Genomic DNA, 72,089 nt, shown 5'->3' on the forward strand with positions numbered 1-72,089 from the left:
TAATCATTTTCCATTCCGCAGCACCTCAAATTCTCTCAGACCAGTTCATTTAGGGACTCTACAGGGTGCTCCCAGGAGAGACTGATTTTCACTGGGTAATGTTTCTACATTAGGAACCAGATATTGTGTGTTGTGTGGGTATATTGTAACGCTGGTAAACGTTGTTTGATCTACAACAGTGAAAAAAAGAAGAGACCTCATTAGAAAGGAAATTAATTGGTGTCAACCAGGATTTAATATTTACAAGTCCAAAATTAATTCAAGGTTGGATTAGGTGAACATCACTTACGCTCCAAAGAAAACAAAAAGATGTGGGTATCAGCCAAAGTACAACTGGCTGAGGTGGAGTACCTGGATATCAAGAGAAAATAAATTTATGCAAGAGCAACGCTGGGCCAACGGAGGTGTAGAGTGAGATAGGGGATTGAGCAGCAGAAAGGTACTCCACTTCCAGGCACTGATGGGAAGAAGGAGGAATGAATGGTAGTAAGGGATGTTGAAGGAGAGAAGGGGAATTATGCACACATCACCGTTTTGTGTGCTCTTTACATCCTCTATATGAAACAAGAAAAGAAAAATAGGGTCCTCTCTTAAGGGTCTTAGGGTCCACTCTTAAGACTTCTCCAAAAGGTACTCCAAATCTGGCTGCCGCAGCCTCTGTTCCATGTTTCGGTTCTTGGTGAACTCCTTCAAGAGTTCCAGCACTTCATTGTTGAACACGTCAGGCGGGGTCTTTGCACCTTGCGGAATAACAGGAAAAACATTGTACCATGTTAATATGATTGTTCTTTCATTACTAACTTAACTGTAACTGCATGATTGCACTACCCCAACACAATGACTGCCAGCATGAAAAACAATTACACAGCTGTAAGAATTTGTTTAAAGTCTGTAGTGTCATCAGATGTGATGAACTCTTATCACCGAATGGAGGATGGGGAAGTGGTGATATTACACTGCTTTTTTTAAATTCTAATGGTTTACAGCCTGCATTTTATGATTTGTGAACCAGTATATTGATACACAAAAGTATTTATTTATGTGAGCATTTGACTACATTCCTGCATCCACTGAGGCATGCAAGCAGCATGTGAATCTAGCTGCAAGCTGTAATCAAAGTGTTATGTTTAAGTAACATTTTCCATTCGCTAATTTTTTTGTTCTAGATCACACGTAGTACATAGAAAGTAAAGCTGCACCCCTCCTACTTTAAAGCAATGGTTTGCAGAAAGCAGTGGAAACCGTATGAAAGAGCTTCAGAAATAATGTGAGGCCAGCTCCACAAAGGAGTGTTTTGTAAATGCAGATGTCAGATAATGGAATGTTTCCCAAGAAAGCCACTGCGCCTGCTATTTTACAAGCAGAATGAGCTTCCTACTCCCAGATACGACATGGAAATCTCTAAATGTGGTGCTAAACAAGTGATAACGTTTGTTTATTAAAGTGGTTGAGTTCAATCATTGCAGAATAGAAGAGTTCTACTGTGTGCAAAGATCTCTCTGCAATAATTGGAGGAACAGTGATACCTGTAGGCAACTCAATATTCTGGTTAGTATAAAAAGGTGAGACAAATTTTGTTAGAAACCATAGGGTTTTAGTAGACAGAGCTTCAAGATCACTTACTATGCATTGCAAACTTACAGCTTCTAAGAATAAGACTTTCATGTGAGGTATTGCAGAGGGTAAGAATCTAATAGTTCAAACTGTGATCCCCAGTAGCCTCTATTGAGAACCCCCGAGGAAGCTGGGGATAATACTGGGGGATAATCTTTTTAAACGGTTTGATAACACCTTTATGACGGCCATTTTAAATATAGCCTGCTCGTTATTTAGAATGTATGCTGCAACTGTTACTAAATGGAACATTATGCATGTGTTGGCTCTGTTGTAAAGTGTGAAGTTACTACATAATGTCACAGGCTGACGTCTAAATGGGATCTAGATCAAGTGTTATATGGCAATGAACAAACCTCTTTCTTTGGCTGCCTCACAAGCTCTAATAGTGGGGCAATGAGATTCCTTGAGAATGACATACACTCCTTGCAAAGCTGTGAGTAACCGAACTCTTAAGATCTTAAGTACAAATTTGTTTATTCCACCACTGAAGCTTATACTGTACCCTTGGTTTCCCCAACACTAAATTCTCCCAGGATCCATGGGCTGGGACTACTGACGTGCTAATATTCCTATTCTTGCAAGGCACACATATGAAGACAATTTTTCCAAACCAATCTCATCCACTTACTCACTGTCTTAAGGTGCAGCACCAGGTAAAAAGGAATTAATTTTTAAAATGCTAGTACTCTCTCTATTGGTGGACAGGCTTGTGCATCTACTAAATCCAATGTGGATCCTAGGAAATTTTGGGTCTGCAGTGATTGCGAGATTTACACACTCACAGCTAATTTCAGAATGTGGGGAGGTCAACAGTTTGAGAGTCTGGGCTTGAACTCTGTGGCGAGTTGCCTCTTTTACTAGCTATAAAGAGAATATGGATAATCACAAACTATACCATGCACAAATGTTCAGCAACTGTGTCCAAACATTTTGGGATCAAACTCTGAGATGATTTGACGCAGAATAGTAGAACTCTGAACTCTACCACTTACCATGAAGCAAATGTATTTGTAGTGTGATGACTGTAAGGGCAAATGAAAATAAGTGTCACTGAGATTTAGCATGGACATGTAGTTTCTCTGCTATAATGGCAGCATGACCTTCTGGAATTTTGTCATCTTGCAATGAATGTTGGTCACATAGCATTTGAGACATCTCAAACCTTTAGGTGGCTGAAAATAACTGACAACACCCTTAGCTCTTTTTCTGCAGGTGGCACTTTCTCGATCACTCCTTTCTGCAGCAAGGCAGAATTATCTTCCAGTGGGAGTGAAAGAGTATCCTCACTTGTAGAAAGTATCCTCACTTGTAGAAAGCACCCTTAAATGGGTCGCTGCCTACCTCCATTGCAGTAGGAAGGCCCTCAGTCTTGCTGTCACAGATGTGATGATTGTAAGGTGGAATATTCACGGAGTGGAGTCAGGTAGCAAGAGAGGCATGCAAAGTAAGAGAGACGGAAACAAACAAAAAGCTAGAGACAGAGATAACAACATAGTGAGAAGCTAACATGCAGAGAGAGGGAGAAAGAGACAGAAAGGGAGAAAGAAGGGGAGAGAAAACGAGAGACAAAGAGAGTGAGAGAGAGAGAGAGAGAGAGAGTGAGTGAGTGAGTGAAAGAGAGAGACATACAAGGCCAGTGAGAAACAATGGACAGAGATATATTTTTTTCAACTCTAATTTCTCCATCACTACTGAAGGGATTTACATCAAATCACAAAAGGCATTCTTTCTGGACCAAGAGCATGCTTTCTGCCAAATTGCAGTGTAATTCTGTTTAGTGGTTCGGGCTGTAGTAGTGTTAAAACAATTGGAAAATCCCATTGAAGTAGAATGGAGAAAATGTGTTTTGGGATCCTCCCTTTTATCGCCCACAGCTTGACGGATCACCCTGGAACTTTCATGGCAGCAGCTGAACTGACCAAAGTATATGTTTTGAAAATTTTATGAAGATTCGTCAAAAGGCGCCAATTATTAGCAAAATGCTCTGTCTAGGGAAAAAATGGTCTGAACTATAACTACCTACTGGCGACCTACAGTAGGTAAGATTTATTTTACATAATGGCGGTCACCACTAGGTGATTATAATTAGGACCTAGTTTCCATAGGAAAATCGCTTTTTGACTTGCCTATATGTTTGGCACCAGTAGATCAATCTTCACAAAATTTTCCCTAAACAATTTAACGCTCACTTCAACTGCTGTGTGGAAAGCTTTGAGGTGATCGGTCAAGCAGGGGCTGAGAGAAAGGGGGAGCGGGAGTCCCAAAATGCGTTTTCCCCAAGCTAATTTCTGTAGGGATTTTGAACAAGACTACAGCCCGATCTGCTGGATGGATTTACACTAAATGTGGCAGAAAGCTAGCTCTTGGTCAAGAAGGAGCCCTTTTTGTGATCTGGTGTAAATCCATTCAGTAGTTTTCTAGTTGCTAAATGAAAACCAAATATGTTTATATAGGGCCGCCGATCCTTCGCAATGCCTATGCGGAGCTTTGCGATCTCTAATGCCAAATGAAGTGCTGTGATTGGCGGGCCACAACCTGTGAAGAAAGTTGTAGCCACCATTTTCTAAACCGTTACCATGTCCCAGGGGATGAAAATAAAGATTGGAAACTATAAAAAGGGTCAGGGTAGGGGTAACATGGTCAGGGTAGGGGTAACGTGGTCATGGTAGGGTTAACATGGTCAGGGTAAGGTTAACATGGTCAGGGTAGGGGGTGCCCTGACCTCATGGGTGCATTGTAGGGGTCTCTGAGGGACCAGTTATGAGTTTTAAAAAGCCCAAAACTGTTATTTGTTCATGTGCATAGAGTCGCAACCCTCAGCGCAGTCCCCCGTGTAATGCCACAATGGAGTCACAAACCTTGTTGAAAATGTTTAAAACATATATACATTTGCACACCCACTCACACACTAATACACACACTCACAGACCCACTCACACACCCGCTCAGACCCACACAGCGACTTATGCACCCACTCACAGACCCGCTCAGACACTTATTCACACACTCACTAAGACGATCACACATCCACTCAAACCCACACACTCACACACCCTTTCAGACTCTCATACACACAGACCCACTCAGACTCACACACATTCACAGAGACACTCACACCCACAGACACCCTCCCACACCTACTTTCACACTCACATTTAACCTCTCGCACTACTGTCACACCCAGAAAGACACTTGCACCCAGGGACACCATCTCACACCTATTCTCACATCCAGAGAGACAGGCCCTGCGGTCAATCCCCACCTTGCGTGGTGCTGGGTAGGGTGGTTGGCTGCAGGGCCTGGCCAGTGGCCAAGACCTGCATCCAACCACCACTGTGCACGGGGGAAGGCCGTGAGCAGTGGTGGTTGGATTAACATATAGTAATGAAAATTACTTTATGTTAAAAAAATAAAAAGGTTACAGGGACGTTATAGTTCGAAAATAGCATTAAAAACATAGAAATTCACTTAAAAAAACAACGGTTACAGGGACGTTATAGTTCTAAATTTACTTGCACAAAACCGCAGAAGTAATGCACTGCTAAATATCCCAGATATTACAGCACTCATGACCACTTTTATAACATCAGTAAACATATCAATGAAAAATGTAAGTCAAATTATTGGAGGAAAACCAGTGCATGGTTACCTTAGGGCACGTTATAGTTACTTGAAATAAATCTAACTGCTGAATTTCTACGGTTTTGTTTGAGTACATTCAGAACCTAACTATAATGTCTCTGTAACCTTTGTTTTTTTAAGTGAATTTATAAATATGTATAAATATACATATAGACACACACGTATCTATAAGCACACACGTTTGTGTGCTTTTATTATTAAAAAAATGCAGTTGTAAAATCCCATATTTTATAGGGAACACTGAAATATGTGAAATATTTCATGGTTCTCAGTAAAATATGAATTTCAACAGCATTATGCGAGCCTCCAAACCACTCTAAATTGCAGGTAACTATGATTGTGTGGCAAGTGTTTCTAAATTTTGCAGAAAGGTTATTTAACATATGTGACAAAAAGGCAAATTCTGCAGCACATTTGCTGGCAGAATTACTGTCAGCCATTTAAGCCAGAAACAAAATGTGTGAAATTTGTAAATTACGCAAATTAAGCTAAAATGTGTTAAAATACGAATTACGTGGCAACTGCAGCTGCCACAGAATCACATAAATCCAGTGTCCCTCACTACTGTTCATTGTACTTTTAACAATTTATTCATGAAGGGTAAACATAAACACTCTAATTCCAATCAATGCCCACTGTTAGATGAACTTCGAAGAAAGCAACTTTCTCAAGACTCATGTACTATACATACATAGAATACAAGAAATACATAACAGTTAATGCGTAACATGATTTTATATTACTATCTCGACATTCTGGGGACATTTACAAACCACTCAGCCTTCTGGTTTATCATGTAACCAGGACCCCTTGATGGCGATATTAGACTACATTACACACTTACCCATTATGTATTGTATATATATTGGCCTCTGGCCAGGATCTGCATCCAACCGGCCACGAGCGGGCCAACTAAATTTGGGATGAGTTATTATGGTTTAGGTGGTGGGAAGTGTGTTATGATTTGTGTAGGTGTCCATACTTAGGAAATTTCAAAGTTTTGTCTAGGTTTGGTGCACACCATAACCTCACATTCTCTGGGATTTTTCAGTTAACGTGTGAATGTTAGACTGTTTGCCCTACATGAACCAAAACATTATAAATGTGTTTTTCCATCCATTTCAGAGTTTTTTCAAGAACCCTTAGCATTGGGCAAGGGGCCAAAGCCTGTGTAACAGCCCCCACCATGCTCAGCTTTTGGCCATGAGTGACAGCAGTTAGATGCAGAGACTGCATCCATTTGCTGAATATCCAGCCCCTGCCCTTCGAGGCACACAGCCAGGGACTGGACAAAGTGCTTGGCTACTTGCCAGTCCCTCCACCTAACTGCTCGTGCATCCAACCTCTGTCACACATGTTCAGCCTGGCCATGCATCCAACAACACGTGCTTTCCAAACTAAGGCCTGATGATATATATAAATTTTTTTAAAAATCTGCTAATAGACTGAAATTCTCGATTACACGCTCACTGTTTTATTTTAATGAGAGCTTGAGCTGTACGCAAGTGCTTTTTATTGTACCTCAATGATAGCACTGTGTCTATTTTCCATTCACTCTTACTTTCTACTTTTAATCTTGTTTACAATGGTGCCTTACGAGTGCATTCATTTTTTTTGTCTTCATGAACTCTCAAATTCACTGACACATGAGTATTTCTGAACTCAAAATGGTAGCAATGTGCAAAGGTTTTGGAATTCACAAGGTTACCTCTCACTATATGGGTTTTCCTCATGTTTGTGCAATATGTTCTATGCCTCCATGTGTCGATCAGATTCATTTTCCCAACACTAATATCTCAAAAGCTACTGAACGGATTTAGTCTAAAACAAAAAAAATGCAAGATTTCTGAGTGAAATAAGACTTTCATGCCAGGATTGGTGTAAATAAGTTCAATGGCTTTTCCTGCTGCAGAAAGCAATAATTCCTGTGTAAAATAAAAGGGGAAAAGCACCATTTTGATAAATGTTACTTTTTTTGAATTGCAGTCGTACTAGCTTAATCTTTAATATAAATATACATATATGCATGGTACCATCAGAGGCTGATTATCTGGGAAACAGTGGGGTCATAAGGTACTGACGAGTGATTGACACTACATAGTTTTACCACTTCACATACCTGGAATTTAAAATGAATAGACTCTGCTTAACTAAAACAACGGGGAAACTTTCCATTACATTGTCAACTCAAGCCAAGAATAGTTGAAAGTTTCCAACTATGCTGGTCCATTTTACGCGACTTTCTCACTACAATATGTGATTTCATTTCTTCTTCAATATTATTTTTGCATCTTTGAAGAACCTCAGATCCCCTTGTCATGGTGCCTTCTTTCAGACAGTAATGAGGCTGAATTCCTCTTCACTGAAAATGGCTTTTGCCAGAGCAAAGAGCAGTGTACTCATCTGGCTGGTGTGCTGAGCGGCAAGTGTTGCACGCCAAAAGTGTTACAGGGTCTGATTCTGTAGTACTTAGAAAGAGGACTGTTTCCCAAGCTCAGACCTCTAACAGATGGGAATCTGTAACTGAAGCCCAACAGTACCTGCCAATACTATAACTATGCCCACCCTTGCCCAATTATATTAGACATCCCACTACTGTACGATTAACTGCTCTGACTATCACTCACTGGTATATCATCACGCTGCGTTCAGAGTGTAAGTGGTCCTAAGTAAATAGCACAGGTCTAACAGTATGTCAACTGAATCACGTAGAACAGACAACTGTTGCAGGCCCGTGACAGACTGCACCAAGGGAGCTTGTGGTCCATAAAAGACAGCCTGGCAGTACCTGTGGCCCAGTAATAAATATCCCAGTCATTGCTTGGCTCATTGATCATCCGGTCGTAGAGGGAAAGTTGTGCTTCTGACATCGTGTTAAGATGTTCCTTAGCAAAGAGGCTGCAAAAGTCACAAGAAAAAAAAGAGATGAATTTAGTCAAGAGCCTCAGCAGATGAAAACCATAGTGAGAAAAGCAGAGCACTAGAGAAGAAGTTGATCTGCAAGTAAGGTATTTATTAAAGAAACAAATATCGATGTGGGATGCAGCAAAGGGAGGTATTTTGGTAGTGACAGGAAAGGGGAAAGGTGTGGAAGTTCAGTGTGTGTTAAGATAAACAAGCATCGGCAAGGCCAAGAGTTCTCACCTATGCAAGAGCATCTGGCTTTGCCAATATGTTTTAGCCGTGTTGTACACAAGCGTGGCTGCTATTCAGCATGGCTAAATGTTAGGGGGGGTCGAGTGGAGTGTCGTAAAGTGCAGTACAATGGAATGTTTTGAAGTAGCACAGATGTTGAGTAGCATGGAATGCCATGGAGTGTTGTGGAGTGTCATGGAGGGAGCACAGTGTCGCAGAGTGGAAGGGCGTTGAATGGAGTAGACTTGAATGACAGAGTGGAGCAGAGTGTCAGAGTAGAGTATTGTAGAGTGGAGTAGCACTATGTGTCATGGAGTGGTGCACAATGGAATGGCATTGAGGGTGCTGCATAGAGTGGAACAGAGTGTTGTAGAGCAGAGTAGTCGGTTGTAGAGTGGAGTGGCATAGGGTGGAGCAATGTAGGTAAGTGGAATAGCACTGAGTGGAGTAGAGTGCTGTGGAGTGGAGTGGCACAGAGTGGAACAGTGGAGTGGAGTGGAGCACAGTGGAGCAGTGTGTCACAGAACAGAGTGGGGTAAAGTGCCATGGAGTGGCATAAAGGGAGTTGTGTAAAGCCTCAGAGTGGAGTGTCAGAGTGGAGTACAGTTTAATGGAGTAGAGCGCCAGAGTGGAGTATTGTGGAATGTTGTAGAATGGAGAGTCACAGAGTGGAGTAAAATGGACTAGAGTGAAGTGGCATAAAGTACAGTGTTGCAGCGTAGACTGACATACAGTGTATTGGTGCTGAGTAAAGTGGTGTAGAGTCCACTGGCATAGAGTGCAGTGAATCAGAGCAGAGTGGTAGAGAGTAGACTGCATTGGAGTAGAGTGCAATGACGTAGAGTTGAGTAGCAAAGAGTGGAGTAGAGATGCGTAGAGTGCACCAGCATGCAGCACAGTGATGTATAGTAGATTGTTTCAGAGTAGAGTGAAATGGAATAAAGTGGAGTGGTGCAGGGTAGAGTGCAGAGGTGTAGAGTGCAGTGGTGCAGAATAGATAAGAGTGGCGTGGAATGGAATGATGCAGAGTAGCGTTGAGTGTAGTGGCATAGAGTGCTGTGTTGAAGAGTGCATTTGCATGGAGTAGAGCGTTCCAGCGTACAGTGATGCAGTGTCAAAGAGTGCAGTGGTGGACAGCAGAGGGGGATAGAGTGCAATGGCACAGAGTAGAGAGGCGTACGGTGAAGCAGTGTAGGGTGCAGTGTTTCAGAGTGCAGTGGTGGACAGTAGATCAGCATACAGTGAATTGGCACGAAGTGCAGTACAGTGGTGTAGATTGATGCAGAGTAGAGTGCAGTGGCATGGAATGGAGTGGAATAGAGTACAGTGCATAGTGTGCAGTGGCAAAGACTAGAGTGGTGCAGAATGCAATGCTGGAGAGTAGAGCGTTGCAGAGTGCATTAGAATGCAGTGGTGCAGAGCAAAGTGATGTAGAGTGCAATGATGTAGAGCGCAGTGGCGTAAACTAGAGTGTTGCAGACTAGAGTGTAGTGGTGTACAGTGCAGTAGTGCAGAGTAGATTGGTGTAGAGTGCAGTGGTGCAGAGTGTATTAGTTTTGAGTAAAGAAGCGTAGAGTGTAGCAGGGTAGAGTGGAATGGTGCAGGGTAGATTGCAGTGACATAGGGTGGAGGGGCGTTTAGTGTAATGGCACAAGGTGGCATACAGGGCAGTGGCGTAGAGTACATTGTATCAGAGTAGAGTGAACTGGTGTAGAATGCTACGGCATAAAGTATCACCGAGGGCAGCGTTCGAGAGTGCAGTAGACTGGGCAGATTAGAGTGGATTGGCATACAGTGCAGTGGCAAAGAGGGAAGTGGTGCTAGTATGAAGTGTGGGGTAAAGTACACTGGCATAGAGTAGAGCAGAAGGGTGTTGAGTGAAGCGGTGGAGAGGTGCAGAGTAGACTACACTGACGCAGTGTGGAGTGGCGTGGAGTAGTTTAGTGTTGAGTGGTGCAGAGTAGAGTACAGTGGTGTGGAGTGGTGAAGAGTACAGTGGAGTGAGGTAAAGTGGATTATGCATGGGGTGGTAGCCCAGTGTCATTACAGACAACACATCTTCAATGGAAATTACCATTATGTTTGCCCAGACATACAGTTTTACTGAGTATACAGCGCACAAACGATAATGTGTGACAATGTCACAACCTGGCATATTGACTTATTTTGATCATATTAATATATTTGTTTCCACCACACTTGAGAATTGCCCAAAAATGTGCTTCATTTGTGCTTTCCATAGTCTGGAATATCTGCACAGTTTATTCACAGGCATTTACATTTTGTTTTCTACTAGAAAAAAAATTACATTGTACAGCACACCGCGAGTAGCCAGCATGATTCTCACATAAATCCTCTCCTGTTGAAGTCAAAGAAAGACAAGTAAACACCAAGTTCCCCTGAAGACAGAGCCTGACATTTGACCACTGTCACTGAATGCACAGCATTTGTGACAAGATAAAAACAAGATGTAAAGGCCTGTTTACAGAAATTCAGTATAAGTGGAAGAATTGAGTAAATAGTGTTTGGGAAAGGGAAGGGCCAAACTCAAGCTGGATAGCCTAAAACAAATAAAACCAGCAAACAGAAAGCAAGCAAATGCCAGCTACAAACCACAAAGCCAGTTGTAAGCAATGGGCAGTCCACATTCCCAGAGAAACTTTCAGACTGTCCCCACAATGTCTTTAGCAACCCACACAGCTGCGATGTCTAGTAGGCTTCAACCTAAAAAGACTGGAGAATGCAGGGATTGATGAAGAGTGTGAGTGAGGTACAGGAAAGGGTCAAAGATGTCAGTACGGGGAAAGTTCAAGAGTGTGCAATACGGGGAATAGTTGTGAGTAAAAGTGTTGGGAAGAGTCAAGGAGTGATAGAGTAATTCTGGGCTTGGGCAAAGGTATGATTCAAGAATTCTATAAAGGGTTAAAGAAGTGTGAGAAGCACACTGGAGGTTTAAAAGTGCAGGAAGGAACTCAAAGAAAGAGGATCTAATTAGAAGGGTATTAAAACGGTGAAGCAGAAAGAGAAGAAGCTCAGTGGTGCATGTACAGCAGGACAATACATTAAGGAGGACAGCAAAAACCTGTCCCACCAGATGTGACGTAAAACTTAGGCAGGAGAGGCTTTGTGGGGACAGGGTACCTTATTTGAGAGAGAAGAGAAAAAGGAAGAACCATAAGTGAGGAAGAAGGCTCTAGGTAGGAGAACAGAAGGCAGTGGCAACTGTGCTGGTAGTAGTCATCAGTCAAATCCCTCAGTTGAGGGCAGACAAGATATTCTTCATTGAGGGAGCATCAATAAAGGGGGTGAGGAGGCTATGTTTTGGGAGGGTAAGGTGCCAGTATGGCGAGGAAAATTGGCAAAGGTGTCCATCTAGGTAGCAGAAGAGTTCAATATGTAGTGGCACAGGAGATGGGCCAGAACGGGCAACGGAGTTATTGGTGACATGATTAAACACTGAGGGATTCATGTTTTTGGAGCACCCTGTAAAGAAGCAGATGTGACATAGGGCTGTAAGTAATGCAGTGGATGGCAGCAGAGGTCATGTGGAAATAAGGAGATAAAGAATGGATGTTGTGGTACCACAAAGAAGGAGTAATGGCCAGAGGTGGGACGGCACAGTAGAACTCGGTTACGCAGTTGGCATAGAGGGTGCACTCACCTAAGCAGAATTCCATTTTCCAACATTCCACGCTTCCTGCTCTCATACACTAGACGGGCGCGTTTTCTGTCAATAGGCTCATTCAAACGCTCCTCCCAGGGAGGCAAAGGGATCTCAATCATATCCTTTTCAGAATCCTCAGGAGCATCACCTCGATAAGTACGTCTAGCAGTAATAGAGTAGAGCGATGGTAGCCTCCCCGAAGCAAAGCTCTGAGATCAACAAGAAACCAAGAAAAAAATAATTACTTTCTTTGCACCTACCGGAACCTCACATATTAGTGTGCCCAAATTTTAAGGGCCCTTGCCAACATGGACAGGGAGTTCTGCAGCAAGGCTGTGGTAGGGGCTCTGGTTCCCAGTGTAAGCACCTCCTAGTAGTTCAAGTCACAGTCTTGCAGATGAGTACCGATCTCTCACACCCTGGAGTGAAGAAGAGACTGTCAATGATCTCGTATTCTGAGACTATGCCCTACAAGTTTACTTGCTGAAACTATGCCCCCATTCACTAGGCTCTAAATCATGCCCGATTGTGTCCTCGTCTGTTATCCTCAAATTGTGCTCTAGTTGGCTTTCGTCTGGCCCATTCCCCTAGGACTGAACATCCTGACTTGATGGAAATAGGCTTTGCCATCACATCAGTCTTTATAGTTAAAGACTATACCATCTGCCTATCTTTCCTTCTGTCCCATTATCCTCATTTTATGTCATCTGAACACCTATACCATTAGAAGCCTTCTGATTGCCTGCCTAAAAGCCTTCGATTACATATTATCTGACTGTGTATACTTGCCAACTTTCTTTTGGATCTTTTGAATAGATATGCTCAGACCATATCCAGTGTTTATCTAGCCTCTCTGTGCTCTCATACCTCTAATCCTCAGATTCTAGCAATAATTTGTGTACCTCTTCCCTCTAGTCGCCATTTCCCAGGCTATGCTTTTAGACTACCATCATCAAGACCTCTTTCCCTCATGCTATGCCCTCTAACCTCTGGTTGATTATCATCAGACTAGTTCAAATGACCTCCATTTTTTTCAAATCTTTATTTATTGTCATTTAATGTTAAGAAACAGCAAGGCAATGACATACATGTGTGTTTTGGTACATCTCCCTTAGAAATTACACCAATAAACAAAGCAACGGGTAGGATCAATAATGCAAGTATTGTACAAATACTTGTCCCATGTCTACACCCAGCCATACATAACATTAAGAGTGAGATGCAAATATACAATCAGGTCATTCACCAATGGATAGAAAGAACAACATTATAGTAACTAAAACTTACACCGTAGGGTTAGAGCAAAAGCAAACATAGGATAATATGCATGTTACTCAACAGTACTTACAAGTGTATATGCGAGTGGGAGGGTGTGTCTGTAGGTGAGGCATACCAGGAGACTTCTCTGTTATCCAGAACTCTGGGAGGCAATCACAGTCCCGGCTAGATCAGCACAGTGAAATAGGACATACCGCTCGGACGGTATAGGGTGACTAGGTCAGGCGCCCAAAGCCTTTATGTATTATGTAGGGGCTTCCCACTTCTCCTGTAGCTTAAGAACAAATACATCCTGTAGGAAACTGGCCCCTTGTTTGCAATAACCCACTTTTTGCCTGATATTTGATGCTAACTTGACTGAGAGTGTGCTGGGATCCTGCTAACAAGGCCCCAGCACCTGTGTTCTTTCCCTAAAACTGTACCATTGTTCCACTGTTGGCACACCCCTGGCACAAAGCTAGGTGCCTTGTAAAATGTACCAGTGGTACCAAGGGCCCTGTGGCCAGGGAGGGTCCTTAAGGGTTGCAGAATGTATTGTGCCACCCTAAGGGACCCCCTCACCAAGCACATACACACTGTCAATGCAGCTTGTGTGTGCTGATGGGGTGAAAAAGGTGAAGTTTACATGGCATCCCCCCCAGGGTGCCATGCCCGAAAGCCATTGCCTGTGGCATAATTAGGTCACCCTTCTAGCACGCCTTATAGCCCTAAGGCAGGTGCACTATCCCACAAGTGAGGGCATAGCGGCATGAGCAATATGCCTCTACAGTGTCTAAGTCTATTCTTAGACATTGTAAGCCATTAAATATATGGGCTGGAAGTCTGTCATGACGAACTCCACAGCTCCATGACGGCTACATTGAAGTCTGGGAAGTTTGATATCAAACTTATCAGCACAATAAACCCACACTGATGCCAGTGATGGGTTTATTCTAAAATGCACCCATAAGGCATCTTAGAGATGTCCCCTGTAGTTTACCCAAACCTTTTGTGCAGGACTGACCAGTCTGTGCCAGTCTGCCACTAAAAGTCAGATTTCTGACCCCAAGGGGTGGGGGGGGAGCCTTTGTGCTCTCTGAGGCCATAAAAAAAGCCTACACTGGGTGGAGGTGCTTCTCACGTCCCCCCTGCAGAAACTGTAACACTTGGGGGTGAGCCTCAAAAGCTCAGGTCTACTGTTACAGTGCCCCAGGGCACCCCAGATAGTGGAGATGCCCACCCCCTACCCCTGACAAAGCCCCACTTTTGGCAGCAAGTCCGTCTGGAAACTTAGGAAAAACAAGGAGGAGTGACCACCTCAGCTGGAACCACCCCTAAAGTGTCCAGAGCCGAGGTGATCCCCTTCTTGCAGAATCCTCCATCTTGGTTTGGAGGACAGGGACCAATAGGGCTAGGTCTGTGTCCCCCTCCCGAAAAGGAATGGATACTGGAAGGGTGTAGTCACCCTCAGGGACACTAGCCATTGGCTACTACCCATTCACCCCTGCAACGCCCCTAAATCCAGGATTTAAGGGCTGCCCTGAACCTAGCTCGTCAGATTCCTTGTGACCTCAAGAAGACAACCAGAAGAAAGAAGGACTGCTAAGCTGACCCCCAGCAGAGAAGACTAAATACACCAACTGCTTTGGCCCCAGCCCTACAGGTGTGTCTCCAGCTTTTAAACCCCTGCTACAAAAAGGCGACGCATCCTGCAGGACCAGCAACCTCTTAAAAGCCTCAAAAGGACTGCCTGCACACAAGATCTACAGTGCACTGTCCAGAAAGAAAGTCCAACAAATGACTCCAGAACCGCCCTGAATCCACAAGTCATGTCCACACTATACACAACGCCCACGGCATGTGTCCAGGTGGCCCAACGGACTAGAGCTGGTCCTCAGGCGATTCTGACCTACTGTCCACCCTGGGTTGACCCCTCCAGTCCACCACAACGAGGCAAACAGACTAAATCTAGAGGATCCCTCTGCCTGTGAAAGATCCAGATAAAGATACCCAACGACAAAAGGTACTCTGCACCCGCTGCAGCAACGTGAAGCAGGTGGCCCTCCTCTTTGTCCAGCCAGTGTTTTTTCCGAACCAACCCCCTGGACCCAGCGTGCAGACTACTTGTGGCCCCCAGGGCCCCCTATTGAAAACCATTGGGAGCCCGATGCTGAATTTGCACCTGCACCCAGCCTCCCCTGTGCCGATGAGGGTATGTGTTTGGTGCTAACCTGTGCCACCCCACTCCGGCGTTCTCCTAAACCCCTCAGGTCTGCCCTCCGAACATGCGGGTACTTACCTGCAAGCAGGCCTGATTCTGAGTGCCCCAAGTCTCCATAGGAGCCCATTTTAAATCTTGCAGCAATTTTGACCTCTGCACCCAGCCAGCCCTGTGTTGCTGGTGGTGAGTGTTTGGGGTTAACTTGAACCCCAACCTGTGGACATCCTAACCCTCGGAAACTGGAACTGTAAGTCTTGTACTTACCTTGAAACTGTACTAACTCCAGCCCCCCCACAAGAACTGTCTTTGAAAATTGCAGTGTCAACTTTTTAAACAGATACTTGCCATCTTATTGAAAATCGTTTTACTTGCCAAATTGAAACTAAGTGGTGTTAATACATATGCTTGCTACTTACTTGCAAATGTACTTACCTGCAAACTGAATCTTGTGGTTCTAGAAATAAAGTAACAAAACATATTTTTAATATATAAAACCATTGGCCTGGAGTTAGTCATTGAGTGTGTGCTTCATTTATTGCCTGTGTGTGTACAACAAATGCTTTGCACTACCCTCTGATAAGCCTAACTGCTCGACCAGACTACCACAAAATAGAGCATTAGTATTACCTGCTTTAGCCTCTGTTAAACCTCTGAGGAACCCCTGCACTCTGTGCACACTTTATCTCATTTTAATATAGTATATACAGAGCCGGCTTCCTATACATCCCATTGTGTGGCTGCCCCGTGTTCCCTGTATGTTGAAACTCATGGTACATAGCATCTGCCTCTGCAGCGGCCCATTTATATGTCACTCGTAGCCAACAAGCAATCAATGGGGGGGGGGGGCGGTGGCCTTCCAGGACATTGTAATGAGATGCCTAAAGAGAGTCATTTTAAGGTCAGCAAATTTCAGATAATCTTTGGACTGTTTCGATCGCTTAGTAACTCTTAGTAAGCAAAGCAGGAGATCTGGTTGCAACCATACATCAATCACATCTGAGATGTGCCCCATAACTTGGTCCCACTCCGACGCTGGTGTTGTGCAGTCCCACACCATATGTAAGAAATTGGTGTTGGGATGACTACAAAGTGGACACTCTGGTGTCAACGCCGGGAACATCTTGTGTAGTCTATGGGGTGTAAGGCATGTGTGGTGTAATTAATTGAATTGTGTGAACCTGCGACACATGTTGAGCGACACCCGTTGTACCCATTCCATAGTCATTTCCCACTGTTTAGGCATCAGTGCTGACCCCAGGCAGGCCTCCCATCTACTAGGTATAGCACACCCCGAAAAAGCAGGGCTACATATAGCAGAATAATTGCCTTGCGTCCCAGGTCACTTGTCAGGGTACACTGCAAACCAAGATGTATGGTTTGCTCCTCTTGCAACACGTTCATGGTGTTTCTTAGAACCAAGAGAAGCGCATTATAAGCCAGAAAAGATCCCACTCCTAACACATAGGTATCCTGCAGATTTTGAAAGGAACGTTGGGCTCCATCTTCATAGAGGTCGCCTATTGGGAGTACAGCCGTGTCGCACCATGGAGTCAGGTGAAGCGCTTTCCCAAAGGCTCTCATTCCAGGCTTACTCCATATCGGTAGCAGTGGCATATAGGGTGATATCGCTCGTCTGGGCTGTACATATCTGTTCCAACATACCTTGGCAATTTGTGCCAAGGTGCCCAGGCCCTCATACTGGCCTGCTCATGAGAGCAGCCAGTCCAGGATAACCATGCCCTTCAACTGTGCCCTCACTCTCCCTCATTGGTCCCCCGCCAACCGTCGCATGTGCACTGTAGCTGTGCAGCCGCAAAGTAGAGCTCAAGGTCAAGACACTCAGACCCCCGTTCCAGCACTGGATGCTGTAGCATCTTAATGGAAATCCTCTTGCGAGCCCTGGCACACACTAGGTCAGATACCAACCTGCGGAGGTCATGGAAGAACACTTTGGGCGGGACCACAAGGATCGCCGCGAAGATGTATAAAAATTCCGGGAGTAGAATCATTTTGGCTATTGAGGAAAGAGGCAAGCGCGTCCAGAAATCCAGAGCTTGGTGTGCTGAGGTCAGGATCTTCCTATGATTTCTATCAGGGAGATCCCAATCACTGTGATACACATTAATGCCCAAATACCGGAATGTCTCACGATGCCACTTGAGGAGTCCGCCTCCTGTTTCCTAACTCTCTGCCTGTTGTAGCCCATGCAGGAGGATGATGCGGAATTTACGCCAATTCACATGGAGTGCCGACATCTCACCAAACAGATCAAGTATACAAAACAGCTCCAGTATTGCATGCTCATGGTCCCATAGATATATCAGTATATCATCTGCATACAGGGATATTGTATGCTATGTCAGCCCCGTCGCTATGCCTCAATCAGGAACCCTCGCTTGCAACAGGGCAGCAAGAGGATCCATGGCCAGTGCAAACATTATGGTCAAAAAGGAACAGCCTGGCAGGTTCCCCTGTGTATACAAAACAGGTAAGATATATGCGTCCTGTCCAAAGTTTGGCCCTAGGTATGATATAGAGTAGCTTGGTCCACCATAAGAAAGTCGGCCCCATCCCAAGGACCTCCAGCACCTGGAGCAGGAACGGCCACCCCAAGGTGTTGGAGGCCTTTTCAAAGTCTAATGAGACCACCACAGGTAGGCCTTCAGTCTCCTTAACTGCACTCATAATATGGCATAAATGTCAGGTTTTATAAAAAGTTGCTCTACGGGTGATGAATCCACATTGATCGGAGTGTACTAGGGCCGGGAGCAGCCGATTAGCGTGGAACTTGCTCAGGATTTTATAATCAACGTTAACCATTGATAAAGGGTGATGGGAGCTCCCCTCTAGTGGGTCTCAGCCTGGCTTAGGTAGTACTACTATAAGGGCTTCCTGCAGGGTTTCAGGCAGTATTAATCCCTGATGGGCCTCTTGATAAACATGCAGCAATCTAGGTGCCAGAGTTGCTCTGTATGTGCCATAAAATTCCACTGGGAATCCATCTTTACCTTTAGTCTTGTTACGGGCCACCTGTTGGATCGCTAGCTGCACCTCTTCTACCTGCAGGGGATGTTCCAACTACTGGAACTGCAAGGGAGTCAGCTGTGGGAGTGTGGCAATCCGAATGTAGTTTCTCAACTGGTCCAGGGGCCGGTCCGATGGGTGTGAATAGAGCGCCTTGTAATATTGAGGAAACAATTCATTTATATCAGCCTGTGTGTTAACAATGTCTCCTGTAGGAGCAAGAATCGCACCTACCATGGTCTTAGGTTGCGCCAAGCGCAGTAGCCAAGTCGGAGTGCATCCCGGCTTGTCACCTTCCGCATGCTGACATGCAAGTCAGGCCCAGTAGTCTATGTTGCTGAGGGGGCGTACCTCTTCTCTGTGCTGTTTGCAGAGTTCTGTCAAGTGTGCTTGTGCAGCCGGTACTGTTATTGCCTCTATTTCAGTCTTACAAAGCTATGCCTCAAGCTCTGACACGCTATGCAGCAATGACATGAGCTAGCCCCATGTGGTCTTGATGCAATGTCCTCGCATTACCGTTTTCATTGCGTCCCATTACAAACACCTGGACCCTACCGAGTCTGCATTTTTCAGTGAAATACTGGTGTAGGTATATACCTATCATGTCTCTATATGGCGGATCATGCATTGCCTCTATGCATAACCTCCAAGTAGGAACTGGCGGCCTGTCAATGCCCCACTGGAAGGTGACCTTTAAAGGGCTACGGTCAGACAAAGTTCTGCCCAGGTACTCAGAACTTGCTACTCAGGGCCAGAAGTCCATGTTACATACAATATAATCAAGCGTCATATGTACCTGGTGAACTGGGGCATAATGAGAGTTTTCTGCTTTTCCTCAATGTCCTAACCACCAATCATCCTTCAGCTGTCTGTCTTCCATCCATGTTCTTAAGTGTATGGTTGCATGAAGCCCCTTGGTTCCAGGGAGTGGGGGCACAGATTGGTCGCTACAAGAATCATATACACAATTGAAATATCCCACCCAAATGGACTGTGATTGAGGATTTAGAAGCAGGGCCAGAGACAGCATGCGAAGCAACATCCCCAGCCTCTGGTCGCCGCTCGGGGGGGGGGGGTGCAGGCAAAGAAGAGCCTCTCAGGAGGTAGCACAGCCGCACCAATATCTCCACCGGGAGCTCTCCGGCGCACCCTCTGTTCTTTGTGGCGGGAGGGGGAAGGCAAGCCTTCAGTGCCAGGAGAACTTCCCCCTTTTATTGTGCAGGGTACCGGTCAATGGGAGGCAAAGCCTCAGAGGAAAGCTGTCGCTCCCATTGCATCTTGGCCACGCACCCCTCAAATGACCTCCGAGCCTCATTTTGTGCCCGCTGATCTTCTGATCTCACGGACCATTCTCTTTCAACTACAGCCTCAAAATCCTCTCCGACACAGATAGACACATGTAGGTAAGCACTTCAGCGCCCCACAAAAAGGTATTAATACCTATATAAATGTTGCAATACAATACATATTATGAGTGGTACTTTTACACAGTTTAGGCTTGTTAGCCAACAGATTTTGATGCTGAGGTATTTAAAGCCGTAGATCAAAAATAAACTACAATTTGCATGACTGAAAGTGTTGTTGGACTGACTGAAGGTTATCATACATTATGACATTGGAGGGAACAGCTATGGAGCAACGAATCCAAACGTCACATTTCACATGTAACACTAACACAATTGTGCTTGCATCTTGTTGGACTTGACCCTCTCTTCACAAAACTTTTTGTCTTCACCCTCCTATTTTCTGAACCCGTTTTTCTATGGTAAAATTGGCTTACACCTTAATAGGCACATATAGTTTATTTGTAAGGCCCTAGTAAAGTGGTACTGGATGTACCTAGGCCCTGCAATACTAATTCCACACATCCCTGACACAGGACCTCACATCAGAACCACCAGCATGTGACGCATCTCCGATGCAGGACTTCGCATAAAAAACCTTTGTCAATGGCATCCTCAACAAAGAACCCCACATCTCATGCCCTATTGACGGCTTCACTGAAAACACCGCTTTGCGATGCATCTCCAGTGCAAGAACCTGCATCGCCGCCTGCAGGCCCTCAGAGCCACTGCTTCACAACGCAACCTCGATGCTTCATCTTCCAATGCTCTGCAACCTGGCTTAAGGTACTTTGTTCAGCGGGCCTAACTTGGTCCCTGTATTCCCCCCAGGCTTCTTTGTGGTCGACCTACACTTGTGACTTTGTTCTAGTTTGCTGCAACCAGATAACCACAGTTGGTGCTTTCTGCTTCTAAGCACTGTTTTTACTTATATCTTTAAAACTGCATAGCTCCGGTTCTACTGATTGGATTTTTGTCATCTTGGTCTCAAATAACATCAAATTATACTCTTATTTTTCTAAATTGGTGTGTGATTTTTCTAGTGTTGTGTTTTCCCTTTATTACTGTTTGAAGTGCTGCATAAATACTTTACACATTGGCTTTAAGTGAAGCCTGACTTGTTCGTTCCAAGTTACCAGAAAATTAGGCACATGTTAACTTGGTGTTTGCTTGTGTTTCAGCCTTACAAGGATTGTGGTTGTTGCTTGAGCAGGGATTCACCCCCCTTAACCACTAACCCCATTTCCTACACATCCCCTCAAAATAATGCTTTAGTCAAGCTTTCCTTACATTATTTTTGTAGCTCATTTTCGTCTTGCTGGGACTTTGAGCAGTCTGAAAGATGCTGGAATCACTAAATCCATTCTAAAGTATATCTTTAGAGAAATGTCCTTTAGCTGCCGTTCTATATTGTGACCTTCTCTTTTTTCATGTACGTTGTAAGCCTCAGTGCCCCACATATGAGCTACTAGTTAACAACTGCGACTCACAGATTAAGGTACAGGTAACAGACACAGTAACGCCAACTATTTACAGGGGTTGCAAATAAATCCAAATGTGCTACCACATATAAATGTTTTTGAAAATGTTCGGATGCTTTATGAAATAGTTCAAAAAATGCTCTTTTGAATTGAGGAGAGCCAATGAAAATATGCAAACGTCCTATGCCATAGGCGTTTGCCCCAAAGATTTGATAAAGAAGTTAGGAAGGTTTCTTTATCACCAAATACTGCAGAGTAATTTTCTCAAAACATGTAAATACTTTAGCTTTGAAATTGAATGTAAATAAAACAAACATTTGCAATGCAATTGGTCTCACATTTGCGAAAGTTAGAGCTATCAGCAGTGCAAACTCCTAACTGGACTTTTCTTGACACAAACTGATAATGAAAAGTAAAACAGTTTCACATATGTGAGCCGACAGTCGCCATGAGCGTGAAGGAGACACAGAAAAGGAAACAGAAGTTTGCTTGCAGTGAAACGTATCGTCAAAAGTGCAATTATCCATGTAACGGCAAAAGTCAAATTATCCATGTAACCAGCTAAAGTAGAATTAACCATGCAATAGGGGCGATGTCATGCAAAGCGCTCGACTACTGCCCAGCGAGATCGGGCCGCATAGGAAATAAGAAGAACTAGTGCAGATGCCATTCGGAAAACGGGAAGCCTCGTTTGTTTTCATTAGTTTACCAGTGGTGTAGAGGAGGGCTAAACACCGGAAAAGGCATGACGTATGCACACCTTTCACTAATTAAATCAATTTTAAAGGCAAGCCCACGAACCAACCAAACTGATGGGCGTGGTTAAAAGCCCACAGAGAGATTAAAACAGGGGCCAGAGCGCTTGCTCAACCGTAACAAAACAAAAAAAAAAAATCAAAATAGAGCTACATTGATGATTTTTATAAGTGTCGTTTTTTTCTAACTTTGTGCCTTGGTACTGATTGCCCTGCGTTTGTAACCAGTAAAGCAAATTAAAATTAGAATGCAAGTGTAAAAGAAATAGGTGAGCTGCTCATCCTTGCAATGAAGCAGGATGTGGTCTCATTTTATATATGCTGGGAAAAGTAAGAGGATGTGCTTTAGATGGGATCACGTTTTTTCTCTGTTGAAAAGAAATATTTATGTCAGACAAATAATAAATCAGACTACGAAATGATGTGGGAAAACTTCAGAGATTTCAATTGTACCTCTCCAGTTGTCCCAGGTGTGTGTTCATCCTATAGTTTATTTGCCTTTTTATTCTGCCACTTTAAATTTTGATATGTTAATTGAAAACTATATGTCAATGAACGCACAATTATACCGACTTGAGACAAAGCGCCACTTAAAATGTCAAACTTGAGCCATACAAACACAGGCACACAGAAAACAGACAAATATCAACACACACATACAGAAAACATGGCAACCTATGGATGACAGGTTCCTTGGCAGTTACGTTCTGACCCTTTCCTTTCAGTGCCTTAAGATATGACCTACACCAGGGATCTCCGAACTTTTCTATAGAAGAAGCTATGTGGTCCCCATGGACCAGCACTGTCACTTTACTCTTGTTTATAAGTCAACTTAGTATGGGACCTTATTGGGGATTGTTTACTTTCCATACATTACAAAATATTAAACTGCCCTCATTTTGAGGGCTAGATCCCAAAAGACTTTCATTACCTATCTAATAATGTACATTCTATTAGTTGATGTCCAGTAACTCCCTCTAGCCTAATACTTAAAGACTAAGAATACCTATTCCTGGTGACCAAAACGATTGCAGGATTACTGGCAATGTCGGCCCTAGAGTTTTTGCTGCACTATGTGAAAATGCTCAAGTACACCACATCACACCTCCTCTTTCCAAGCATGCATACACAAAACTAAATTAGAAAGTTATTTTGAACAAATTCATTGCATTCTTAATTAAGATTATAATCAATGCATATTTTGCAAGCTACATGGGGATTTCATAAATTTCTATAAGAGAGGGGGTTGTTTTTTAGGAGCTAAGCACTCAAAGAAATGAGAAAAAAAGGATAGAATGAGGAAGAGAGAAAGGAAGGGAAGTTGGGAAGAATAGAGCAAGGGAGGTAAGTTGATGTAAGAAAGAACGAAGCAAAAATTAAAGAAAATAGTAACTGAGAAAAAGCAGAGTAAAATCAAAATAAAAAAAATCGAAAAATAGGAATGAACAGAGATGAATAACGAAAGGAGGTGAGAAACAACAAGAGTGAAAGCAAAAGGGGGAGAAATGAGATAAAACAGTAGACAAGGAAAGAATATGAGATAAACAAAAGAATTAGATAAAGGATGAGAAAAGAAATGAAAATACAAAGCAATAAAGAAGAAACTGAATGTGGAGAAAACGACTGGAGGTGAGAAGAGTGGAAGAAAGAAAGAAGGGGAGAAAGAAAAAATGACCGAAGAAATGTAATTGTAGTGCGACTCTCAAAACGTATCATGTGAAGTAAAAAATTGTGGTAATATGATTTAGATGGTGAAAGATTTCAAACGGGGGCAGAGCTTGCTGCCATGCCGTAGCAGCACTGCTGGATAGCTCCCACGCTGTATGACAGCTTAGTGGCCCCTCACAGTCCCACCTGCCTGACACATCCTGCAGAGGGGGCCCAGACCAACACGTACCTGGTGGTGCATGGCGGAACCAACTTGACTGCTCGGGATGGTGCAGCCGGCTGTGATGTGCTGAGGAGGTTCAGAGCCGCCTTCAAATTTAAGACAGCGGCTCCGACGTGAGCACAAAGATCCCCTCGGCTCACCGGACTGATTTCCCCACGTCTGTGCTGCCTCCATGAAGAACGAGGGGATTAACCAGTGGAGACTGTGACTTCCTCCTTCTTTCCTGTTGTTGCTGGGCTACTGGCAGAGCGGGCTTGATACACCCCCCCCTTCTCATTGTTGGCCCTGGAGCACGGTGCCCAGCTCTCTTTTTAGGTCGAGCGCGCAAGTGTTCTGACATGTTGTACTCTATCTGTGGGCTTTTAACCACGACCACCGCACGCCGATCACTATCACTCATTCAAATCCTCTGTCATCATTGGTAAATGCTTTAGGTTTTTCCCTCCTTGTCGACCCTCTAACATGGATAATTGCACATTTGCTTATATTTGATTCAAGCAAACTTCTTTTTCATTTTGTGTCTCTCCTTCAAGCTCATAGCGGCCGTGGGGCTTTGAATTGAGTTGCTTACATCAACTGTTTTACTTTTCATTTTCAATTTATGTGGCAAGAAAAGTCCAGTTAGGAATTCACAACGCTAATAGCTCTAACTCGAGCATATGCGAGACCGACTGCATTGCAAATGCTTTTTCTGGTTGGTGGTCGGCCCTGTGGAGAATGGACGAAGGAGGCCTGCCCTCCCTGAAAGGCTATGTGACACAGGGACGGATAGGGGGCTGCCAAATGGCAGCACAGGGACACTGGTGGTATAACTGGGCTGTAATGAAAGAAACTGGGCCGCTGGATAAAACAAGCTGGCAGCCCCTTACTGAGAGTTATAAGACAGCGCAGGAGACGATCCCTGCCCTCGTCCCGCTGGCAGCAACGTCTACGCAAACAGTGAGGAGACTGCTCGGTGTGAAGATCGCTATAGGTCACTCTCAAAAGGGGGGGGGGGCAGAAAGCCCACTAGACACCAGGTACTCTTCTGTTCTCTGTGTAGCGGCGGGCGCTGCCCACAATGGGCGTGCTGATGCCCCCAACCCCCCAAAAACAAATTGGCACAGTCTTTCGGCCCCCTCTGGGGGGCTAACCGTGGTTATTTCACCTGACCTGCCCCCAAGACGGGCAGGAAGCCCACTAGGCACCAGGAATATTGATAAGAACGAGATCCACTTCTGGTGAGGTTCTAAGTAGTTTTTTATTCCAAGTATGATCCATACATCCAGCAGAGTAGCCACCAGAACAGCAATTGCCACAACTTCCAATCCTAGCAATGTATTCCCCAACCTTCCAGATTCCATTTCCATAGTTACATAAACAAAACCCAGATACAACAGATATGTTTATGGGCATGTCAGGGAGCAGCCCCATAGGCAAGGATCACTCCCCTTTTAGTTGGGTACACACTTTGGCTGTTTCTGTCACCTTTGGGGGAAGATCAGTGATACTTTTAGGTTCATCTGCCCCCGGGGGGGCAGAAAACCACTAGATACCACTAGGTATCAGGGAAAGTGTGTGTGTGTGTGTGTGTGTGTGTGTGTGTGTGTGTGAGAGAGTGAGAGCGAGAGAAAGAAAGAGGGAGAGAACTGGAGTTTGGCTGTCTGTGTGTACTGGCGTTTGGCTGGCTGTGTGTGCATTGGAATTTTGCTGGCAGTGTGTGTGGACCTGCGCTTGGCTGGCGGTGTGGCTTGCATGGATTCCAAAGTTTTTTTTACCCAGACTCCCATGCAAACCTAGTTACAAAGTTACATTTTCCTCACATTTCTGCGTGGGAAAGTTGTAAGATCACCACGCCAGCACAAATTTTCTACCACCCGGTGTTCCCCTCGGTCCCATGAAAATGTTTTACCTCTTTGGGTATGAAAATGTTAGGAAATCAAAGCAAGCCACATCTCCCTGGACTCCCTCAGGTGTCTAGTTTTCAGAAATGTCTGGGTTTGGTAGGTTTCCCTAGATGCCGCAGAGCCCAAGACAAAACACAGGTGGCCCACTAGCTATCACAAACCGGCCTGTTTTTGCAAGGGGGGTACATGGGTTTTTGCTCCCAGGCTCGGGGCCATCTATGGAAACCTACCAAACCCAGACATTTCTGAAACCCAGACACCTGGGGGAGTCCAGGGACGTGTGGTATGAGTGGATCCTCCAATGTTTTCTAACTTGCTGAATTCAGAATGTTGTCTATTTTTCAGAAATATATAGCTTTCCGGGATCAACCATTGGTTTTACACCCATTTCTACCACTAACCTGAAGGAGGTTGAATGCACAAAAAAATTGGAAAAATGGGCTGTGTCCCAGTAAAATACCAAGAATGTGTTTACAAATTTGGTTTTCTGACTCAAGTCTGCCTGTTCCTGAAAGCTGGTAATTTTAGCACTACAAAGCATTTGTTAATGTCATTTGCAGGGAAAAAGCCAGATGCTTTCTTCTGCAGCACTTTTATCCCATCCTCCCTCCCTCCCCCCCAAAAAAACATGTTGCTGTATTTTGGCTAATTTATTGGTCCCCTACAGGAGAATCCAAAAAACCCTGGCTACCTTTAGAATCCCCAGGATGTTGGAAAAAAGGGACACAAATTTGGTATTGATAGCTTATGTTGACAAAAAATTATGGAGGCCTAAGCGCAAACTACCCCAAATGTCCAAAAAAAAGGCTTAACATAGGAGGGGAAAAGGCATAGCAGCGAAATGGTTAAAAAAACAGTGGAACAAACTTCTGGTTCTCTTGTAATGTGCTTTAATCCCCTTGGGCCAAGTTTGTGATATATAAAATTGCAAAATAAAACATGCCCCACTCAATGCGTCATCAGCATTCCTTTTGTTCGAGTCTCACTCATCCTGGCACAGAGCTAAATGGAGCTGTAACCGCGATGCCTAGGGCAGGACTACAAACCAAAATCAGGCACGGAAAAAAAAATCTTCGAGCCGGTTCTACACGGCAGAAGCTACAACAAGAATAACAGACAAGTGGTGAGGTCAAGGCAGTCCGCCATGCCATGAATGGAGTTCTCTACCATGTGGCCTACCAGGGAAATGTCAGAGTGGCTGAATTTCCAGTCCAGCCCTGTGAAGGCCAATGCCATTGAGGATACAAAAACATTCAGACTGTTGCTTGACAAGTGCATGAGCAAACTATGATGCAGAAGCAAGTCTTTGAGTTTTACAAGAGCCCAATGTAAGAGGTAGCAGGCGCTGTAGGCTCAGATATATGTTTCTGTATGTGTATTTAGACTAAAAACAATTTCTATAGCCCTTACTAATGAGTCTTTAATAGCATCAAAGGAATCCCTTTTATGATCTCTGCAGCAAAAGCTGTAACCCAGTGAGCTGTCAACATAAAATGCAGATCTGTGACCTGCGTTTAACACTTTGTGCTTTGCAACAGTAATATTAACCCTGTATGTTATTTTATTAGGTCAAACACTTGACTAAATGCACATACATTTCTCCAGGAAATTCAATGACCACCAGAGTGACCTTACTGTTCTTATACCCGGGAGATTGGCGCGTATACAAAAATATCAGGCGCCTTAACTTTTTAGATTTTTGAAGGTCAGTCTTATGTGACCAATTAACTAAGCAGAACAGATCCTAAAGTGTTTTTTTCTCACTTCCAGCACTACTTTCACTCACCCGGATCCTCGGCAGTACCGCAGATATAAACATCACGGATCTGCCAGGAATAACACCGTTTGTACGCGGTGAACTTTTCCGGTTCAGGTTATAAGAGTCTATCGCCCATCCATCGAAAGAGACAACGGACAAGAACAGCAGTGCCATGGAAATAGACGAAAGATGTGAGAGAAGCTCCAAATGGACATTAAAAACAGACTTCAGCACCGTCTAAAAGATAGCAGAGAGAAAGCCCGCTCCTGCCGGTTGGTACACTCTAGGCGCGCACGGGACCGTTAGGAGTCGAGAAAGAAAAGATCTTTTGAGTAGGCTAAGATGAATGCTGAGTAGCCCAAGCGTCCTAACCTCCTAAGTCCGTGTGTTTGTAGTCACGACTTTTTGGACTGTTATTCATGTGAAATCCCCACCTAGGCAGTGCTTTAAATGGGCCGGTACTGACAGGTACTGAGTACAGGCACTTCTTATTTTTTACTAAGCTGAGTACTGGCACTTCTCCACTCCCATAGAGAGTACCGGAACTCAGGGTCACATTAATAAGGTGGGCACTGAGCGATGGGCTGGGCCCGGGGTCTTCCTGTGTACATCATTTCTCTGTTGCGAGCGGCCCGATGGGGCCTGAATGGCCAGCTGGATGTGTGCTGCAGAGGCAAGTGGACCTCTGCTGCATCCCCACCCAGATGGAAGCTCTCATTGTCCTGACCAGCCCCCTGCCAAGCCTACATGCTGGGTCGTTTTGTTATGGTACATTGGCTGTTTAGGGCACACTGATGTTTGCAGATTGAATGAGTGGGAGGGGAGAGGGACTGAGCATGAGTGGCCACGTTTGAACCAAGGTAATCAGGTCCATTTTCACCGGGGTCTGACTGTCTTTCCAAGGACTCCATTGCCCCTGCAAATCCCGCCCGCCTGCTGGGACATTAATGAAGTGGTGAAGATGGCTCAGCGACCTCCTTCCAGCGAGATGAGCTGGGTGGAGGTCTACTGACCTTTTCACCAGAGGATAGCAATGCTCTTCTGATCTCTACCCTGCTGGACTCTGCATATGTGCAGGACCCTGTAGTGCTCAGTATCTGCTCCTGTGAGCTCTCCGACCGTGGGGCCTTCTTCCCACAGGAGAGGAGGGAGAAGAAGGTGAGAGAATGTGAAGAGTGAGGGGGTAGAGATGGAAGGAGCAGAAGCAAGTTTAAAGGGAAAAGAGAGAGACAGAGATAGCGAGTGGGGCAGGGAGAGGAAAAAGATAATGGGAGAGAAGCAGAAGTGAGTGGGGGAGGGATTGAGAGACTAGAGATGTGAATACGGATCGAAATGGTGAATAGAGAGAGTGACAAAAATGAGAAAGAGAGGTGTGTTTGTATGATAAAAAGTGAGCCATAAGAGAGAAAGGGACGAAGCAATGTGCCTCACTGGCTGCACTTTCCAGGGGCTGTGCAGTTGCTCTACATTCTTATTCTGTGAAGCATGCCTTGCAGCTGACACTATGCCTGATGTGAGTACCTGCTAATCTGTGGTGTGTTTTTGTAGAGAATGGATGAGTAGACATATAAGTTACTTTCGGATAGCAATTCATGCTTCATGTTTGCCAAATCTAAGCACTGTCTTTATCAGTAATACCCAATTTAATATTACTCAATTTTCTGATATTTGCTTACCAGTATTCAAATTTGTGAAGCCCAAAGTCACAGCAGATCTCGGCATTAGTCACAACTTGCTGAATCCTCATTCCGAAGTATTTAACTGTTAAGAGAGCCAAGTGGCACTTGGGGGAATCTTGAGGTGTTTGGGGTGGCAGAAAGAGCCAGATGGCGATGAGAACCATGAACACAACAGAACTGATTACAATGATAAATCTGCACATGAAAATAACATAACTGTGCAAAAACACTGCACCACTGCTGTACTAACACAAGTTATACCCAATGGAATGGGGACCTTTGAGACACCTATCAAAGGCAATACATGGGCAAAATGCGTACTAGATAGAAGCATCCTTGTATCATCATATCTCACCTGCCTCTAACCCCGCCCCCTAGCCACGCCCCTAGTTCAATGTAATGAGTACTTGCACCTATTTTTTTCCATTTAAAGCACTTCACCTAGGAATACAGTGCTGCCACGTTTTCAGTCTCTGCTTAATTGTAAGATTTCTATATTTGTAGTGCACTTAGGAGTGACAGCTTAGTGTCTGATTTGTTACACCTTGGGTGGCTCTTTAATTTTGATGCCCAGCAAAGGAATTGGTCTCATCAGTAGTCTCCACTGTGTGGTCAATACCAAACAGAGGAAAGGTTACCAGTACAGAAGGAATGTCCCAGCCGTAAAAATGCCCAAGGGAGTTATGTCTCTATCAGTCTTCATCCAAGGAGCTACCTCTCTAGTCCAAAATCCTCATCATTGTTTCTTTCAGGTTCTCGCCAGTCTTGTGCAGCACCCTACCTAAACCGGGAGCATGTAAGTAAACACACTACACATGGAGCTCTGTAACATTCTGTCTTTATTCTTCAACATACTATCGTGCTATGTTCACATTGCGTCATAACTTTTATAATCACACCTTAACACCTCCCATCCTGTAATGTAATTCTTGTCTAGAGTCCACCCAGGACCTCGAGGACCCTAGGCCGCATGATATTAAAGACACTACATCTCCCCCTTGTTAAATAAAAGTACAAACAACATTAGCATCATATTTCCTCAATGAGTTGCCAAGGTGCTTCCACTGGTATGCCAGATCGGGTGGTATGAGGTAGCTGAGAAGCACTGTCATACATTGAGGGCATAAGCTCAGGTGTGTGACCTAGACGTTCAAACAGGGTCGACCCGCTTGCGATTTTAGGAGCTGACAAACATTGAGGTAGATGTTTAAAGTGTGACGAGTCTCGTGTGATGGATTTTCTGGGAGGATGCGCTGTCATCATGTGTCCTTTGCACGTCACAACACTCAAAGGGTCGACAGCAAACAGAGTGTCTGTTTTATGCTTCCATTTTTGTTCGGCCAGTACCAAGTCCCGTTTCCCGAAGACTGTTTCCTGGGCATGTCATTGTAAACTTTCAGGGTGAGCAGCTTTCTTCCTTCGGGGCACAAATCCCCTACTCATCACCAGCTGTGGAGCATATAAATGAACAATCCACACCTGGAGCTCTGTAACAGACATCTTTATTTTTCAACATACTATCGCGCTGTACTTGCATTGCATCTTAACTTTTATAACTCACCCTTAACACCATCCATCCAATAAATTTCTGTCTAAAGTCCACCCAGGAGCTTGAGAGCCCTAATGAGCATGATATCAAAGACACTACACCCTGCAGACATGATGTCAGCATTCTCTTTTCCATGCAGTGCCCCCATACAACAGGCTCCAGTAGCATTCATCCTCCCTGACATTCAGAATCCTACACACCCTCCCATCTTACAATCTCTGGAAGCACTTCCTCACTCATCCAAAGATTGTGGTCCACTCCTTTACTGTCATTCAGACTCCTGCAGTACTGCCTTCTAGAAGGGTTTTCCAGCTCGTCTCTCCACCCATGTTCCTGCAGTGCAGTACTTACATCACTCTTGGTTGGTGCAGCACTTTCCCCTCTTCCAGGCACCTGCCGTGCTCCTTTATCTCACCAGGTTGCTGCATCACTTTAATTCGTTCAGACTCATTAAGCACATCTCTCTCCCAGGACCCTGCAATTCTTCTAATTCTCCAGGGTCCAGCAGAAAGTCCGAGTTTCTCCAAAGTAGACTTGCACTAGGCTGCTTCTGCTTATCTCTCTCCTGGCTCCTGCTGCACAATTGCCTGCCTACAGGTTCATCAAAGAAGCGCCTGCCAGCAAATATCTCATTCAAACACAGGCATTGTAAGCACACACCTACCTCCATCTACCTTCCCACCAAAGTAAGTCTACACTGGGTTGTAAGATGGAAGTTTTCTTTGTTCAGGGAGCCCTCTTAGAGACTGTAGGCTATAGGGGAATCCTGTGCATGGTAGGCCAATATCTATTCAACGAGCAAACATACATGCATTTACACAGATACATGCTTGTACACTGAAATTGTCCATGACTGCATGGATTTAGCCTTGTCTGATGACATTTTCCAATCAAAGTGCAGTAAAAATACACCATGCGACCACTGTAGTGTGCCAAGGTGTATTTATCCATCCCCAGGCACATCACAAAGAGATCACTAGGCTAGTACGTTGCCAGTCACTTGGCTGCGAGCATGGAATGTATGTTATATATTTTTTTTTTAGGTTCTGTGATGCTCCATAAGATGTAAACTTACATGCGTCTGCCTGGCAAAGTGTATTCCTTCCCCTTCTCCACCTTCTCAGGCCTTCTTTAGCGGCTCAAGCCCCCAGACGCCGACACCTGGACTTAGCAGTAGCATGAGGGCCCAACCTCGCACCTGACTAACGATGGAAAAAGCAGCCTTCAATATGTCCTTTCTCGATCACAGTACCATGGAAAGGGGATGGTGAAAGCTACTCTTGGGGACAAAAACAGTGTAAAGTATTCAAGTACTTTGGCGCAGGAGAAACTAGACCAGTAGTTCGGAAAACAATGTAAGCCAACCAAGAATCAGCAAGTTTGGGAGCCCCATTTCTTTTTCACCAAAGTCCCGGATTTTCTCGTCACAGTGGACTAAGTTTGACTCTTCCGGTGGCTTGTGATACCTAGTGAATTTGTTCAGTCATTCATGTCTATCCAGTGGGTGATAGGTAGTTAATAGCCGTTGACTGGTAAAGGTACAATATAATAGGCATGACCTGTAGCAGTTGTGTCTTATTTAAGAGTAGCAGAGTCTGTGGAATAAGCTAACAGTTATGTAGCCTGTTGTGAATTATGTTCAGCTGCAGGAACTTTGAGTGTTAGCTTATTAGTTAGGGACAAAAGGGGCTATATATTTGCAAGCAACTATGGAGGGCGGCAGATATTTTTACCATGTCTTTGCTCACTATGGTCATGAACAAAGGTTAACAGCCTTGACCTCACCTGTCACCAAATGGATTTCGAGTCATGAATTTTGGTGAGTGCTCTAATACTGCAATATTTGCTTTGGAGATGTAGCTTGCGAATGATCATGGTTTGGTTTTGATAAATGCAAATTGGGCCTAAACAGCATGCATCCGTGAATTATACCGGCCACTTCTTCACGCTAGCTGTTAGCAGTGTGTAGCTTGGGTCTTGGCTTAGCATTTCGTGCTGAACTTTTTCTCCTGGAGCAGATTTGCATATGGCTGGGTTTAATATGAGGTGGCATTTTAGGCAAAATAATGATAGGTTGGAATGCTACCCCAGGCGGTTGCCAGTGGTGAAACTACAGACATTCCTCTTATCGTTTTTTGTATGTCTGATACACCTTTTTAAACCCAGGCAATGAGCTTACTCTTGTGACCTTAATTGAGGGAAGCGAAGTAGACACAAATTTCAATTAGTAATGACCTGACTCACAGAATGAGTAGCAACCTGGTCCATGGTAACATATGGATTATCTCTAATACAGTTGTTGGATGCCTATAAATGAGACATAATGGGCATCCATGTGCCTGACACCAGTTCCACTGCTACAAGCTTGATACATTTGTCACTGATGGGGTAGAAAATGTGAGCCAGCCCACTGGGCTTCACTGGATCTCACAGATATTCACAGTGCACTTTCCTGAAATGCACGACAGATAGTATAAAACATTGTTTTTACAGCAAGCATTTGTTCAAAGTCATCTAAAATTGATATGTACTGCTAATGAGGTAATACGTCATCCAGAAGAAAGGAGAACAAGTACACTGTTCAACCACACCTGTTGGCTACTGCATTAAGCTACAGATAGCTTAATGAGGCAATACCAAATGTCTTTGGTCAACGAATGCGCTTCAGGCTGCTTCCAAACCAGGGGTGTGGAATTTAATAGACTATCTATTTGTCCATGTGACAAATTGCTTCATATATACATGTTCAGTAAAAAAAAAAAAAATCTACTTGTACCTTTGGTGCATGTAGTGCACTGACAAATTATTGCAGCAATCTCATTATATAAGAGCTCTGATAATAGCTTTACTGATTATGCCAGGGCTAATACTATGTTAGGGCTTGAATACAGGCAATTGTCTTATTTTGTCACCTATCTGCAGATCTACATACTGGGACTGGAGGTGCTGGTAAGCAGTAGTTCCAGGGACAGAATGCCCTTTTGAGTCAGTGCAAACCTACTAACTTGCATGTTCTAAGGGTTTTCACCAGCTCTTTTCTAATCTTTTCCCATGTTGAGAAAGGTTGGAAATTTACTCCTGACAAGGGCGGAAGTAAAACTTCTTCCACGGTTGGGAAAAAAAGTGGTTGAAGGGAAAGTGAACTTGCAAACGCTCAACAGATTTTCACATGAGCATTGCTCATGCTAAGATACAGTTCACAAATGTTTTCTAGGAGTACAAGTTTCTGGTCTACTTTTGTAAATTCTTGTGAATTCACAAAACACATAAATCTGCACTAATGCAAAGACATTTACGCTAGGTGCACTTTTGTGACTTCCTTTAGGAATTGGCCCCCTAATTAGGTCTGGCGTTAACCAAGACCTTTTGTTTTTATTAAATTCTCTCTATCTCTCTCTATATATCCTTGTGTTGGCTGGCTTTATGCTGAGTGATAGCATCTTTTATGAGGAGCATATCGGGACACAAAGTAGTTGTGATGAGTGCCAGGAACTAATGTGTGCTTTGAGAGACCAAAACGTATTTTTTGCTTTTTGTGAATGTTTGTTACAATGGTGAGGGCCTGGCAGCTTCCACAACAATAAAGATTTGCAAAAGCAATGTCAAAACAAGACACACATTGACAAAATCAAAAGACTGACCACAATTGTCAGACCTATTGGCTTTGCCAGTGCTTGTTTATTTTCATACTTCTCATAATTTTGTTGAAATTGGTTACACTGATGTTTCCATTATGACTATTTTTTGAAAATATTAGCATGCATCAACACATTTTACTAAATTTTTGCTTTAAAGAAATGGTACCTGAAATTTCAAAGTAATTTAACAAAACCCTTTTTTAAACATTTTATTTTGAAAGTAAAGAATCATCAGTCTTACTAGCAAGCTTCTGCAAATATTTGCATCTAATCAGAGAGCATTCGGGGACCATTATACATTGCCTTGTACAGTTGAACTTTGCAAACCTGTCTTCATATTTTTACTGGAACCACTGTCAGTAGTGCAGTCTGAGCTTACAACATTTATTTGGAATGTTCACCCTGATAATAAAGGCTTTGCATTAATGAACCATAAATACAAGTTCAAACAGCATTAACATAAGGAATATTAACTCGACAATTCCATTCCCTGCTTCATAATGCGGTACTGCACACTGGCAGCCAACAGATCTGTGTTGCTGTGGGTTGGGCCTACTTGTCCCAAGGACAAAACAAACATGAACATTTGTTGTCCTTGCCCCGAACAATATGTCTGCATGTGTCAGAAGAATCTTCAAATGACTTGCACTTAACACCTGTAGATCAATGGTGCAAGCCATCATCAGCAGGCTCTGTGGCAACGCCCTCTAAAAGGCTTCAAGTGGTTCAGGACATGGTTGCCAAAGTAACGCTGCACCTTCCTCAAAGAACTCCCAACATTTCAAAGACTTCCACTGGATCCCAATCCGGAAACGTTCCCTCTCTAAGCTCCTCACAGACACCTACTAAGGCTACAGCTTAAGCCCACCTATGCTTACAGCTGCATCCACTTACACTGCCCCTCCAGAAATCTCTGCTCGCCCAGCTTACTTTTCGCCCACATTCCCCGCCACTCTTGAGCCAGACCTGGGGGGACACTCTTTCTCCAAAAGCTTTGAACAACCTCTCCTTCCCTATCAAATCAGTCATCTCCCACAGGCACATGGTATTAGAGACTCTTAGAGCGGCCTGATTGCCACCACTGCCCACAAGCAAGCATCAACATATCCTGGGGCGGGCCCCTTTGTCACCACTACTCACAAGTACACATTCAAAGTTTCATAATGTATTCACGTCTTAGTTAATTATAGCCATCCATTAAAGATAAAACAGTTGTCTAAAAAATCAATCATCCTATAAAATTCTCATTAAAGCCGTAAGTGTGTCTAGTGAAATTCTTCATGAAAGTCATCATATAATAGCAAAATAAAATTAAAGTGTATACTGCAGTAATTTTTCTGGGTCAACAGTTCAGTTAGGGCCACATGTACGAAGCATTTTGCACGTCGCAAATGGCAAATCGGGCCGTTTGCGACGTGCAAAATGCAATTTGGGATGTACAGATCCATTTTTGCGATTCGGTAATCTATTTAGCGGATCGCAAAGAGGGTTTGCGAGTCGCAATTAGGAAGGGGTGTCCCCTTCCTAATTGCGTGTTGCAGTCCCAGGTATGATTGTTTTGTGACCACGAATGTGGTTGCAAAACAATCGCAGTTAGCACCAGTTTCAAACTGGTGCTAACTAATTCGCAAACAGGAAGGGGTCCCAGTGGGACCCCCTTCCCCTTTGTGAATGGCAGCGGAAATATTTTTTCAAAGCAGGCAGTGTTCCTACAGACCACTGCCTGCTCTGAAAAAATGAAAAGAAAACTTTTCATTTTTTGTTTTTGAAATGCAGTCACAGACATTGTGTTCTGCTGTCTCCAACAGGCCACCATCCCTGTGAGTGCGGCCATTCCCAATGGGGTCGCAAATTGTGACCTACCTCATGTGTATTCATGAGGTAGGTCATTTGCGACCCTCTTGCGAATCGCAAATAGTGTCATTGACACTGTTGTACATAAGGTTTTGCGACTCGCAAATTGCGAGTCGCAAAACCTGTATTTCGTACACGTGGCCCTTAATGTTTCATCATGATTCTTAAAGTGAGAGTGTTTTTCAGAAGGCAACCGATAAGCCATCATTTTGTTCTTAATAGTAATCCAGCTTGGGGCCCTATTTCTAATTTTGGGGTCAGATGAATCTTTTATTTTCAGTTCCGAGGTGTAGAGTGAGAGACACTTATTAAATCATTCAATCAATTTCAGTGCAACTTATTAGTCACACATTAATATTAAGAGTCAAATCGAAAATTCAAAAGAGCTTTATTGCAGACTCGAAGTCAACATTACATAAGTGAGTTTCGAAACCGTAGTATAAATATATAAAATCACAAATGGTGAGTTTAAATGTGATTCAATATTAAACTTAATCAGCATATACAAGACTAACATTTCAATAACCAAAACACAGAAAATCAGAAAAAGCATATGGTTCTTTGTTTATAGAACCAAGTTCCTGTGCCTAACCATTTAAACTAAAACCTAAACTATTCTAGTTCTAGAAGAGTATTTGAGAAATGATCTGCAAACAGAAATTCTGTAGAATATTGTGTTAAGGGAGGTGCAGTGGCCTGTAGCCACATAAAATTAAAGCATAATGTCTAAACCTCAGAAAGTTCCCTTCAGCTCACATGGTGAAAATAATCTGCTTCTCTCACTAACTAAACCTTCTTTAAATCAAAGTTTCCCTAGACAGTGACATCACAGTCAAAGCTTCTCGATTAAACCCCCGATTAATTTTAACTAGAAGTTACAACTTTCAGAGACCTCATACATCCAATTGTTATACTCTTTGGTCTCTGCTAAATCAAACAAGCATTTGCAATGCAACGGGTCTCACATTTGCTTGAGTTAGAGCTATTAGCATTGTAAGCTCCTAACCAGACTTTTTGCCACATAAATTGAAAGAAAAAAAACAAGCACGATCGCACTGTGTGAAACCCAGCGCGATCATCCTGCAATTGAAAAACAAAAAAACTGAGCGTGATCGCTCTATGTAAAATCCAGTGCTATCGCGCTGTGTGGAAAATAAAAAGATAAAGTAGTGCAGAAACCAGGCTGAAAACATAGAGCCTCGTATGTTTTCAGTAGTTGGCCAGTGCGCTTGAGGAGGGCTGAACACCGGAAAAGGCATGACATATGCATGAAATTAAATGAAATCAAGCGGATTTTAAAAGGCAAGCTCACACACCAATGAAAGTGACAGGTGTCACATGGGTGTGGTTAAAAGCCCAAAAAGAGATTACAACAGGGACGGCGCGCTTGTGCGCTCGACCCTAAAAGGCTACAGCTACCAACTTCCCGAATACTCCCCTTCGTCCTTGCATAGCTCGTCTCAGGCTTTCTTATCTCTTACGCACAATAAGCTTCTTGTTAACTCCGTCTCAGCTCCTAACACCTGCTTCTCGGAGAGCAAAATTAAAAAACAATCTCCACACTAAAAGTTTAATCATGAAGGATAATATATGTGGAGGCCTTCACTCCAACCAAGCTAAATGAAAAACACAAATATACTTTCAGATTAAATTCATTCTATGCATTACATGTGAGAATATATAAAATGATTATACAGGATAGTACTTATAAAACATTATGGGGGTTATTACAACTTTGGAGGAGGTGTTAATCCGTCCCAAAAGTGACGGTAAAGTGACGGATATACCACCAGTAGTATTACAAGTCCATTATATCCTATGGAACTCGTAATACGGCTGGTGGTATATCCGTCACTTTTGGGACGGATTAACACCTCCTCCAAAGTTGTAATAACCCCCTATATTCAACTATGCATTGTATTTGTATGCCTTGCAGTGCACCCTTTAAATAAAAAAATCTTTATAACATGCAGAAATGTGTCCACCAGAGAATGACCACCCATTCATGTTAATGTTTTCAGATTCGTAGTGGCAGAGCTATGCTCTTTCAGTAGTTATTAGCGCTCACTGCAGTATTCATAACTTTTCTGCAATATGCCTACATTTCATAAATCACACAGCAAGTGCGGTATACTCCATATTAAACATGCCATTACAGCTGGTCAGCAAGAACGAATGCCCAATAAGTTAAACTGAGGCTTTAATAGTGCATGCCTCTGGTTAAGCAAGACTGAGAAATGAAAACTATGGCCCTCATTACAACCCTGGCAGTCGGTGTTAAAGCGGCGGTAATACCGCCAACATGCCGGCGGTAACATAAATGGGATCACGACCACGGCGGAAACCGCCAACACAGACAGCCACTTTAACACTCCGACCGCCACGGCGGTAGCAACAAACACCGCGGCTGTAACCGCCAACAGACAGGCAGAAGACAATGTACCGCCCACCCTATCAAAACCCGCCAATCCGCCAGCTTTTCCGGGGCGGTACCAACGCCATCAAAAGCACGGTGGAAATAGGACTTGAAAGGGAAACCACTCACCTCTCGACACTCAACAAAGAACCAGGACACCATGGAGCCCGAGCTGCACGTCCTGCCCATGATGGTCTGCCTCCTCATTTACCAGGAATATGAAATGCGGCGTCTAAGACCACGGTGAGTACTGCACCTAGCACACAGGGGAGGGGGGAGGAAAAAGAGAGTGACACACACACACACGCAACACCACCACCCCTCACCCTCCCCCACAACACCATACACACAAACACATGCTTCAACATTACATTTACACCCGTAACCCCCTGGAAGAACGCAAGAACAAAAGGAATTGAGTTAAACAGTGATATTTTTTAAATAGGCAGATATACGTAATAAATAGAACAACAGTACATACAAAAATATACAATATGTATATAAGATGGTACATTGTCCATTCAAAATGTCAGTGGGCCACTGGGCCAAAAATCATGGGCCAAGCGCACACTTGACTCCTGCCTCAATACGGAGAGAACACTGCAGGGGCATCAGGTCGAAAATACACAGGCACCTTAGGGGGATGGGTTAGGGGGGCACCTCAGCAGGAAGATGGAATAACGCCACTGCTCCTCGAGGGGGCTCCGTGCCCACTGCTTGGTCCTGGGGAATGCAAAGCCACAGTCTCACAAGTCTCTCAAGTGGGTGGTTTGCCCACTGTTTGGTCCTGGGGAGTGCAAAGCCACAGTCTCACAGGTCTCTCAAGTTGGTGATTTGCCCACTGCTTGGTCCTGGGGAGTGCAAAGCCACAGTCTCACAAGTGGATGCCTTTCTCCACTGGTTCTGGAGGGGGCCTTGTGCCCAGTGTGCTTCATTCTGCCAAGGATATGGTGAGTGGATGCCTTTCTCAACTGGTTCAGGGGGGGCCTTGTGCCCAGTGTGCTTCATCCTGCCAAGGAGGGGGTGAGTGGATGCCTTTCTCCACTGGTTTTGGAGGAGGCCTTGTGCCCAGTGTGCTTCATCCTGCAAATGATAGGGTGAGTGGATGCCTTTCTCCACTGGTTCTGGAGGGGGCCTTGTGCCCAGTGATGCAACACTTGGGGTTTGGCAGCTCACAGTCCCTCACCTGGGTGTCTTGGGCACGAGAATTGCAGGGAACAGGTTGCATGATAGTCCCTGGAGGCAGGGCTAGACTCCATCCTGCGGCGGCTAAGGCTGCAAACTGGTGGTAGTACCGGTGCCGGTGGCTGCTGCTGCTGGCAGTAGTGGTGCTAGCGGTGGTGCTAGCAGCGGGGCTGCTGGCGGTGCTGGCCATGGTGCAGGTGGCTGGTGGTTGTGCTGGAGCCACCAGGCCTTCACCTGCAGCCTCCAACGGCTGAAGTGCCTTGCCTGGTGTTTCTGCACCTTCCTCACCTTGGCAGATGGTGGTGTGACCTTGGCTCTAGCAGCTGGGGGTTTTGAGGATGCCTTGCTGGGTGGTGTGTGCTCCTTGCCCTTGCTGCATGCTATCCCCCTCTTCACCTTGGCAGGTGGCGGAATGGTTTTGTCCTTTGCAAGGGTTGGTGGCACACTGGCTGGGCTGACAACTACCCCCTTTGAGCCTCTGTGAGTTGCAGGTACCACAGCGGACGTCGGCTTGGTGGCTGAGATGCTGGCCTGTGTTCTGGACACCCTGGCCTGAGGGGAAGGACGGGGGAGGGAGAGGTGGGGAAGAGGTCAATGTTTGCCAGGAAAAGCTTCTTAGACACACTGAGGTGGGAAGAGGGAGAGGGTTTGGGAGTGGAGAAAGAGGGAGTGGTTGTAGGAGGTGTCTATCTGCTGAGTTTGGGTGCAGGTGCATGGGCTGGATGCTGTTGGGTGGGTGAGTGCTTGCGATTGTGTACTTTTGAAGGCGGGGTCACAGACACACTGGGAGAGGACACGGGACGTGTGCATGTATGTGTGGGTGGTGACTGCCCGTGAGGGGTGTGTTGTGATGGGCGTGCTGGTGTTGGAAGTAGTGGATGAAGATGTAGTGCATGCAGGTGTGAGTGGAGACGCTACTGGGAGGGAGGTGGACAATGAGGAGGAAGGGGACACAGTGAGGGCAGTGGATGTTGGTGTGTCTGCATGGGGATGGTGCTTGTGTGAGTGCCTGTGAGATGAAGTGTGGTGCTTGTGTTTGCCTGAGCCACTTTTGTGTGTTGATATGTGTGAATGCTGGTCTGAAGGTGTGCTTGGGATAGGCTGGGGTTGAGGGGATTGGGTCTGGGTAGAGGAAGTTGGAGGGGGGAGGCTAGAGACATGTACAAGGGCTGCCATCAGTCAGTCAGTTAGAGCCTGAAATGCTCTCTGTTGGGCCACCACACCAGAGTGAATGCCCTCCAGGTATGCATTTGTTTGTTGCAAATGCCTCTCGACACCCTGGATGGCATTCAGTATGGTTAACTGCCCAACACTGAGGGATCTCAGGAGGTCAGTAGCCTCCTTACTGAGGACAGCAGGGCTGACTGGGGCAGTGCCTGAGGTGCCTGGGGCGAAGGAGATGCCCACCCTCCTGGGTGAGCGGGCACGGGAAACACACTGAGGGGCTGCTGGTAGGGCGGTGCTGGTGGGGGGGTGGCGGCTGTACCTGTTGTTGGGGTGGGCACAGAGGTGTCCGCCACTGCCAGGGAGCTTCCATCGGAGTAGGAGTTGCTGTCTGTGGTCTCCCCTCCTGTCCCCATGGTGGTGCTCCCCTCGCCCTCCGTCCCACTGGTGCCCTCATCGTCTGTCGATTCGGCCTCCAGGCCCAAGTGGGATGCAGCTCCCTCCGTCACCGGTGCCACTGCTCCTCCGCCAGATGATGCTAATGCACACAAGGACAGGGTGACAAAACAAAAAGGGGTGGGAGAGACAGAGGATACACTTGGTCAGTGCCAGCAACACCACTACTGTTGGCGTACTCAACACACAGGGAGCAGCCCTATGCACTAGGCCATGCACTACCAGTTACTAAGACAGTCACCAGCCCATGGGGTACAATGCCTACCGCCATTAGCTGCAGACCTGAAACCCACAGGACACTGCCCAGTAGTAGATGCCCACTAACACTATTGGGGTCGGAGTGCTTCTGAGCCTGCCCAACAAGGGACCTACCTTGCCATCTTCACCCTGGCCTAGGGGCACCATAGCCCACATCCCCCACCCAGGCAACTCTTCAGGCGCGCAAAGTCAAGATTCAGAATCTGTACTCACCCCCTTGTGGCTGCTGTGATGCCTTCAAGCCCCCATCCAAGTCCGGATAGGCCACCGCCAGGATGCGGAACATCAGGGGGGTCATGGTGCAACGGGCACCCCTTCCTCATTGGGAGGCCAGCCCCAGCTGGGCCTCCGCCGTCTTCTTTGCCCAGCGGTGCAGGTCCTCCCACCTTTTGCGGCAGTGGGTGCTCCTCCTGTCAAAGACCCCCAGGGCCCGCACCACCTTGGCAATGGCACACCAAATACCCTTTTTCTGGTGGGCGCGAACCTGCAGGAACAAGACAGCAGGAAAGGATTAGTCATACCGTGCGGACTGTCATACTCATGGCCCACCATATCCCTCCCATCCCCTTACGCACATACATTGACCACCATACATGCAGCACTCAGCCCAGGTCCCCTCTCCCCACCCCCTACATGTGACTTGCACACACAGCACTCCATCCATTCATGGCCAGCAGCACTTGCAGTGTAGGTCCTCTCCTGTTGAAGGTCAGGTAGCAAGTGAGTGAACAGATAGAAAATGGCGATCACGTCCACGACGGTGTGTACCGTCACTGCTGGTGTACATCGCCATTGGCTCATTAAACCCATAGGGCCCAATGATAACCAATACGAAGTTGCGCGGCGGTCTTCAACCACCTACCGCGATGGCGCACAACGCCAGCGGAGTTACCTCATTTCCATTTCCATTTTCCTCCTCACAAGTCAGGCAGCCGCCATTTCAGGGGGCACAAGGCATGGCACCTAACTGCGTCACAGCAGACACTGGCACAGCAACTGACTGTCGGATTCACATACTGGTTCTGTAAAGGAAAAAAATCATCATTAGTGCAATTTATGTGTGAATATGACCCTTTGCTCACCGTTTCCTTTCATAGGCTTCAACTGCTGAGGCTCAATATGAGATGGCGACATCCTCCGGTGTAGAGATCCCTGGTGGACCTTGCGACAATGGAGGACAGACACATTATCATTACATACAGACTTGATTGGGTCACAATCTAAGAACTGTGTGCCCAATTGGATCCAGACCTGATGTCAGCTATCCGCCAGCCCACAGTGCACGTCCTGTCAGTGTTCCATTTCCTGGCTAGTGGTTCCTTCCAAACAACAGTGGCCATGGCATCAGGGATGTGTCAGCCAATGTTCTCAAACGTGTTGACCAGAGTGTTGTCAGCCCTGCTAAAAAACATGCGCAGCTACATTGTATTCCCCCAGGTGGAGGATTTGGCCACAGTGGAAGCTGACTTTTATGCCCTGGGATATATCCCCAACATCATTGGTGCCATTGATGGTACATCTGTGGCATTTGTCCCCCCCAAAGAAATGAACAAGTTTTCAGGAATAGAAAAAGCTATCACTTTATGAATGTGCAGATGGTGTGTTTGGCGGACCAGTACATTTCCCATGTGAATGCCAAATACCCTGTCTCTGATCATGACGCCTTTATCTTGAAGAATAGCAGAATCCCATATGTGATGGACCAACTCCAGAGGCACCGGGTGTGGCTAATAGGTGAACCCAAGGTCCCCACCCAGTATAAATTGGTGTCTGGGTATGGGATGGTCCCTAAGGGTTAGTGTGTGTCTAACAGTTGTCCCTTGATATTTGCAGGTGACTCCGGTTACCCCAACCTTTCACGGCTACTGACCCCAGTGAGGAATGCCAGTACAAGGGCAGAGGAACGTTACAATGAGGCACATGGGCGTACAGGGAGGATTATTGAAAGGACCTTCGGCCTCCTGAAGGCCAGGTTCCGGTGCCTCCATCTGACAGGTGGATCCCTGTACTACTCACCCAAGAAGGTGTGCAAGATGTTGCACAACCTGGCCTTGAGATGCCAGGTGCCTTTTCTGTGGGAAGATGAGCCTGGAGATGGTCTTGTGGCAGTGGTGGAGCTTGTGGACAGTGAGGAAGAGGAGGCAGAGGAAGAAGATGTGGACAACAGAAGTAATATAATATAATTCAACAGTACTTCAACTGACACACAGGTAAGACACTGTAACTTCACTTAACTTTTCAGTTTTGTGTTGGACATTGTACATGGCAGCCTGATTTCCCTGTGTCTATTGCCACTTACTGTACCCTTTGGCATCTCTATTTTCAGATATCTGTGTCCCACTCTGGCTCCTGCTATGTGTACTGCTGCCCACCAAAGGACATTTCAAAGTATATTTAACTGTACATATGACTTGCAATGCTTTGATAATGTTGAACTAATACATATTTGAATCATTGGACAGACTCCAGATTTGTATTTGTTCCAAGGGTGTTTATTTAAGTGCTCATAAGTAGAGGGGGATGTGCAATGGACTGGGGTGATGGTGGAGGAAAGTCCAGGGTAGAGTCCAGTCTCTTGGCATCACAGGTGCATTGTCCAATGGGGCATAGGAAGGGGAGTAATGGCAGTTCAAGGTGGACAGGGTAACAGAGTGGGACAGAAGGGTGACAATCAGGAGAGTCCTATTTCCTGGCGGGGGTCTTGGCAATGTTCTCTGGTTTCTGCCTGGATCGCAGGGACCGTTTGTGGGGTGTTTCTCCTTCTGCGGGGTTGGGGTGCTGGTGGCCTGTTGTTCCTGTTGCGGGGCCTCCTGTCCACTAGCTTCGGCAGAGGTGGAGGGCTGTTCTCCGGTGTGGCTAGTGTCAGGGGCCTGTTGGTTTGCCACTGCCTCCCTCATGGTCTCGCCCATATCAACCAGCACCCTTGCAGTGGTGACCAGGATGGTGATGTTTTTGAGGTCCTCCCTGATCCCCAGGTACTGTCCCTCCTGCAGCTGCTGGGTCTACTGCAACTTGTACAGTATCTGGCCCATCGTCTCCTGGGAATGATGGTTTGCTCCCAGGATGTTGGTGAGGGCCTCGTGGAGAGTGGGTTCCCTGGGCCTGTCCTCCCCCTGTCGCACAGCAGTCCTCCCAGTTTCCCTGTTGTCCTGTTCCTCTGTCCCCTGAACGGTGTGCCCACTGCCACTGACCCCAGGTTCCTGATCGTCCTGTGTTTGTGGGTTTGCCTGGGGTCCCTGTAGTGGTGGACACACTGCTGATTGACGTGTGCGGGGGACAGAGGGATGGGCCCGCTGGGTGGGTGCTGTGGTGGTGTTTCCTGAGGGGGGAAGCTATGTGGTGGTATGGGACTGTGGCAGAGTAACCGACTGTCCAGATGTCCCTGATGGGCCAGGTTGGTCATCATGATCCAGGCGTCCAGAGCTGCTGTCATCACTGTGGGCCTCCTCAGGGGAGGACTGGATGTTGGTGGCAGCTCCTCTCCGGTGACGTTGAGTAGGGTTCCTGTGGGGATGCAAATGCAGTGTTATTGTATCTGCATGTGTCATCTTGTGCATGGGTGTGTTTCCCTGTATGGTTGTGATTGCCCTGTCAGCTTTGCCTTGTGTGCATGGTGATTTTGTGGGCTAGGTGATTCTCTCTAATGGGCATGCTGTGGTGATGGGAGTCCATGCAGGTCTGTGATAGGGGTCCATGGATTGGTGTTACATGCAGGGTTTGGTTTGGGAATGGGTGGGTTGTGATAGTGGGGTATATGTGAGGTGTTGGATGGCATGCAGGTAGGGTGGGGGATATAGTGGTAAAGATTTGACTGACCAGAGTCCAGTCCTCCTGCTACTCCTGCGAGGCCCTCAGGATGCATTATTGCCAAGACTTGCTCCTCCCATGTTGTTAGTTGTGGGGGAGGAGGTGGGGATCCACCATCAGTCCTCTGTACGGCTACCTGGTGTCTTGCAACCACGAAACGCACCTTCACCCGTAGGTCGTTCCACCTCTTCTTGATGTCATCCCTTGTTCTTGGGTGCTGTCCCACGGCATTGACCCTGTCCACGACTGTCTGCCATAGCTCCATTTTCCTTGCAATGGATGTCTGCTGCACCTTTGATCCGAATAGCTGTGGCTCTACCCGGATGATTTCCTCCACCATGACCCTTAGCTCCTCCTCTGAAAACCTGGGGTGTCTTTGGGGTGCCATGGATGTGGTGTGAGTGGTATGTGTGAGGATGTGTGGGGTGTTGTGTTGTGAGGTGCGTGGATGGTGTTTGGGTGATGACGTTTTGTGCCTCTGATTGAGTGGGTGCTCCTGGCTTGTCTCTGTCTGCTTGCTATCTATTTTTTTTGCTGTAAGGGGTTGTGGGTAATGTGGGTGTGTGTTTTATAGTGTTGTGGGTTGGTGTGTGTGGTGTGTGTAGGTATGTCAGGTGTATGTAGTTTGAATTGTCCAATGTGGTGGTGTCTTGTCAGTGTGTGTGTATTTTGAGTGCGGCGGTGTGTACCGCCAATGGTTTACCGCGACTGAAAGACCACTGCGGTGATTCGTGGGTTGTGATACTGTGGGTGAATTCCTGTTGGCGTAACAGTGTGGGTTTTGCTATCGCCAGTTTATCACTGACCTTTGGGCTGGTTGACTTGTGTTGGTGTCTGTATAGTGGTGAATTTTTCAGTGGGGGTCATAATACCCGTAGCTGAATACCGCCGCAGTCACTGTATGTTGGCGGCCGTCGGCACGGCGGTAGGCGGCATTTACCGCCAGGGTTGTAATGAGGGCCTATGTTTATGATAGACTCAATGTATAAACCACACAACCTGCAGATGTATTAGTTGTTTTCCTAAAACCCTGTGTCTAGTGTAAGCACACCTAGCCAATACTGCAACAGTTTCCCCTTTATCTATTTTTTAGTATACAGAGGCTCAGGATTGGTTTCAAGCCAGGCTTATCATAGTTGTTTAAAATCTGCCAGACATGAGGTAGTTTCTGTTTGCCTTCTAGTCATGATTTCCACTACATATTTTTTAATACAAATCTTTTGAGGGTTGTGAATATATCTTGAGCTGATCATAAGCTCATTAGCTGTAGATTCTGCAACAAAGGACCCAACAAGCATTGGCATAGCCAATAGGTCTCGCCTCTTGGAACCTATAAGTGTTTAGCCAGATCTATTGGCTTTGCCAACGTCTTTAAGCTATGTTGTAGAGCATTGTAGCTGCTGTGCAGCATGTTGAAAAGTTATAGATAGATTGAAGTGGGGTGTGCTGGATGGATTGGATTGTACTGGGGTGGATTGGTGTGCGGTGCATTGGCTTGGAGTGGGGTGGGTTGAAGTGAGGTGGATTGGTTTGGAGTGGTGTGGGTGGATTGGGCTGGATTGGAGTGAGGTGGATTGGATTGGAGTGATTTGGGGTGGACCAGGCTGTATTGGAGTGTGGTGGATTGGAGTGAGGTGAATTAGATTGGAGTGTGGTGGATTGGGTTGGAGTAGGGTGGATTTGTATTATTATTTTTAGTTTTTTGGCACAAATATACTTATAATATAATAAAGTGATGAGGACTGGCTTGTAAGTTTGGTACAAGAGACTCAATTATAGCAGCCTCAAAAAGTTATGTTTCATAGCTAGGTCGAACCACCCATAAAATGAGTGTTTTATTTTTTTGTGAGGAAGAATAAAAAAAAGTAATGTTTTCTTTTCAGACCAGCTGAGTATGAAAGTATATTAAAATGGCTGTGTGACTGCATCAACGAGAGGTGAACGAAAAACCAAAAAATCAACAAGAAACGCAATGTTCCCTTTTCTCCATTCATACTCATGCTGGCCCATTTACATTATCCACAGAGACTTGGGCCCTCATTTTGTCACTGGTGCTAAAAACCGCCTACAGCCGCGGTGACAGCCACCAAAATACCATCACCGCGGCTACCATCTGTCTGCCATATTATGATCACTGCCGGACTGCGGCCACAAGAAGGATGGAAATTCAGCAGTGATCATATTGGCGGACGGTGGCAAGCTGGCGCTGCTACCACCAGCACCACCACACCAGTTGAACGCTGCCAGCCGTATCATTACCTGTGATACAGCCTTGTGGTGTTCTGCTTGCGGGCGCTGCTGTCCCCTTCCCGTTCCCTCTCTTATATCTGTCTAATAAAGTTACATTATTTGCAAATTCAGCAATTCCTCCTCTCTTCTACTGAAGCAGAATATAAACTTAGATTTCAGAGCCCTGAGTGTCACAAACTCTAGAAAGTGAAGTGATAGGAATGGAATGGAAGGCAGTGGATACAGTGAACAACACCAAATGGAAGCTCAAATCTCCTGATCTGACTATCACCTCCAAAGTCATAGTCCAGAAACCAACTCTCACCAGACAGTAGGAGTGCACATTGACCTTTGCACAGCAAACTTGCCGAAATAGCTGTAACTTGTCACTAGGACCTGGCTGTCTGACATTCTATACTTCCTGTATATTATCTCCTCCTCCAATGACCTCTTCTTCACAGATATAAAGTCATTAGCTTGAGTCAGCTGCAAATGTGATGGTGACTCCATCGTCAATTCCATAGCTGGACTGGCTCTACTTTGAGGCTAGTAGGTGGGAGGACACAGTACTCGTCAGTTGCATTCTTGTGAGTCACTCCACTCACTTAGCAGATTTTGGGGGTTTAGTTCCATAACATCTGCATGAAAATCAGGCCGCCTCTATTTTAAAAATATAGATCTTGCTGAACATTGTGCTTATAGAGTAACTACCTGCTACCTTATGACCCAGAGAAAGTACTTCAGAATCTCCATAAGTCTCTAATATACCAATATCATTTGTCCCAGTCGTTACTTTTTGAGGTGATTCCACGTTAGGACAGGAGAAAAAAACTGGAAGTATCCAGGGAGCCCAGCCCAAGCACCATAAAAGTGTAACTTACCCAGCATTCTACCTGTTATGTTTTTTCTCTTGTATCATGACTGAGATGAGGACCGAAAGTCAGGCATCCCTGCTGGGTTTGGGTCCCTGACATTGCACCAGTCAACCTCTCTGTGCCAGGCATAGAGAGAGAAGGGGATGTAAGCTGCTGTATGCTTTAAGAACCCATAGTATCAAGGTGTCATGCTCCTAGTTTCCCCAGGTAACTTGGGTCCACGGAGGTCACTACTTGTACAAGTCCCTTCCCCTCAGGATAGAGCATGGCCAAGGAGATACACCTTACCCAGTATTAGGGTGCTGGTTCACCTTGAGCTGCATGAGGATTTGCAGTGGGCCAAGGGTATGGGCTTGTTACTCAGGCATGGTCCTATGGCTGTTAGAGGTGCGGGAGTCTTCTAACATGACCTCGCAAGACCTGCCAAATCCCACCAGCCATCTTCAATCCATGTGAGCATAAAGATCACATCGTATTCTCCTAGCCTTTAGTAGTCAATTGTAGATCTGATGTGGGGAGTCTCCCATCAGTGAGGAGCAGCAGCTGTTCCTGAGGATTTTCTTCCCGCAGTCAAAAGATGGCATAACCATCAGTTCATAATGGTACTCACATGGGATGTAAAATCATAGCCTGTAGAAGACTCAGGTAACAAAACCTGTGCATGTAGGAGGCAGTTGTTGGCTACGGTGTTGCATCTGAGTTTTCAAGTGTGAAATTGCAAACTGCACTGCTTATGGGGTGACCACCTGGCATAGAGGCAAATTCTGGACAGTGAATGTAAAAGTTCAGGACAAATGGTCAAAATTCAGGACAAAAATTCAGGAGAAAATCTCAGTTTTACATACAAATCTGAGTAGGTCAATCGTTAATATAAAAGTACATAGACACAAATGCAAGTCACTGTTGCCTTATTGTCTTTGGTATGCTTAAAACAAAGTACTTTTGAGCAAATGTATGTACAGTAAGCGAAATTTGACAGCCAACTTAAAGGTCAGCTGTCATGTGAATCTGCCTCCTTATTATGAATGATAGCACTAGAAGCAGTGCCACGGGAATGAACGTTAACTTCCAGGTCCTAGGCAGTTTTTATATTACTAGTTTTCTTATTCCTATTACTATTAGATACATAAAGTGACAGAAATGCACAGTAAGTGGCGAGAGAGTTTTGCTACAATCTGGTAAAACAAGTGGATGTTTCAGCCAACTTCCTGTCAGTGCTGTTTGCTCCCCCACCACCAACCTTGAAAGAACTCAGACCCTCCTTACGATTTTGACGGTTTCTGGGCATGACCACTGTGCAAAATACTGCCACCATACTGTCAGTGCTGGAGATACAGTGCCTGCTGTATTACGAGTCACAAAGTGCAAACCACCCAAATACAGCCACAAATCCAATGCCGCCAGGCCGACCGACAGCGCAGGTTGACAGTCTGACCACTAGCCCCATCATGCCGGCACCATTCCGTTCGCCCAATTATGTGTAATTTTTCTGCCCAGCGGTCCATGCATGGCAGAACACCATTGGCGGTCCGCACCACCACGGTTCGAAAAGGCACCGCCAATAGTAGGCAACACCACATTGGACAGTTTGAATACCCATACCTGGCACACATACAAAAACCACACACACCTGCTCACGGCACTATAAAGCACCCCCACACACACCCACAATCCCTTGAGCTTTCAATGAACACCACACATCGCGCCGAACCATTCACACAGATCCCATACACCACAGGCAAACGTTAAACTGCACACACTACACAACTGCCCGTATTACACTAAGCACACATCACACTCACAGACGAACACCACAATCCAGCTGCACCCACATCCAAACACCCCCATCCCACCAACCAAAAGAAAGTGCACCCTACACGCACCACACCCCCGCCCCCACACACACACACACACACACCATGGCACCTCAAAAGCACCCACGATTCACTGACAACGAGTTGAGGGTCATGGCAGATAAAATCCACAGGGTAGAGCCACACCTGTTCGGAGCCCAGGTACAGCAGACATTGTTGGCCAGGAAAACTGAGTTACGGCAGAGGATCGTTGACAGGGTCAACTCAGTGGTCACACATCCATGCACGAAAGAGGACACCAGGAAGAGGTGGAACGACCTACAGGGGAAGGTGCATTCCATGTCGTCCAGGCACCAGATTGCCCTGAACAAGACTGGCGGTGGGCCCCCCACCTCCTCCCCTGAGCTAACATCCTGGGAAGAGAAGGTCTTGGACATCATGCTTCCAGAGGTCCTGACTGGAATCATCGGAGGGATCGACTCTGGTAAGTCAACAACCCCCCCCCAGACACCAACCAATCCTGCTCAGCATGTGTCCCTACCACCCATCACTCCTCAATCCACCTCATCCACACTCCTGCACCCCCGCAGGCATCCCACAGCCCTCCCCTGCATGCCACCCCACCCCACTAACACCATCCCCACACAGCCACCCCCAAATACACGGATACCAAGCATAATACCAAACACCACTAGTCTCTACACATCAGAGTATCACAGTCCTACCTCACAGTGGAACACCTACGTGGTAAACCATACCACATGCCACACCAACTGGTTGCCTCGATTGCATCATAATACATGGCAATGGTAACAATGGCACAATCCACATCCCCCAAACACTGTTTACTCCAGCTGTCATTGCCATCACTGGGAAGAAAGTCAGGCCAAAGCATGCATCACACCATGTGGCTAACAAGCACATTCTCAAAATGGAACTCTCTCACTTTCCATTCACAGGCCCCACTGCCAACCCCCAGCGGATGCCAGGGTCAGATAGCCCTCCCAGGACCTGGGCCCCAATAGATGTCTGGACAGTGATGACATGTCTGGCCTGTCTTGGACGACTAGATAGTACACATCCAGCAGCCCCACCCTGGATACACCGGACTCCCCCTCCCATGTGGAAACTACACTGCAGCCAGCCCCTTGTCCCCAAACCAGTGCCCTAGGTACAGGTCAATCAGATGTGTGCCCCACAGTACAGGGGCCAGAGTCAAGGGCACAGACCCAGGACAACGAAGGTCCTGCTGCTGCTGGGAGTGGGCACACTGTGCAAAGGGCACAGGGGGACAGGGGTAGTGGAAGGGGACCTGTGGTACAAGGGATGGGGCAGCCACCACAAACGACTGCGCAGGCAGCCCTCTCCCAAGTCCGGGGTGCATACTACAAAACCCAAGACACAATGGCCCAGATACTTGTGACCATGCAGGATAACCAGAGGCTGCAGGGGGAATACCAACAGAATGCCATGCAACAATGGCAGACCCTCAATGCCACCATGACCTCCATTGCAGGGGTGCTGAAGGAACTTACCACCATCCTGCGTGAGTCCTCCACCCACGGGCAGGCCTCTACCACTGGCCACATCCCAACTGAGCCATCCACTTCAGCTGCAGCTAGTGGAACGGAGGCCTTGCCAGAGGACCCGCGGACCACCAGCACCCCTCCCCCTATAGCTGAGGGACCCCCACGCAAGCGAGGACATCCAACATCCTGCAGGAACTGATGCCAAGACCAACACCACTGCAAAGAAGTGACCCTCTCCTGAACATTCTCCCTTGTGTGCCACTGAGACACCCTGTTGACTGTCCACTGTCATCTTTCTGTTCTCCCATGGCCCACTAAACTGGACCTGGGCTCCCCACAGCTGGCCCAACTGGCCTGATGATTTCACCCACCATGACCTCACTCATCACCCTTTGGACATGTCATTCACAAATAAACACATCTGAGCACAGCTACTGTCTACGTGTTTCATTGTAAAAAGTACCCTTTACTGTGGCATCACATGTTTAACTGTCAACCCATTGTCCTGCAAGAGTTTGTGAGAGTGACAGAAGGGGGAGCAATATGCAGCAAGGATGTTAGTGGAGCAGGCAGAGGCTGGAGACATGGTTCATGGGAGGCAACAGCTGATGCAGGAACCAGTGTGCACCACACAAATACCGAACTTTTACCGACGTGACCGGCGCGGTACTGCGCCTCACTTCATTAGGCTTATTACGGCTATTTTTCTAACTTTACTACTTATGAATGACTCACTTGAAGTTCTACTAACCATCTGTTGGAAATACTGTAATCCTTCCTACATACATATTTTCGCATAGCTTAAGCCTTGACAAAGTCTTGAAGACGAAACACGTGTTGGCTGTTTTGCTGTATGGATTTATGTTGCAGGTGGTCTTTGGATTTGAACTCTGACCACTCTTTTTCATCTGGCTGTTTTACTGTATGGACTTATGTTGCACGTAGTCATTTGATTCAGACTCTGACTACATACTTGCTGTTATAATAAATACCAAGTATCACTCGCTTCACCGGACGTCGACTCAATTCCTGAAATACTACTTGGATCTATCACATGACACTTTGACTTTGGGTGTGCCCTTGCCTTTTTTGTTCTCATTGCACCACACAAATGCCCGGCAAGTAGAACAGGACACAGACAACAATCACTATCGGTGTCGAATATGCCCACACAACACATATGCACTACAATTACAAAGTCCCTAGGGTGAGATGGCAAGTGTCAGCCATAACCATATGCCCATGTTAGACCCACATTGCTAAGACAATAGTCTAATAGTCCTACCATCACAGCAGCCACAGCAAAACTTAAGGCATGTTCCACAACTCTGCTCTGGAGTCAGCTGCATCCTCAACATCTTCCTCCTCATCACTCCCTATGTCCCCTTCATCGATCACACACCTTGTCCTACCGCGGGCCACATTGAAACTGTTTTCAGCATCTGTAGTTGGATGTCTCACAGGTGTCAGTAGACAAGGAAGGTTGGGATAGCCAGAGACTCCTGCGTGCATACATGTTGGACCCATGTCAAGACGGGGAGGGAGATAGGGCAGGGTGTGAAGAGAGTTGAGTATACAGGGGCACCCATATGAATGGATACATACCAATAAACCAGGCCCGGTCCCTCTGTAGTTGTGTCATCGTGTGTGGGGCGTTGCTGTTCCGTAGAATGAAGGAGTCATGCACAGTACCAAGGAACTTGGGCGTTACTTGGGTGATAAATTGGTCAGCAAGACACACCACCTGCACATTGATAGAATAAAAGTTTTTTCGGTTCCTAAACACTTGCTCATTCATCCTGGGTGGCACCAACGCAATGTGTGTGCCATCTATGGCCCGATCACATGAGGGGCATGTGCCAAATCATAGAAGGCAGCTTCGACAGGGGCAAAATCTGCACGTTTGGGGAATCCGATATAGCAGGGCAGGTGTCTTAGCAGGGCACACAGTCATTCCCTCGAGACATTACTGAACATCAACTATGACATCCCTGCTACCATGTCCCCTGTAGTCTGGAATGAGCCTATGGTAAGAAAGTGGAGGACTGACAACACCTGTACTTTGGGAGGGATGGCACTGGGATGACATATGGCAGGCAACAGAAAAGGCTCCAACTGGGTCACCAACTCCATGATGGTGCTACAGCTCAGACAATACGTCTGAATGACTTGTCTATGTTCCAGGGTGGCAAGGTCGACTAGAGGCCGGTACACAGGAGCATGTCTCATCCTCAACAATGCACCGTATCTGGAAATAGGAGATGGAGAGGTCACAAGAAGCTGCATTGACAGTGTGGACACAGTACTGTTGTGCAATATTCACATCATGTCACCCAGGACACACCTAACATTCTGCCGCTATTCACTAGATACATGTAAAATGGCAGCCACCTGCCCTGCATGCACAGGACAAATGGAAGTGACCTCATACCATAAGCGTCAGACATCATGGCGTTTGGCGGTCCCAACCACCGTGTAAATCCTCATTGGTTAACATGGTTGTCTATGAGTTACTGGAGCCAACGGTGATCTGCACTGACGGAGATGTCCGTGGCGCCGTGACCACCATTTTATGTGGCACTGCTCACTTGACTCCTGACACTCCTGCACACAAGACCTCCACTTCATGTGCTGCTGTGTTCTGACTCTGGTAACCAAGATGCCATGACCTGCAGGGGATAGGGCCCCATCCTTCACCCAGGACGAGTTAGATAAGCTAGTGGATGGGGTCCTACCCCTGTATGGACAGTTGTATGGGGACCCAGAGCAGCAGGTGAGTCAAATGTCACCGTCCTGTATGGGGATGAAAGGTTTTGGGATGTGGCAGATAGTGTGGATGCAAGGAGATAGGTGAGGAGTCAGAGCGTAAGTTGCGTGAAGACTTGTGAGTATGGACATGAGATGTGTGAAGCCATCCTACATGACTTTCTCCTTCTGTCCGTGGCACCCATGCAGGTCAGCGCCCATCAGAAGAAGGGGATTTGGCGGGCCATCACCAAGCAAGTGCTGACCCTGGGGGTCCATGCCTAGCGTAGCACCCACTGCAGAAAGAGGTGGGAGGACCTGAGACACTGGGCCCGGAAGACCGCGGAGACCCAGCTGGGGACGTCCTCCCAACAAGAGGGATGCCCGTCGGACCCTGACCCGCTAATGGCCCGCATTTTGGCAGTGGCCTACCCTGAGGTAGATGGGCACTTAAGGGCAGCACAGCAGCCACAAGACGGTAAGTACACTCTCTCACCTCGCAAGGAAATCTTTACTTGTAAGTGCACAATACCCCACAAGACTAGTCACAGAAAAGGTACTGAAGGACCCCTAACCCTCTTTATTTTCCTTCCTTCCCTTTATCCAAGGGATGACCTGTGGCACAAGACCTGCAGATAACTTATTGTTTTCCATTTATGAATGAAACAGCAGTACTGGGGGTAGAAAAATCAAAGCATATCCGAACACACTCAAACGAGTATGGGGACCCAGATTCTGGCTACGTCATCAGTACACCTGAGGTGTCAGGGCATTGTCATGTGTATTTGCCTACCACTGTGCCCGGGGATATCAGTGAGAGCTCAATCCACTGCCGTGTACTGTATGTGTAGTGAGGCAGAGTAGGCCAAGTTGTCACTGTGCTAATTGTTCATGGCTTAGTAGGCACGCTACCTACCCATGCAGGATCCAGTTGATTTGGGAGTACATGAATTGTTTACCTAAATGCCCATGTGTAGTTGCCAAGTACTGTGCAAGTGTGACTAGTATGACTCACCTCAAGTACATGGGTGCAATTGTACCACCATCAGCATTTGACATCAGCATAGCTGTAGTTCCCCCATGGTGTCCCACTGTTGTAGCATGTATACGTGACGGCATGCAGCAGATGATGTTGTTACTCTGTGTGACTGTTGTGCTGGCATTGACCCATTTTACCCTGTCTCTCTCTCTCCCTCTCCTTCTCTGTCTTTGTGTGCATCAGCATCATTTGGCGAAGGAGAAGGGGCACCAGCGAGTGGGGTAGCTGCAGCCCACGGTACCCAAGAGGCTGAATCCAGCGGAGAAAAGGGGACCAGTTGGACGGAGGACGAGGGGATAGCCACAGGGGAGACAGGATCAACAACACCATCCTCAGATTCCTCCTCCGATGGTGGCGGACCCATCTGGGACGACCCCAGCACCATCCTTGTCCGCCACCCCCTTTCCAGCACCGCCCTCCCTGTAGCTCCCCACCCAGTTGCCCGTGCTTGCTCACCCACAAGGGTGAGCATCTCCTTCGCCACAGGCACCTCTGCCCCTGCCCCAGTCAGAAATGTACCACAATGGGTTCCCTGGATGGCCGTAGCTCAAGCAGGGAAAAGACTACTATAGATAAAATGGGATTTAGTTTTTAATATGTATGTTTGTACTCATTAAATATATTTTGTTTATATTTTTTTGCTTGCCACATACAAATTACTGGATAATATTGTTTGGATATTGGATGGCTTGACTATGGAGTGCTTGTGAATCCATTACATTTGATTTGGACTACTTTTTATATTATTGGTGTGCTCCACAAGATGTGTTTGTATGTATAGTTACACTTTTACTGGCTTAGGTGTTATCCTATCCCAGTGTACATATTTGGCAACAGATATGTTCATCAGTGTATGAGCACCCATATGTACATCTAGCACACGTTACAGGAAATTGCGGCCATTGGAAAGGTTTTGTTGTCATTTTGTTGTGTCTCATGGTGGTGCGACCACCCCGGAAATCCTGCGGGGAGCAGCCTCATAATAGGGTCGTGGGAAACAGGCTCACTGCTGGCCTGGATATGCCTACCGTCGGCTGCGGCGGTTCGTCCACTATGGTGGTTCGGGCAGCGGCTTGGCTGTGTTCTGTCGATTCCATCCCCGTGCTCATTATATGGCGGTCGGCAACACCGGGGCCGCAGCGGTGCGTTCGCCACCTCCACCGTGGCGGTCCTCGGACCACCGACTCGTAATGATGGCCTTAGTCTTGAGTAGTAGCTTCAAGGTCTAGTACTGAAAGAAATTATAGATTACAGAATGATAAAGCATGTACATGCACCTACCTATTACTGGAATGCAGCTGTATGTAGGAATGTTTTGTGACCGAAATGCGTTTACAAAGCATTCACATTTTACCACCTCCTCCAAGTAGCTGGTAACCGATTTGTAAATGGGAAGGGTTACCCAATGGACTCCTTCCCCTTGGGCAGTGACCACTGCCTACTGTTAAAAAATGATAAGAAAACTTTTCTTTTTTTTTTTAAGTGCGTCCATTCTCCTTTAAGGAAAATGGGGTAAATAAAAAAAAAAAAGATTGCTTTATTTAAAAGCAATCACAGACATGCTGGTCTGCTAACGACAGCAGACCACCATCAAAGTGATTTTTGCATTTAATAATGAGCTGCAAATTATGACCTGCCTCATGAATATTATTGAGGTAGGTCAATTTGCAACCCATTAGGAAACACTAAATGAAACACATGGAGTTCCATGCATTAGACTATCGATTACCTAATTGTGATTCACAGAGAATCGCAATTAGGGAACCGCTATTTGGAATAATGAAACATCTGGACCTTAATGTGTAATGACAATGTGTACTTTTACGTCTTAAAATAGCTCCTCATGCATTCAGATGAAAAAGGCAGGGTTCACTCAAACAGCTGATTAAAAGAAGGTGATGCTAAAATACTCCGGTGGGCAGATCAAAGTTGTGATGGACAATGTCTCAAGCCGGCAGCTGGGTATTCAAACAAAGATGTTAATGGCTAATAATGGACATTTTGCTCAATTTATGAGCATCCTGTGGCATTGGTAGGCAGGTGTTCACCTTACTTCAGGAATATATTCAAGAGAGTTATACTGCCTTCCATAATGTAATTCTACAACAGGATATAATAGTTATAGCATATACAATCTATGGATGCTCTTCACTTTCTCTTTACTAATTTGGGAATTGAAAATAAATGTTGTGGGCCTTAAAAAGGCAACATGTTCTTGAATAAAATCTACCTTCCTAGCTGATGCATGCAAGAATACTGTTGATCAGGGTGTAGGAGCATCTACCAAAAGGAAGTGGCCTATAATGCTTGTGTAGCACCAGCAACAATTACTTTAACGGTGTGGTAGCTTTGAAGTATTACCCTAACATTGAGAGGATCCAAGGCTTGTCAGATGCTCACTTAGATTGCATCACAAGCATCTTCGAAAGCTCAGTGTGTGTCTGAAGCCCCCAAATGCTTTGAAACTACCTTTGGTGTTTTTTCATACTGTTATTTGTATGTATAGCAGCATTAATAATGCATTGTTAAAAAGGTGGGCAGTATTATCAAAAGTTTGTTTAGATTGAGGTTCTACTCAAATTCTACATCAAATGCCACCTCCCTTTCCAAATCCTACCACAGCAACGTGACCTAGTAGGCAGATTTGTTGCCATCCCTGGCCTCCTGAATGCAAATCTCCAGTCAATATTACTATATACTGCCCCCAACTCCTGTCATCAGCCTTTCTGGAAAAAATATGCAATGTCTTGAACGAAACTCTCAGAGGGTGAAGCCTTCAATTGTGTTATAGATAGGTTGCATACCTCTACACACACGTATAAGAGTTCCTCTCCACTTGCTGACTTTGCGAGATCCATGAGCCTGGGCAAACCTTGGTGTCTTTCACACACTAATAACAGTTTTACTAAGGGGCTCACAATCCTTTTTCTAGGATGGACTACTTTCTAATGTCATTCCACAACCTAGTAATTGTTATGAATACACATATATTTGCCATAGGTGGAACATTGTCATTGACACTCACACTTGACATTGGTGGGCAGAGGGAATGGACTGGGTGGATACTTAGTGCAAATTGACTGACCAACACTAAGGGCTTTATTATAAGTGTGGTGATCTATAGGCCGCCACATTACAACCTTGGCGTTCAGGCCGAGTGTCGGCGGATACGAGGGGAACATGGCAGCCTTCTAAGGAGCCGGTCGCGGAGGGCTTCGTGTCGGGAATGTGCAAATTGAAGTAAAAGCAATTCCCCTTACCGTGGGTGCTGGCGCGAGGGATCTGCTGACGGTGTCTGCGGCCGGAGACCCATTTGGGAGGGTGTGGCTCATGTTTCCTAGCGGAGAAACAATGGCAGAGTAAGCACAGGAGTGAAATTGATCAGGAAGAAGGGAAGGACTCTGGAAGACAGCGAGGACTTGTTTCATCCAGGCACAGTAAGAAAGTTACAGAGACTTAAAGGAATTGGAGGTTCTGGGTGCTGTGAGGACGCTGCTTTATATTTAAACAACAGCACAATAGCTTATCTAGGTCCCATGGTGGACAGGGTAAGAGGGATGGTTGTGACCAAGAAGGAATGTGGGAAGGTGACGCTTAAAAATGGTTTTGGTGAAGAAGCATACTCCTTGCGGAGTGCTAAAAAGAGCAAGAAAAGGGTAAAAGCTGAGGGTTTGGACTCTCTTCAGAAGCAGTCTATAGTGAGGAGTAAGGTGGAGCAAATTAGTAGTACCAGCAAAAGGAAACTGACTGTTAGTAGTATTGGAGGGGTGAATAATAGGAAAGTGCTAGTTACTCCATCTGTAAGGACCTATTTTCGTGTATTACCAGGGTCTCCTAAAATGTCGACTAGGGATGAGGGCATGCAAGATGTTGATAAGTTAGTACCCGTTGTTGGCTTGGAGGATAAAGTTCTGGATACCCGGGTAGACAGAGGAGGTACAGCGCAATTTTCTCCACCCTGGGGATCCTCAGAGACTCAAGAAGGGATTGGTGCAAGGCAAGATGTTCAGCCTCTTGGTGAAAATCATGGACAATCTATTGCGGATATGCTAAAGGCATTATCTGTGGACTGAAGGGTGGCTTTGAGACTTCTAATTCTAATCAGGCGGAGATTAGAAATCTTTGTGAAGATTTAGGGAGGAAAATAGATGAGCTTGCAGGTCGGACGGCTGCTCTGAAGGAGGAGGTTGGAGAGTTAAGGACGGTGGTAGAGGGAAATGAAGAGCAAATAAAATATTTGAAAGATGGGGAATTGGGGTAATGGCCAAGATCGAATCCCCGGAAAATAATCAGAGGAGGAACAACTTGAGGTTTCTCAGAGTCCCTGAAGGATTGGAAGGAGATGATTTAAAAGGCTTTGTGGCTCGATTAATAAAGCAGGAAGTAAATGTCGAGGAATTGGAAGTTGACTTTGTGAAAGACATTCAAAGGGTACACCGGGTCCCGGCGAAAATTCCCTCTTATAGGGATAAGCCAAGGAAAATTTTAGTCTACTTTCAAACATATGCATTGAAGGAACATATTTTGGCCTCAGCATTGAAAAAGAAGTCATTGTCAGTGAATGGGTCCCCGTTTGAAATCAGGTCAGACCTAGCATCTGTGACTTTAAACAAACAATGGGAGCTGGGAAAAAGAATAGATACATTAAAAAAACTTGGAGCAGCAGCTCAGTTAAAGTTCCCTGCATCTTTAAGGGTTATGGTGAACAACAAAATGTATAATTTCACGGATTGGAAGGAGGTAGATGATTTGATTAGGAGAATAGAGAAAGGGAACAAGAATGGAAAAGGTTTGGTCTAAGTTTTTCTTTTCCCTTAGGTAAGAAAGTTTGGTAAATGGGGAAGATGCCCCGATCCCGACACAGCGACCCTCCTCTGGCATATTGTCAGATTAATAAGATTGGGTGGGTTCCCCTGGGAGGAGTAGGGATGGGATGTAGGAAGGGGGATGTACTGGGTGGGAAGCATAACAGGGGAAAAAAGGGGAAAAAAAGATCCTCATTGGTGTAATTAGAGAGGGAGTAGGTGGAGGGAGGAGGGGGGTTGTAAGAACAGATCTGGCCTCTATTTGGGAAGATGGTGGAGAGTGATTTGAAACTCCTGTCTTGGAATGTCAATGGTCTCCTGGTAAAGAGTAGACAGAAAAGGCTTGTGCGATATTTGATAGACGTTCCGTTTGATGTGTTCATTTTACAGGCAACTCACCTTTCTAAAGAAGAATGCCTGGAAGTTTTTAAGTCATGTAGATAGGCACAGCAGATAGCTAGTTCTAATTGTTCGAGTGGTAGTAAGGGGTGGTCATTTTAATTAAGAATCATGCTAACATCACTTTTGTCGAAGGCCCTATAGATATATCCGGGAGAAGGGTGCTGGGGAAGTTGTCTGCTTTTGAGTATGTCTTCACGCTGGTAGGATAATATGGTCCTAATAGAGGCGATATATGTCCAGCGAGAGAAGTATCACATCTTCTTCCGCAATACTTGGATCCTATAATATGGGCGGGAGACTTTAATGTCATATTGAACTACGACCTAGATAGATCGTCGGGTAGTAGGTCAAGAGTGAATGAGAAAATGCAGACTCAGATACGAGTAATGAGGGCCCAATGGGGATTATATGATGTTTGGAGGGACAAGAAGGGGTCTGAGAGAGGATACTCTTATAACAATAAGAAGTACGGCATCAGTCCAGGATTGACTATTTTTTATTAGATAGTGATTTGAAAGATTATGTTGAGGAAGTAACACATATTGGAGTCCATTTATCAGATCATTCGGTGGTTAGTCTACAACTTAGGTTGCCGACCAATAGGAGTGAAAGAAGGTGGAATTTAGATAGAACACTGCTATTGGAAGATGAGGTGGTTATGGAGCTGCGGGTGGAGACAGAAGAATTTTTTAGGATGAACATGGGCTCAGGCTCCTTAGCAATAGTTTGGGACACCTTCAAGGCCTTTTTGAGGGGGCAACTGATCAGGATAGCTTCTTATAGGAGGAAATTATACAACGAAGAAATAAGTAGGTGAGAAAATCAAATACGACAGTCCGAGCAGAGAATGTTAAGTACGGACCGCGAAGAAGAAATCGATGAGCTATATAAGAAAGGACAGGCGGGCCGTCTGGATTTGGCAGTGGTTTTAGACAACAGGATTAGACTGAGATGTGAGGCTAATAAGGTGGCCCACTTTGAGTATAGTGAGAACAACAGCAAAATGCTGGCCTGGAAATTAAAATCGGATATTTTGAGAAACCGGGTGATAGAAATTCGAGATGAAGGCTCTGGTGAGTTTAGGAAAGGAAGGAAACAGGTGGAAGATAGTTTTTTAAATTTCTTTAAGGAACTATATACGGAGGATTTGGAAGTTTCACCGATGGCAATGAGGAGATGGCTTGGGGAATTAGAATTAGCCACTTTAAGTGACAACGAAAAAAGGGTGGTTAACGGGCCGTTCAAGCAGATAGAAATAGAACAGGCCATTCTTTCAGGTAAATTGGGGAAAGTACCAGGACCAGATGGATTACCCATTGAGATTTATAGAGCTTTGGGAAGTAGTATTGTTGAAGTTTTAAAGGAACTATGTAATAATACTATGGGGGGTGATGAGAGTCTCCCTCCTTCTTGGAAAGAAGCTATCATTACATTAATTTTAAAACCAGTTAAAGACCCAGGAATTGTGAATCATATCGCCCAATATCACTTTTAAATTGCGAATATAAAATCTTTGCAAAACTCCTGGCAGATAGATTACGGACCGTCATGGGAAAGCTCATACACATAGACCAGAAAGGTTTTTTGAAGGGTAGACACATGCATGAACTGACACATGGGTTGGTAGGGTCGATTGATTTAGCTACTACTTTGCGTTTGCCTTTGGCTGTGGTAATGTTGGACGCAACAAAGGCATTTGATAGAGTCATTTGGCGTTATTTGATCATGGTATGTGAATTTTACAATCTTGGAAGGCATTTAATCAGCGCACTTCATAAAATGTACCATGACTCTACGGCAAGAATCTTGGTTAATGGTTTGCTTACCCCTTCTTTGAAGATAGAAAGAGGAACGAGACTGGGGTGTCCATTGTCTCCATTATTGTTTGATCTCTACATTGAGCCATTAGCTAGCAGAATTAGGAGCGATATGAGAATCCCCCCATTTGTGTGCGGGAACTTAGGGCCAGATGTAGCAAAATTTTGCGAGTCGCAAATGGCCCGAATCGCAATTTGCAACCCCGCAAAATCGGAAATGGGATGCAAAAATCCCATTTCCGTAGTGCAAATTGCGATGCGAGCCATTAGCGACTCGCAAAAATTGCGATCTGATTTTGCGACCCACAAATAGGAAGTCGCAATTTGTGAGTCACAAACCATATGCAAAAGCCACTCGCAAATTGTGACTAGTCGCAAAAAGCCCATTTTGCACACCCAAATTACTACTAAGTCGGAGCAGGTTGTAACCAGAACCAAAGTATAAAAGGAGACCCAGAAGGCATTTGGGTTACTCAAAATGGCTGAAATATATGTGATAGCAAGGAGGAGGAGAGTCCACACTGCACAGCAGAGGAGGAGGAGGAGCCAGAGACAGGAGAGGATATACAGAACCAGGCAGACACTTTTCCAACAAACTGAGGAGGAAATATATGACAAATACAGACTCAGCAGTGCAGCCATATTAGAATTAATTGATCTACTCAATCCGCAGCTTCAACGCTAGACTGTGCGCGGCAGCGCCATCTCCACACATGTGCAAGTGCTATGCTCACTGCACCTCTTGGCCTCGGGTAGCTATCAGGGGGTGATTGCTGTGGCAAGTGGGGTATCCCAAAGTGCACTCTCACATTTCTTCAGATGTTTCCTAGATGCCATACTTACACACATGTCCAGATACATATACCTACCCAGGAATGAGGCAGAAATTAACAGCACCAAGTTGGAATTCTACAGAATTGCCAACTTCCCCCATGTAATAGGGTGTGTGGACGGGACACATATACAAATATGCCCTCCTGCAAATCTGGAATATCTGTTCCGCAATCGGAAGTGTACCCACTCACTGAACATCCAGGTGGTATGTGACGCCCATTATGTCATCACTGACATGGTAACCACATTTCCAGGGAGTACACATGACTCTTACATTTTCAGGCACAGTGGGATACACCAACGCCTAGAACGTGGGGAGTTTGGAGACGGATATCTATTAGGTATTGCTAAAGACACCCTGAAGCCATACACACAGGTCACTGTAGAAACCATCCATGCCCTGCTAACATTGCTAATTTTTGCCAAACAGGTGACAGTGCATATGCGATATGACCATGGATACTAGCCCTGTACCTAACACCCAGCAATGAGAATGAGAGGCAATATAACAGTGCACATAGGCGGACCGGAAATGTCATAGAGAGGACCTTTATACTGTTAAAGGCAAGATTCCGATGCCTTCACAGAAGTGGAGGTGCGCTCAAGTATGCCCCAATAACAGCATTCAAGATAGTTGGCACATGCGCAATACTGCACAACATTGCCACCAGACGTGGGCTACATCTCACCCCTGCAGACCCAGATTCGGAGGATGACGAGCAAGAGCTACCACATCGGCAGCCTGGAGATAGAAGCATTGCAAATCAAGGCAGACAGAGACGGGACCACATTGCAAACCAATACTTTGGAAGGTACGTGGCAACAGACACCACACTCACCAATGTCACACACAAAGAGCCCAGTTGTGTAGTGGATCAAACAAAACATTTTAATTAGTGAACCTAATAAGTAAAGAACATAACTGTCCGTAAGGGGCTGCACGTGTCCACCCTTAATGAGGACACATTAACTGCATGTGCCTCATGAGTCCTGCAGTGTTTGTGCCTAACTCCTCCTCCTGGTTCGCCCAGCATGGCTTGTGCCAGGTGGGTCAGCAGACCCCTGACGCGCACTGCCACTCCGCAGTACACATGTGTCTGTGGCAGATACACTGCTGATAGTGGACCCCTCCTCACTGTCCTGAGGGGTCTCACCCGTGCCCCTTGCCACCTGCCTGGCCTCCAACATGTCCACAGCGTGGCTAATGCGGCCCAGTCCCCGCGCCACATCCCCTGCAAAGTGGCCCAGTTCCACCTGCAGACTCACGGTCCGTCGTGACAGGCCTGTGGTGTTCATGGCAAGACGGACAATGAACGCTGCCATGCGGTCAAATCTCTAAACTAGATGGCGCTCACGGCACCTTGCGCTTTGTCTCTCAGCCACCAGTTCCGTCACCAGTTGGCGGATTGATTGTGTAAGGTCACTGACATTGTCATTCAGTCTTGTGAACTGTGTGTTCACATCAGCCAGGCCATGTGTGTAATTGTGTTCCATTCTCTGCATTACACCTGAGATAATCCTCAATTGCCTTGTTTGCAGGCGCTGACCAGAAAGGAGGGATGCCTCAACTGCAGACATGGATGCCTCCCCTATATCCTCCTGGGCCACCGCCTGGACCTGGACTCTGCGACGCAGTGGTGCTTCTGGCTCTTGCTGTCTCACAGTGTGGCTGGGACCAGGTGTCGTGTCTCCTTCCTCCATGTCCAGTACTTCATCTGGAGGGGACAGTGGTGGTGTCGTGCTGGGCCCAGTATTGGCTGCTGCAGCCTCCTGCCCTGCCTGTGGCCTGCTGTCTTCACCCTGGATGGTGTGGCTGGTGGGGGTGTCTTGTGGGAGACCTGTGGGACATAGGGAACACACTGTCAGTCTGTAACATCTGTTGTATGCCTCATAATAAACATTTGCCTATATGCTGCCTACTGTACTACATTGCCCATAATGCACCATTCTGGTGGTTGCTAGTCTGGAATGGAGCTAGACTGGTTGTGCATGCTGCTGTGTACTGGGTGAGTGTGGGTATAGCATTTATAGGTGTACATGCATGTTTCATGGTACTCACTTTTGGATGTCCCTTGCGCTGACGTGTCCAATGCTCCCATTCCTGACACAGCCTCAGGCTCCAGTGTCTGCTCCACCAATTCCTCCATGGCTGTGGGTGGTGGGATGGTGGATGGGCCTCCTCCTGTGCCCCTCATCTCCCTGAGGCGCTCTGCCACCCTCTCCTTTGTCCTGGAGCGCAGGTCGTACCACCTTTTTTTTATTTCTTCAATGCTTCGGTGGCTCACCCCAATGGCATTGATCCTCTCCTGGATTTCCTACCAGATCCTCCTCTTCTCAGTCCTTGGGACACTCAGGGCTGCCTTGCCAAAAAGCTGATCATGGTGCTGGCAGCATTCTTCTGTCAGCACCTCAAGTTCTTTCTCTGAGAATTTTAATTTCCTCTTCCTTCCTGCATTGCCTGTGTCTTCCATGGTAGCAGCTGTTCCTCCGGGTAGTTGCTCAGCAGTTTGATAAGGGTGTGGTCCTCCCTCCTCCCAGGTGTATTTGATGTCTTCCTGGCTCTGATGTCATCAGCAAGAGCCAGGAAGTGTTTTTCCAACTGTTTTGCTGCACCTGCATGCAATTTGCGGCCCAGTCGCAATTTGCAACACCTGACTCGCAAATTGCGAATTCGCTTTTAGCGAGGTCGCAAAAAGCGACCTCGCTAACAGCAGACTCGCAATCTGCGGTGCGACATCATTGGCGAGTTGCAAATTGATGCCGCTTTTTTTTGTTGGATCCCATTTTTCCAGTCGGAAATTGCGAGTAGCAATGACTTGCAATTTCCGACTCGCAAACTTTTACCTTCCTACATCTGGCCCTTAGTTAGGAAAGTTTCTTTATATGCAGACGATCTAATGATTTACACTTCAAATTTAAGTAAGGCTTAGCCAGTTTTGGAAGAGTTAATGGAAGATTTTGGGGGAATTTCTGGCTATGCAGTTAACAATCAAAAGACTGACATTATGGTGTGGAACATGGAGGTAAATTATTCAATAAATGCAAAGAAAGAAGTTAAACATCTGGGGATAACTATAACGCTGTCAGGGAGACCAGATCCTCAGGGCCTGCGCACGTTCCCAACATGTCCACCACAAGACAGCTCCAAAACTCTGATAGAAATATCACAGAGCCTAAGAGAGTCCAAGTGGGGAAAAGGAGATTAGGAAGGGAACAGCTGGGAAGGAGACCTGTAGGAAGCAAAAGGTTAAACAACACAATATCAAAATATAATCACATTGACTTTCACTAGACTATGGGTCTAAGTGTTGTCTTACTGTAACCAAGGATAACCTAAGAAGTGACTTTAACTAGCCCTCAAGAACACTGGGTACCTGGAAAAAATCAAGAATGATTAATACAATGTTTTATAGGAGTCTTTCATGAAATGTCACGTAATGTCAAGGAATACAAGAACCTTCTAGAATAATGTTTCAGGACAAAACATTGCATCTTTAACATAAGGAATTGTACTAGGGACTTAATATGCACAAAGAAAGTCACATTTTGAATTTAGCATCTTTACAGAAAATCCAAAGGCCCAAGATAAATGTGTGCACTTCAACAAACATTACACATCAAAGTTTTAATTGCCATGAAATGATCACGCACACTGTTGCCGATATGAACATCACGTTTTTACATCCTGGAAATGAATCAACCACACTGTTGATTCTAACAAGAATATGCAAATGCCATGAAATGATTGCGCAAGCTGTTGCCGATCTGTACACCAAGTTTTACATGCGGTAAATGAATCGCGGACACTGCCGATTCTAACAAGAATATGCAAATGCCATGAAATGAAATGATCGCGCAAGCCGTTGCCGATCTGAACACCGAGTTTTAAATGCGGTAAATTAATCTCGCACACTGCCGATTCTAACAAGAATATGCAAATGCCATGAAATGATCGCACAAGCCGTTGCCGATCTGAACACCAAGTTTTACATGCGGTAAATGAATCGCGCACAATGCCGATTCTAACAAGAATATGTAAATGCCATGAAATGATCGCGCAAGCTGTTGCCGATCTGAACACCAAGATTTACATTAGAGCAATGATTCGCGTACTCTGAAAGTTTCACGAGTAGGCCCAAAACTCAAGAGTCTTTTAGAACGGGAGCCCAGCCCAACCTCCGCCTTACCACCCTGCTCAAGGATCACCAAAATAATGCGGGCAGGCCTGGAACGTCAAGGGAGGCCTCTGGAACAGGAGCTCAGGAAATTGCTGCTGCTCTGCACCGGGACCTCTGACTAGTGAGCATGTGGAGCTGGGCTGGCTCCCTTATATAGCGTCTGGCCCAGCCCACAAACCACACCCAGTCATGCTGCAGAGAAAGTTTCTAGAAGGTCCTAGAAAGGGACCACACCCTAACACACTCAGTAAGTCTGCAGCAATACCTTGCACATGAACAGTTATTGCAAACATCAGTAATAGTGTTTTTCAAGGTTAAAGTCTGCAATGCAAAAGGTTAACATATTGCATATAAACACATTGCATGAATTATGTTCTTGCATAAAGGCTGGGTTTTTGCATTTTTGTCGCCCGTAGAGCGCGCACTGTCCTGATGTTGACAAACGCATGATATATGTAAAACAGCAGAAATAAATTTTAACCGGGTCATGAGGGAGGTTGCCTATTAATGAAGAAATGGCTTAATCTTCCATTAACCATTATAGGTCGGGCCAATGTTGTTAAAATAGTGATTGTACCCAAACTAAATTTAATTTTTAATTCATTACCATTAATGTATAATAAGGGCTCTTTAAAGAAACTTCAAGGGAAAATTAGTAGTTTCATTTGGGCATCCAAAGGTGTATCGTGGAAAAAACTTAGAAGAAAGAAAGAAAAAAGTGGTTTGGCGGTTCCGGATTTGCAGTATTATGCATGGGCTTTCTTGTTGAAAAATGTAAGGCAGATGTTTAACCAACCAGATCACTCGGAGTTGGGGCAGACTCTAATAGTCATTTTAAAAAAAAATCTGTTTATTGAACGCAACCTGCACACAACAATACAATAGCTGTTAATAATTTGCGATCCATTAGCACGCTTATATAAATTTACACAGCATTATTACACAATAAGGTGTCAATAAGAAAAAGAAAAAAATAATAATAAGGGACGTGGAAGACAAATATAGAGCAACATAAGGGTGTAAATCCAAAAAGAGCAAAGGAGAAGAGGGGAGCAGCATTCAACATGGAGGTTATGAATGAACTGATTACAGATCTAGGACCCAGCTGGTCACTATCAGTGTCACTACTAGTTTAAGTGGTCCCTCACATTGCGTGGGAAAGAGAGAAGAGGGAACGCGGCTAGTATATGTAAATAAGATGAGGGCCACCTCTGAGGTGTGGTATGTGTCTATGGGATTGACAGGGTACAAGGCAGGTATAACTACACGTGACCTGGGTATAAGTTACATACGTGTACTATCACAGAGAGCGTGTCTAAACGTGGTGCAGAAATACCTTGTGGGGGGGGGGTGAGGATGTTAGTAATGGGTACAGTTGAGAGTGGCTAAGTTTGGGACAGCATAGTTAAAGTGTTGACGATGTTTAGCCAGTGCTGTAATAGGTATGTATAGTATCCTGTTTACGGGGGTATATATCGTCTCTGGCCTCAATAGCCACCACAAAAGTGTCCCAGACCTCAGGGCCGTCTTGGATGAGACCCCTGTGTTGCAGTAAGTGGAGTGTCTGGGCTTCTGCCTGCGCACGGCTATGTAACTCACGCAGCCAGGACAAGTGAGAGGGGACATGTGGAGCTTTCCAGTGCGTTGCTATTAATCGTTTGTGAACCACGAATGCCAGGTCTATAAATGTATGTGTTTGTTTATCCATTCTGGTTCGGTGGCGTATGCCAAGTAAAAAAGAGTCGGGCGTAGGCACCAGAGTATGGGTTGAGATATCTGCAGTGGTCTCCGTCACACGCTGCCAGGCCGAATTTATTGAGTGGCAGCTCCAAACCATATTAAAGGAGTCAGCTGCCGGTGTGGCGCATCTGGGACATGTCGGTGTTGTGCTCGGATATATTCTTTGGATGCGGGCTGGTGATAAATATGAGTGGTGAAGATAATTGAATTGGGTATAACGCAGACGAGGGTTACGGGATACTGATTTAACCATTGCGAGAGCGGCAGCCCACGACTTTTGTGTTAATGGTGAGGGAAGGACGGAGTCCCATCGTGCTTTCGCATGCGGCAGGGTGGTGCATATCGACTCAAGCAATGCCTTATATAGTTTAGTTATAATGCCCTTTGAACTACCTATGGTGAGGATGATGGTGAGTATTGGAGACTCCAGGGGCTCCGCGTCACTGGTGCCCCAGAGATTATTGAGTAGTCTTTTTATGGCGCTGTATGTTAAAAAGGCCCCGTTGTGCATAATTTCAGCGGATACCATTTCCGCGAAGGTATGCATCACAGACCCAGAATATAAATCTCCCAGCTGCAATGTGTTTATTCCACGCGTGTTATGGTATATTGAGAGGGCTTGAGTGCATGGTAATTGGAACAGTGGCAGCAAGGGTGAGTAGGGGAGAGAGGAGGCCTTATTCTGGACGTATCTACGCCAGCAAAAGCGAGCTGCTTCTAATAATATTAGTCTAGGAAGTGTAGTGGGAGGGGTAGTTAGCATTTTAAACAGCAGTCCCTGTGGTGCTATATGTGTTTGCAACATTATGCCTTCAGCAGAAGGAGTTTCTTGGAGCCATGTGGATACCCATGATAATTGGGCAGCTGCGTAGTATCTTTCGAAGTTATGCATACCCAGCCCTCCCATCTCTTGCAGGTGTTGTGTTATGGTCAGCGCCACTCTCCGTCTGTCTTTGCCCCAGAGTAGGTCAGTTAGCATTGATTGCAGTTTGTTAAAGAACGAGCATGGCAGGCACAGCGGCAGGGCAGTAAAATAGTATAAGAACCTTGGGAGAGTAAGCATCTTGGCTATCGCCACGCGACCCATGGGGGACAAGGGAAGTGAGCTCCAGAAAGGTATTGAGCTACGGGTGGAGCCGAGCACCCTATCAATGTTACCTTCTTTTAAGTCTGTGATAGAGTGATAAATCTGCACTCCAAGATATTTAAAGGTTGTATGTGACCAGGGTAGTTTATATTGTGGCAACGCCACATAATGGTCAGCCGGGATAGAAGTAAGAGGAAAAATGCTTGATTTGGACCAGCTGACATGCAAACCAGAGGCGAGGGCGAAGGAGTCCAGCATCTGCAGTACCTCTGCCATATGGGATGAGTGATTGCGCAGGTATATTAGGGCATCGTCTGCGTACAAGGATATAATATGATAGGTATTGGATTCCGGGATACCCCATATGTGTGCATAGCTGCGTAGTTTAATTGCTAATGGTTCCATGGCAATAGCGAATAGTAATGGGGATAGTGGGCAGCCCTGTCTGGTGCCTCTGCCTGTGGGGAATGCTTCAGAGATAACTCGGCCATTTCTAACACGGGCTGTGGGCTTAGAGTAGAGCAGACTCTAATAATCATGACGGAGGGACAGGAGAAAGGTTTTTTGTATAAGTTCGGGGACCTCAAGTTCTTTAAGAAAATTCGATTTAAGGCGTTGTAGGATCTGGCAAAACTTTGGAATGAGGTGAGAAGGGCCACAAGTTTGTCGTACTACAGTGAGTATGCTCTGGTTTGGGACTCTCCAGGCTCTTGGGAATGGACCAAAGATGCCTTGGCCACTCCTTTGAAAGAGGCAGGATTACTGCAGTGGGGGCATTTTTGTTACAATGGAGAAGTCAGGGCGTTTGAAAATCTCAATATGGAGGTGGGGGGAAGGCTGTCCAAGTTTAAATATCTTCAGATAAAGAGCTGGGCAAGGAATGTGACCGAGGAACTGGGAAGCACTAATAGCGTGGAGGATCAGCTGCAGCTGGATATTCCAGAAGAAAGAAGTGGCTAGATCATGGATATTGTGGACAGCGAATTTACCCTCCCATAAGAAGTTTGGAAAGAGTGCTTGCTGGAGCCTCATTTTAAGGATCTTTGGCAAGTATCTACTATACTTCTTTATAATACTGTTAAACCTGCTACGCTAAGAAGAAATCATTTGTTTTCAATTCACAGAGCTTTCTGGACTCCTGCAAAGTTCTTCTGGCTGAAACAGGATAATACAGTGAGGCGCAGGAAGTGTGGATCTGCATTGCCAGACGACCTACACATGTTTGAAGAGTGTCCCCAACTTAGTAAATTTTGGCAAGAGGTGGGTCAAGCAATTAAGGAAATACTTCCCACAAATCCGAAGGTAAGATCGTTG

The 72,089-nt window shown here is 45.8% G+C and overlaps 1 protein-coding gene across 1 annotated transcript; it reads right to left on the bottom strand.

Moving 5' to 3' along the window:
* Positions 1 to 212: 212 nt before the first annotated feature.
* SDHAF2 (succinate dehydrogenase complex assembly factor 2) lies at positions 213 to 27,867 on the bottom strand. The gene is made up of 4 exons (XM_069223251.1): positions 27,703 to 27,867; positions 12,056 to 12,267; positions 8,048 to 8,157; positions 213 to 740 (listed from the first exon to the last, which is right to left on the bottom strand). The coding sequence occupies exons 1-4, from the start codon at positions 27,847 to 27,849 to the stop codon at positions 613 to 615; spliced, it is 597 nt and encodes a 198-aa protein (XP_069079352.1). The 5' UTR covers positions 27,850 to 27,867; the 3' UTR covers positions 213 to 612.
* Positions 27,868 to 72,089: the final 44,222 nt, after the last annotated feature.

Source organism: Pleurodeles waltl, chromosome 3_1 (genome assembly GCF_031143425.1).
Source record: "Pleurodeles waltl isolate 20211129_DDA chromosome 3_1, aPleWal1.hap1.20221129, whole genome shotgun sequence".
Taxonomy (NCBI): Eukaryota; Metazoa; Chordata; class Amphibia; order Caudata; family Salamandridae; genus Pleurodeles; species Pleurodeles waltl.

Coding starts and splice junctions, on each gene's coding strand:
- SDHAF2 (XM_069223251.1), bottom strand. CDS start 27,849: ATGGCACTGCTGTTCTTGTCCGTTGTCTCTTTCGATGGATGGGCGATA. Junction 12,268..27,702: donor CGGTACTGCCGAGGATCCGG/GTGAGTGAAAGT, acceptor TGTTGATCTCAG/AGCTTTGCTTCGGGGAGGCT. Junction 8,158..12,055: donor GAAAATGGAATTCTGCTTAG/GTGAGTGCACCC, acceptor TGACTTTTGCAG/CCTCTTTGCTAAGGAACATC.